The sequence below is a fragment of the Humulus lupulus genome, chromosome 8 (assembly GCF_963169125.1).
Source record: "Humulus lupulus chromosome 8, drHumLupu1.1, whole genome shotgun sequence".
Taxonomy (NCBI): domain Eukaryota; kingdom Viridiplantae; phylum Streptophyta; class Magnoliopsida; order Rosales; family Cannabaceae; genus Humulus; species Humulus lupulus.
In genome coordinates, this window is record NC_084800.1 from 37,882,717 (window position 1) to 37,954,567 (window position 71,851).

General features: G+C 37.8%; 5 protein-coding genes and 1 pseudogene across 7 annotated transcripts in view; 2 read left to right on the forward strand and 4 right to left on the reverse strand.

Annotated features, from left to right (window-relative positions):
- Positions 1–653: 653 nt before the first annotated feature.
- LOC133796853 (uncharacterized) lies at positions 654–2,847 on the forward strand. The gene is made up of 5 exons (XM_062234538.1): positions 654–853; positions 939–999; positions 1,187–1,522; positions 1,847–2,187; positions 2,280–2,847. The coding sequence occupies exons 1-5, from the start codon at positions 782–784 to the stop codon at positions 2,499–2,501; spliced, it is 1,032 nt and encodes a 343-aa protein (XP_062090522.1). The 5' UTR covers positions 654–781; the 3' UTR covers positions 2,502–2,847.
- A 2,312-nt stretch (positions 2,848–5,159) lies between these two features.
- Positions 5,160–6,345, reverse strand: LOC133796855 (dirigent protein 20). Its single transcript, XM_062234540.1, has one exon. It carries the CDS (start codon positions 5,967–5,969, stop codon positions 5,370–5,372), a length of 600 nt encoding a protein of 199 aa, XP_062090524.1. The 5' UTR covers positions 5,970–6,345; the 3' UTR covers positions 5,160–5,369.
- Positions 6,346–6,479: 134 nt separating this feature from the next.
- LOC133796854 (probable hexosyltransferase MUCI70) lies at positions 6,480–9,198 on the reverse strand. The gene is made up of 6 exons (XM_062234539.1): positions 8,599–9,198; positions 8,179–8,396; positions 7,848–8,024; positions 7,611–7,766; positions 7,254–7,530; positions 6,480–6,850 (listed from the first exon to the last, which is right to left on the reverse strand). Exons 1-6 carry the CDS (start codon positions 8,960–8,962, stop codon positions 6,618–6,620), a joined length of 1,425 nt encoding a protein of 474 aa, XP_062090523.1. The 5' UTR covers positions 8,963–9,198; the 3' UTR covers positions 6,480–6,617.
- Positions 9,199–12,481: 3,283 nt separating this feature from the next.
- Positions 12,482–16,880, reverse strand: LOC133796856 (probable E3 ubiquitin-protein ligase ARI1). Of its 3 annotated transcripts, none has more exons than XM_062234543.1 (7): positions 16,741–16,880; positions 16,494–16,626; positions 16,084–16,116; positions 15,715–15,994; positions 14,931–15,411; positions 13,688–14,236; positions 12,482–13,208 (listed from the first exon to the last, which is right to left on the reverse strand). In XM_062234543.1, exons 2-7 carry the CDS (start codon positions 16,617–16,619, stop codon positions 13,103–13,105), a joined length of 1,575 nt encoding a protein of 524 aa, XP_062090527.1. In that variant the 5' UTR covers positions 16,620–16,626; positions 16,741–16,880; the 3' UTR covers positions 12,482–13,102. The 3 variants fall into 3 exon arrangements, with proteins under 3 accessions (XP_062090527.1, XP_062090525.1, XP_062090526.1); XM_062234541.1 differs by lacking the exon at positions 16,741–16,880 and having other exon boundaries at positions 12,482–12,960; positions 13,060–13,208; positions 16,494–16,734; XM_062234542.1 differs by lacking the exon at positions 16,741–16,880 and having other exon boundaries at positions 12,482–12,971; positions 13,060–13,208; positions 16,494–16,734.
- Positions 16,881–24,157: 7,277 nt separating this feature from the next.
- On the reverse strand, positions 24,158–24,223 carry LOC133799128 (small nucleolar RNA R71; annotated as a pseudogene).
- A 46,318-nt stretch (positions 24,224–70,541) lies between these two features.
- The window catches only part of LOC133796858 (brefeldin A-inhibited guanine nucleotide-exchange protein 2), a 7,606-nt gene continuing 6,296 nt past the window's right edge, over positions 70,542–71,851 (forward strand). The window contains exon 1 of the mRNA XM_062234544.1: positions 70,542–71,851. This exon is cut by the window's right edge and continues 115 nt beyond it. Within this exon, the coding sequence (XP_062090528.1) occupies positions 70,795–71,851 (1,057 nt within the window). The 5' untranslated portion in view covers positions 70,542–70,794.

Sequence of the window (71,851 nt, forward strand, 5' to 3'; positions counted from 1 at the left end):
TCACTAAGTAACCAGTTATAATTTAGTTGAATTTTGATAATGGTACATTACTAAAAAATCAAAATTATTTTTATAGTTGTACTCAGTTACTACAACACCACTTAAAAAATAAAACTGATTTTTATAGTTGTAACCAGTTACCATACATCACTAACAAAATTGACAGTAACATACGATTACTACCACAAAAAAATCAAAATTATTTTAATAGTGATAACTAGTTACTGTAGAGAAAATGTTGATTCAAGAAGATAAAAAATAGAAGAAAAGAAGAATAAATGAGAATTAAAAACATGGGGATGAATGTCTCAAAAAAAAAAATTTCAAAGAATAATGTAAAAAATTGTTTTATAAAATATGAAGGATAAAAAATAATTAAAATATATTAAAATTAGAAAAATAATCTCAAACACATATTAAAACTAGCTACTAAAATTATAAAAATAAAATAAAACATGATATATAAATAAAATATTACAAATATATGAGAAAAAAACTCCCATTAAACAAGAAAATATATCTCATAAAAAACTTAAGGAAAAAATACCATATTTTTTAAAGTTTTTTTCTAAGGAAAAAAAAAAAAAAAGCGTTCTTGAATAATTGTCATTATGCCCATAATAAAAAGCCCAATACCCAATAAGCATTCATTTTTTGTTTATACAATTTTCATTTCACGAGGGTGGTTTTCCTTTGCCAGGGAAGGAGCAGGTGAAGGGTTTAACGTTTGAGCTACTGAGTTAACTCTGCTTCTGCTAAAACCCTATCACACCAAAAGAAAATGGTGCTGCAATCCATTTGTCTTGGGTTTTCTGCCCCAAAAATAGGTGTCCCCTGTCATGGTGTATCAATTGTAAGTGAATTTCTCAAACATTTCATTTTATTCGCACTCTTCATTGTAAAATAAATGACTAATTTATACATTGTTAATTTCTGAGGTTTCTGGAAAAGATGTTGGTTTTAGGAACCAAAGACTTCTATACGGAACTACACCTAGATGTAAGAATTCCCTTATCCCAATCTACTTGAGAATTTATTGCATTTACACTCGTTTTGCTTACTAAGAAATTTGGTGAGAAAAGAAGCCATATGGCATATGCTACTTATTAATTTACCCACTTTCTTTTTCTAATGGAAGACATATGATTGTTAGTCTTTTGCTTTATAAATATATATTTTATGGTAGGTTCGAAGAGGTTTGAGAAAAATACGTCGATGCCAAGCTTGACAAAAAGAGGTTTTGTATGCAATGCAAAGTTGGAAAAATCTGGAAGGGAAAATTCGAGGTTGCCCGTTAGATATGAAGGGGTAGAGCCATTTCGTGGCAAATCAGGTTCGGTTTCATTTCATGGGCTGACTCACCAGTTAGTAGAGGAAGGCAAATTGGTGTCTGCACCGTTCAATGAAGGCAAGGGCTCGTTTTTATGGGTTTTGGCTCCGCTTGCTTTAATATCGTCTTTAATTCTGCCACAATTCTTGGGTGGTGCCATTGAAGCTCTCTTGAAGGAGGACACTCTCGTAGGTATTTGTTTTGCTGAGTTTTTACTTTGATAACATTTTATTTGTTTGTCGAACATCTCTATTCACAAGTGCACCAACAAGTTTTGGAATGAAAGCAAGGATATCCATGGCATTTATGATCTCATTTAATGTCTAGCAGTTGAGATGACTTTGTAATTTTCCTTACTGTAACATGGATGAATCTTTTATCAGATGTTATGCTGCCTGGTTCTATATATCACCAATGTGATTCTGGTGTTTATAGTTCATACGTTTGGAATTGTGTTTTAAGTTTTTAAATTAGACAAGATGACAACACCCGGTAATCTTTTCCATGGCATTGCAGAAATAGTGACTTCGTTGGTATTTGAAGTTGTATTCTATATTGGCGTCGCAATATTTCTTCTTGTAACCCACCACGTCCAAAAACCATATTTACAGTTCAGTCCGAAGAGGTGGGGTCTCATCACAGGCCTTAGGGGATACTTAACAACTTCTTTCTTTACAATGGGTTTCAAGGTTATGGCACCCCTGGTTGCTGTCTATGTAACCTGGCCAGTAATTGGTCTCCCAGCTTTAGTTGCGGTGCTTCCTTTTCTAGTTGGCTGTGCTGCTCAGTATGGCTTCGAACTACGCCTTGACAAGCGCGGGTCATCTTGTTGGCCACTGGTTCCCATAATTTTTGAGGTTGGTAAATAGCTTTCAGTTGAAGAGAATATTTCTTTTTTGGTTTGAATCCGAGTGCAGGGTTTGATGATATAATTGAATGTATATTGCAGGTTTATAGACTATATCAGTTGACAAGAGCCACCTTTTTCATAGAGAAGTTGTTGTTTGCCTTGAAAGATGCTCCGGTGAATTCCCCAGAAGTGATGGAAAGAACTGGTGCTTTGTTTTCTATGGTTATAACCTTCCAAGTCCTTGGTTTGGTATGCCTCTGGTCATTGATGGCTTTTCTTTTGAGGCTTTTTCCATCTAGACCTGTGGCAGAGAAGTACTGATTACTGCGTAATACTGAAAAATAGGCGTAAGATTTCTGTTGTCATTAGTTTTGCATAATGCGTACAGGTGTCTTGTCTTCAATCCGAGATTTTGGTCCGTAAATGTACGAATATATACCGTTAATATGAAGGTGCATCAAAAGTAGACTCCGCATGCTAGACTGGCGTGGTTATCTTTTTTAACTCCATCCAATTTCCACAGGCATGCTTGAATACGCAACTCCAAGTACTTTGTAGTTTTACTCTTCATTCTGTATCTTGGTAGTAATGGCTGATATATATCAAAGCATAAAAAGGTTAGATTCTGTGTGGAAAGCTTGAATGATGCAACATCATTATTTTTGTTAGGTTCGGATTTGTAAATGGTACAGGAATATACTATTATTAGTTAGTGAAGCTAAATTTGCATAGGATTTTGTTTAATTTAGTAGAAGAACCAATATCATAATGAATTTGGAAAAAAAAATATGAACAAATCTGACATTCCTAATTGACGAAAGATAAGTTTTTTATAGCATTTTTTTTGCAGTATTTTATCATGTTTACAACAAATTAGATTTAATAATTCTAGTTTGTTATTGCCTTGTATGTGTCACTAATTCTTTTCAATATGTTTGTTATCTTAATTATACTTCTTCATCTGAAAGAAATTTATATCAATTATTATTTATTTTTTATCAAGAAATAGAAATTTATATTGAACAACCAACTAATACAAACACAGGCCGGAGCAGATAACTCCCCCTCAATTACAGTCTAGAGAAAAAATGTATCATCAGTTTCTCCCTCAAATTTATATTTTTACTCCTACGGCTAAGGTTATTAACTCTAGCCTTAACCGAATTCCTAATAAGAGCATCAACATGGGCCACAGAAAAGCAGCAATTTTCCAACCAGCACTTGTTTCTGTTTTGCCAGATGATATACACTGAAGCAGCCAATGAAACTGCAACTACCCGAGACAAGTCATCTTTATTGGGCTCTTCCAACCAGCAGCACCAATTCTGGAAATTCCCAGGCCAAATAAGATTACCCAGCCAATTAGCAACCGCCTGAAGCACTTTCCTAGAAAACAAACAGTCAAAAAATAGGTGAGCATGACTCTCCATATCAAATCGGGCAACATTGAGAGATAACAGGGATATTGCAGTGTTGCAATAAATCTCTGGTAAGCAGCTTCTGGTGATAAGCCTGCCAAAGAATAAACATGTGTTTAGGCACTGAGAGTTTATACCAAATATTCTTCATTCCTGTGCTAGGGGAACCAGAAATAGATAGCAGATAAAGTTTGTTCAGCTTAATTTTCCCCTTACAAACAGCAGCATTCTTAAGCGGTTCAGACAGAAACTTGCTCACCTTAACTAGCTTTTTCCAGTACCAGCTAGTATCTTGATGCAATACATAATCCCAAATTCGGACGCCTTTTTAAATAGATGCAATTAACCCATTTGACCCACAGGCCATCCTGTTTAGAAGATATCGCCCAAACATATCTGGCAAGGTTAATCTTATTCCAGAGAACACCCTTTTTAAATCCTAAACCACCATAAGACTTAGGTCTGCAAACATGGTCCCAAGAAGCTAGATGAAATTTACTTCGAAAGCCATTGCCACCCCATAAGAAAATTCTGCACAAACAGTCAATTTCTTTGATAACTTTATGAGGAAGGAGAAATATGCTCATCCAAAAATTCCTAATCCCCAATAAAACCGACTGAATAAGCTGCACACGCCCAGCATAAGACAAGTTACGGCTGGCCCAAGAACATTGCAATAGTGGCTTGGCAATCTGATTTTGCAAAATCACCAAACAGCATAAGTGCATGCAATCAAGTTATATATTTTAAATAAAAAACAGAATCCAATAGTGCAACTAGACAATCTTTATGGTACAATCAAAAGTTCTCAAAGCTATTCTTGCTCAACAAAGAGAAAAACTAACCTCTTCAAGTGTGCTTAATGTGTACATTAAAATCTTCTATTCTTCGAGCAAATTAGAAAAGCTAGCCTTTCACATTGCAGCTGCAAAGTGCTAACTTGATGAGCATCTCAAACTACAATGCCGAAGATGCATTATGCATCGAAGTCTCCCAGGTTTATAAGTAATTACATAATCGTGCTGATATAACTGGTGCAAGTTTGCCCTGTTGATAGAACTTGCCTAGGTCATCAAGCTGCGTGCAACTGCTTCTACTCAGAAGGCACCCAAACGAATAATAATAACTCAATACGATGAAAGATACTGTGAAAAAATTAAAAATGAAAGAAACGAATACCTATAGTCAAATGCTGCACATTTCTCTCTAAATGAATAATATCAACATATTTAGGATCTATTTGAGCAATTTTCTCCAGAATCGCAAACATTATGTTTACCTGTCAAACAACAGACATAAAACACCACATGAGACCTATGTTTAGATTCGTGTACGTAGTCTAATACGCAAACATTTGATTATGGTTTTGAGAACATTAAAAAAGCTACGGGGACAAGCTTTCAATGAGTATAATGCACTCATTATAATGTTCTCAGAGTATAATTCACTTATTATTCCCATACCCACGATTAGGTAAACAACAAATAGGCCATATGACTCACAAACTAGCTTAGACTATATTTTAGAGCCCAAGTACCAAACATTTAGTTTATAAATGATATAATAATACGTCGAAGAGCACTCATGTTAATAAATATATAATTGCAATTACATCACCTGATCTCAAACGTTTTAATAATGAGAAGAAGAAGAAAAAAAGAACAACTGGAGATCATAATCCTCAATGAAGCAAAATTATAGTACGTAATAAGATATTGAAGAATAAATATTCATGAAATGAGTGGCCTGAGCAAGCTAGCTATTTTCCGGTTCATCCTGGGCCTGGAATAGTAAAACTTCTAGACTGATTAGGAAGCCTAAGCTGAAGCCTCACATGATAGGTAGTGGCATCAAGATCATCTGAAGACGACGTTGTTTTATCTCGTCCGGAAGTACTCTGAGCAAAAACAGCAAGTCCGCGCGCAAAAGCAAAAGAGCCCGTTCCACCAAGAACGGTGAGCTCCTCAACGTCTTTGTGTGCCACATGTTTGGCCTCAACACTAAGACTACCCGAGTACTCGGCCGTGTCAAAGCTAAGATACAATATGTTGAAATTCGAGTGCGCAAACTGCTCCGACGGGATTATGATGCCCTGCGCTTTTCCTACCACCCGAGACGTGTTTTCTGGCCCTTCGGTCAGTGTTCGGTGAAAGATGAAAGCTCCTGGAGCATCGGATTGTGCCACTGGTGGCTGCATGCCGATGCCACCGACTTTTGGCTGCTGGATGTACAAGGACAAGGCTAGCCAAGGCGGCTTTGTGTGGTCTTTTGATAGAGGATTGTGGGGTATTGGTGAAAACAAGGCTAAGAGAACGACTACCAATACGGCCAAGAAGACTGATGTGCAGAAAATGATCCTAGCCCACATCATGAATTTGAAAGGGAAAGATCTTTGCCGAGAGATGTTACCTGAGCTTTGGTTTTTCGTTTCTTTATTAGATTTCAAGCTAGCTTTTGGTGTTTTGGGCCACCTAATCCACTTTTGGATCTATATTCGTTTCTTTTGGAGATTATGCCATGCATGCTGTTGGGGTTGATTTACTTACTGCTCATAGCAACCACTCCACTCATCGAATCAGTACGACTGTACGAGTCGTTCATGAATACCGTGAGCCAACCACTCCCTCGTATTATTCCATATCTAACATCACTTTGACTACATATTTTTTTTAAATCTTATTGCATATGACGTTAGATTTTGAATTTGATGTCCCAATGCAATATTTTTATCTTATTGCATGTGACATTGTATTTTTAGTCGTTTAATTCCAACAGTCATTTACAACCTTCTTTTCTTTTTTTTTTTTTGCTAAGAGGCCATGTTAACTGTAGGAAATTCTTTTGTGTCTTACAAAAGGTCAATCTGAACCCCTCCCCTCTCTTAAGCAACCATGAGCAATTCCCATAATGAAAGAAACCAATGATAATTAATAATTTAACAAAACAAATAATAACTAACTCCCTCAATGTCTCTACCTTAGTTTTTATACCAGCTGAAGCACTACTGCAAAACTAAGATTCAACTAATCAAAGGCTTAGCCTTGCGCAAATGGCCCATGCTATTAACAAGATCCTTACGTGTGCAAACAGGGAATATATTTATATTCTTAAGCACTTTTAGCCGCCATAATACGTATGGGAAGCTCAGCTGATCCCGAGAAGTGAAACGCACCACCTCATTGAACCAAAGACACATAAACAGATTGGTCATCGGCGTATGCTCCCTCACAATGACGGACGCTTCAGAAAGAGCTGCACAGATCAATAACATGATTATACAGCACTGAGAAGTTCATATTGTTGGGATGCTAAGCCTTCGTATTATACACATTGCATATAAGTAACGTTTCACAAGAGAAAAACATTTTGAAAAGGTACATAGGCAAAACAATCAATCAGAAGTAAGAACAGAAAATGAATCTTGGGTGAACAAAATGAACATAATTATTCACTTTATTTCTTAAAACAAAAAAAGTGAAATAAAACGTTTTGAGAAAACAGGAGGAACTAAGTATTTCTATACAAAAATGAAAGTCACGGTGTAGAAAAGACCAAATTTACAGAAAAGCAGAAGAATTTAACATTCTCCAAAAAACCATCCTCGTAATTATATAAATAGTGCTGGCAGAGCAAGGAAAAGAAAATTAAAACATACCTTTCTTCCCCTTAAATCTCTTGTCCTCTGGGAGTCCATCCTTGCGGTATTGAGTCAATTGCACCTCTACTTCATCTGGTTTGGCCTTGTTTTTCTTGACAACAGCCTTTGCTTCATCATATACACTGCTGCGAGCTCCGTGCTCCGAAATTGCAAGCACAGAATTTGAACGCCAAAGAAGGGCTTCCAAAACTCCCAAAGGATCCCTTCTAAATTGGGACTTGGAATCCACCCATATGGAATATTTTGCATGAGGAAAAAGACGATGTCCTAACATCTGATGGCAGTAAACACCAAACATCAAAGAGGTTCAAACACAATTTTAGTTGTTTACTTTTTTGGTTTAGAAATTTATACCTTGGGGATTTTACCATTTAACCTTTGATCCGAGAAAGGAAGATTTCTAACAACAATAATGCGCCATTTCCCAATAAATCCATCCTCACCAACTTTATGTCCAGCTGATTCCTGCGTGGCTAGAGTGATTTCATCCCAAAATGCAACATAACAAACCTGCAGTAATTAAATACTCAACATGCGTAAGAAAAATTTACTCTCTTATATCTGACAAATGGTAAACACAAGAGATGATACCTTTCTAATTGATGCCTCCGACATTCCAATGGGTTGGTAAAGATCATCTCCACCGCCAAATGCACAAGTAGACACAACAGCTTTACAACTTAACATGTAATCTCGATCTTCATTAGAAATCTTAAACCCACCATTTTGGCTATAGAAACCGCAGTGTACCGCAGCTGTGACATTAACCTGCTGGTTCAAAGAAAATGGCATGCTTTAAACACACACACAAAAAAAAAAGAATAGAGAAAATTTTCCAACAAACATTGTAACTCCTTTTTAATCTTTAATTTCCATAAATTAACCAAAACCTGGTCAGTATATGAGCAACGCAGCTTATAACCTTGAAACTATTATCTCTCTGATCTAGACTTTGATTCCCTGTAAACAAATTGAACCTTGTGGCGTTTGTACTCTGTCCAGAAAATACAATGTTCCTTCCCAGAAATGGTGTATCATTCTCCGATATGTATACCAATTCGCTAACAGGACTAGTAGACTCTTTGCTCGAAGGTATATCTAGATGATCAAGTTCTTCGGGAGGTAGAAGCTTCAAGCAACCTTATATAATTCGCAAATTAGGGTCTCATACAATTGACAAAGAACTCTAAATATATAGGGAAAAAAACTAATTTGTTTTCGATTTCTCTTTATCCAAAACCAATATAACATAATACCGTGTTAACTCATCATTTAAACAAACTAATACAGAAAATATATGATGGCAAAAGAAAATAAATTCTCATTAAAAAAACCCACTTACGTTCTCTGACGCCACCAACTACCCGGGTAGTGGGATCGAGCCGATTCAAATTCCCCTCCGATTTCTTCTCCTGACTGGGTTTTTTGATCGAACTGAGTTCGGAGCCGGAGCCATTCGGCGATTTACCAGCGTGTGGTGAAAGCACAAAACTCGAGGCCTCAAATAGAAGCAACCCAGCAGCTGGGAGAAAGATCAGGAACATCCAGTTTTTCAAGAGCTTCCTAATAAGCCAGCGAGAGAGCCCATTGCTATTGTTGCGAAGCCCCAGTTTCTTGCGCTTCTTACGGAGTCGGGCTCTTGCCCGGCCGAGTTCATCTGATTCGTCGTCGGAGACAGAGATCGCAATGCTGTTGTTGTTGAACATCGAAGACGATTGGCAAACGCAGGAAAAGGATTTGTGTACGGAAAATCAAGATTCAGGCTAGGGAATTGTTGGGGTTTTCGAGGTCAAAGAAATTTTAAAAAATTAAACTAAAATCACTGCGATCGAATCATGCCGACGTAATTTTACAGCTTAGTCTTTCGACATCCAATCCAAGTCGTTTGCAATTGTATTTCTGCTTGCTTCACTTTCATAAATACGTTGTCGTTTGGTGTCCTCCGTTACAACAGGTGTTCACAGGAGTGGTCATTGGTTGGTTTGTTATGGTTCCAACATATATTAATCAATGCAATGTAAAAATTAGGATGTACAATTAAGAAAAAAAGTTTAAGTGTCCAATATTTTAAGACAATTTGTTATATTAACAGACTCAAACCAATCTTAAATTTTTTTAAATGTTTGCTATTTAATAAATTAAAAATATAATATACTACTTTCAAATTTAGACATATTATTCTAAATAAAAATTTTAAAACATTATTTATTTATATGGGGTAAATACTTATTTGGTACCATATGAGTGTATTTTATTAAAATACAAACTTAGTATCTTATATTTTCAATAATGGTCATCTGGTACCTTATAATTTGAAATAATACATATTTATTACTCTCGTACCAAATTTGATTAATAAAATTTTATCAATATGACTAAACTATTTTCAATTATATGGATTTTAAATTCAAATTTAATTACTTAATTACATATAATTGACGTCAGTTTGATTATATTGATACTGTTCAAATTTGAGTCTAACATACCAAGTATGTACAATTTCAAATTACAAAGTACCTAATCAGCATTATTAAGAACATAAGGTACCAAGTCTGTATTTCAATAAAACATAAAGTATCAAATGAGAATAGACCTTTTAATATTACATATAATATATGTATGTATAAATGAAGAAAAAAACTCTTAATTAGTTTACTCAAGATATTCGAGTTATATTAGGCGGGTTAGTATAATTCTCAAACTACCAAATATAATAATTTGGTAGTTTGAATTTTTGTCGATTTATTCGAGTTGTATTTTTTATCAGTTTTTTCAATTTTTTGGCATTTTAGTCAGATTGGGCAGTTTACAAAAGCTTTTGCACAACCCTAAGCTTCATACTTTAAGTTTGAGATTATTCTACTATCATTTAAATTCATAATGAGATTATGCGTTCTGCCTACTTAAATGTTTAATAATAATTTTTTTTAATTAATAAAAATATTTATAATTCTATAAAAAAAAATTAAAGATATTTGCGGCAAAAATACTTAAGTTCTACAAAATGTTGCACTTAAGTACCCAAATTATTTTTTTATGGCAAAAGTACACAAATTAAATTTTTACTTGCACCGTTAATACTCGTTGTTACCATCTAACGACATAGTTAACGGTAGGTATTAACGGTGCAAGTAAAAGTTAAACTTACGTATTTTTGCCACACAAAAAATTAAACTTAGGCAGTTTAGTACAAATTCACAACTAAAGTACTTTAGCCGCAAATATCATTTTTCTTATATCCAAACAATAACTAAAAAAAATCTTATTTCATCGGTTCACAATATTTATAAAACTTAAATTATATTTACATCTCATAAATTTATATATACATTTTTAATTCAATGAATATATTTTTTTATAAATATATCTTATATATTTTCTATATTAGGGCTAAAATTATACAACCATTGTTATAAAAAAATAAAATTTGACATACTAGTTATTAGAAATTAAGAATTAAAATTCTTTTAAATGACAAAATGATAAAATATAAATTTAATACAATTTTAAATAAAAATTTATGAAAATACAATTAACTTATTTTTATATGATATAATTTTTCTTAGTAATTTTTTTTATTGTTGTATTGTTCCATTGTTGAATATATATACATAGGAATACTCAAATTTAAAGAAGAAAGTAATTTTTTAATTCAATTGGGATATATATTAAGCCTAAAATTGTATAAATGAATTTAAAGATTTCAAATATATATTTTAGTCAATTTAATTTAAAATAAAATAAAAAACAAGACACATTTATATCAATTAGAGCATTTCAAATAGAGTACTAAATTTGTATTTCAATTTTATATTTTTTTTCAAAAAAAACTTCTTCAATTATATTAAAATGAATATATTCTAAAAATTATGTTTTATTTAGCACAAAGTTTATCATATATTCTATTTAAAATATTTTTAATTACTATTATTAATGATGGTCTGGTCATTGATAAGGGGCTTGGCCTTTGATGGCAACAAAGATGTTTTATTTTTCTGACTCAATCAAGTTGGTGTATGTGGTTTATCAAGGCTCAACTCTAGGTTTTTCAAAGCCATATGCTTAGCTTGTTTTCTGTCCCACGTGATGGGGATCATCTTCTCTCTTGTTGTTTCGACCGCACCGCTCTAATGCGTGTAATTGAATTACTTGATGAAATGGTCGACTTTCTTGCTTGTAATTCCTCCTTAGCCTCTTCAAGCTTCATAAATCCTTTGGCTCGTCTGAAAAAATTCTTCCATAGAGTTGCAACTTTTCCACTGAAGATTTTCACATAATGGGGTCAGGTCGTATCCCAGCAAACACCGCCAATAATTGCTACTAGTTAGCAAGGTGCTCCCATCCTTTGGGTGAGTTCGAGAAGCATAGAATTCCTCTTTTAAAGTTTGTTGATAATTAGGTCCAATAATGGATTGAAAAAGGACAGTAGTTGAGATACCATTGTTTGGTAGCTCTGGTCAGAGTTGCTGAGAACCATCTACAACGAGCTTCTGGTAAAACCTCATACAGCCCCATTGTATGGAGAGCTATATTTACACCATATAAATATACAAATACATCTCAAACTAAATACACTCATTCCATTATAAGAAAAATGTATATTTCATATATTAGGTTCAAATTTTATCAAAAGTAAAATAAAATAAAATTAGCCATCTCATTTAGAAAAACTTAAATTCAAATTTTGAATTGTTCTAAATTATATAAAAACATAAAATTTTACTATAGTTTCAAATATGAATTTATGAAAATAAATAATAAACTTACTATTATAATATATGATTTTTCTAATGTTTTTTTTTTTTTTATTTGTTGTGTTGTTGTAGATTTTTAGAGATTGGAAAAACTCAATTTAAATGAAGAAAAAAAAAATAGAATTTTACTTCTATTCAAAATGGTATATACTAACTTAGCCTAAAATTTTATAAATGGAACTAACGATTTAAAATGTTTTAAATCATTGACTTATTAAAATACATTTATGGGTGTAATTATAATTCCCTTGAAATAAACATCCACAATTTTTTATACAATCTTATTCTCTCCCTTAATATTTCTCATTAATTAAATAAGTTTTAGCTCCCTATGTCCAATAGTCCTTAGGTGAAGTTTTATAGATGCATATACTTAGATAAATAAAGTGGTACATAGACCATAAAAAGAACTTCATGTACAAGAACACTTTTGAAAGTTTATCCAATCGCACTCTCAAAAAAACCATGTCATTAGTAATATTAAATATTTTATTTTAAGTTAAATTTAAAATATACCGTACGTACACGAAGGAATATTGACAGAGGAGCTTGTCAAATTAAATCAGAAAAAGATAATCATATGTATTGTTCAATTTCTAACATAGTAATTCCTTATCAACTTAAAAAGGTTCAAAGTAATATATGATTTGGACTTCGGTAGTGGTAAAAACTAAGTAGATTGACAAAAAAAAAAGGCAAAGAGAACGGTTTTTGGAAATGTGCAAGCAAGGTCAGCTAAGATCCTTTAACGACTTTAAGAAGACACTAACTAAACTATGCCAAAGGCACCCTGAAGTTATAATCACTAACTAAACTTACGAGTGAACTCAGTTCTTGCCAATCCTCTCCAAAGGTAACGTTGAAATCGATGAGAGTGTACCAAAAAAGGGCTCCTTTAAGGCGCTTCCAAAATGATGAGCATTATTACATTGTTTCTGAGAGATTTGTTGCTGTTATTTATCTCCAAATAAAAAGAAGAGTTACTATGAAGTATATATACACATATATCTAATAATAAGCTTAGAAAACTAATTAGAATGGGCACATACCATCTCTGTGAGATTCCCTTCTGGTATGAGAGGGCATCATTTATTAACAAACAAGTTCTAAAGCTTTGTCCACGCCTGCTGACTTGTATGGAGCAATACTAAAAGTTTCCAAGAGAGAGCCCAGCAAATCATTTTCAATGCATTCGTACCTACAAGTAATCCACATATACAAGTTACAGAACCATAAGCCGTAATTAAAATCACAGTCGACATAAAATAAACTCATATATGAAAAGAAAAAGGATATACGGTCTAGACAAGGCATCCTCCATTCTTCAGCAGAAGATGATTTAAAAATAATGTCGGGGACATTTTTCAAGCCTTAAATCAATTGTTTTTTGTTATCTTTTCACACATTATAATAAATTCATTTAATGAAAAACTAAATCAGAGGAGTATGTGTGTTCATTAATCCAATTATTTCAAATGATGCAATTAAAAGGGTTTAGTATCCACTATACATTAGCAGTTTATTTTATTATTTAAAATAAAGGTTTAAAATCCATAAGCATAACTTTCCCAACAACCGATGTCAACCTACGTTCAGAAGACATACTTGTTAAGACAAAATGAAAAAGAGAAAATCTAAAAGAGAAGGATGCACTTCAGGTATCTAAGGTGAACTTACAATTTTTTGCAGATATTATCAACGATTCTCGAAAAATCGAGGATTTTAATTCTCACTTCCACAAATTTATCTGCCGAGTAGGTATCAAAAGGCTCCTCTAGAAACGAAGAAAGAATTTCAACATTTTCCTCAAGCTTCTGCTGCTGATCCTCAAACAAGTTTAGCTTTATCAGTTTCTCCTTCGCTGACAGATTACTGTTGAAACTTTCTTCACCAAACATGTAAAACGCAAACGCGTATGAATAGGCAAGAATCTGCCTTGACCTGGAGAGCCTAGAGAGACCATTAGTTAGCCAACTAAAATTTCTCTCTTTCGCATCTTTTTCTTCCATAGCTGATATCTTTTCTTGCATGGTTATCTGTAGCTTAGTTTCAAGATCTAAAGAATCTGTGTGAGCTTTATAACGATTGTGGTAGTGAATGTAACGAAATAGATCCTTCTTCGCACGCTCAGTTTTCTCTTTAGTTTCTTCTTTATATCGTCCACAACTATGGCCAGCTATAGTTGTATACGTATGGGACCTGCCAGTTGCTTCACCACAAAGCCAACTGCGAAATAGGCATAAAACAGGTAAATAAATAATAATACATTTATATGAGTGCGCCAAAAACAAATGAAGTAATTACCAATACACTATACCATAAATCCACATGAAACTTGACTTATATAAAGATGATACTTCCCATTTAAATTGATCAAGCTATAAGAGAATAATATTCATATGACATCCATTAAAATTTATATGTATGCTTCAGCTATTCGATTTAATGTTCATTTCTCAGAGATGTACGAGAAATACAAGTTAGTTAAACATAACTTGTTTTATGTTCTCATAAAAACAAAGAAAGGAGGGAAGACAGTGCATTTAGGACTAAGTCCTTGTGGAACAAATTCTTCAACATAAATAATTGATAACAACTCCATAATGTATTTTATTAAACAAAAGTTCAATAAAACATCTCACATCAAAGCGCAAACCAAGCTTGCAAAAGAGAAAGAAATTTAAAAAAAAAAAAAAAGGAAAAGGAAAAACTATATGAAATGGAAAAGGCTATACACGTCCAGGAATACTGCAAATACAGACTACAAATCAAGGTCAATTCCATGTGATACTGTTTTAAGGGCAACACACTGAAACATATTAAAATTTGTATGTGGTTCTCATGTATTTTCAGTTTTAACTCCCCAGTAACTATATTAGAAGATTGAATGCGTACAAAATATGAAGATGATAATACTCACCAAAATGGTTGTCCACAAATGCAGCTTACCAAGTTGCATCCTCCATTCTTTTCTACCAACTTGTGACATTTTGGGCAGTGCTTTGTATTAACTGTAATCCAGTTAACTGTTTCTGAATCATCCCGGCACTTCTTAGCCCATAATTCCCACATGAAACACGGACAAGGTGAGTGTGCTTCACATAAGCAATTAAAACAAAATTGTAGACCGCATGCACATTCAACCTCACATATTACATTATCTTCAATACGAATGGCATTTCCACAATGGGGAACACTTGGACACCACTTAACCTTTCTATTGTCCTCAATATATGATTCAAGAAGAAAGCGGTCAAATTTCTCTGCCAAGTTAGAATCTCTTGCATTGACTAAAGTTCTAACTTTCTCTTCATCACAAATAGCATCACACTGGTGTTCCATACATGTAATACGCCTGCTCTGTCCCTCATTTATCTTTATAATAAAGTACTCTGTCCAACCTAAGCAGAGCAAATCACCCCCACCCCCAGTAAAAAAAATTCATCATACTTGAAAGTAAGTTATAAAAGTCAATATAGACACAGAGACATTCAACCCCTTATGCTATCAAATACAGCGGAAGATATTTTCCCCATGAATTTCAGCATATAATTATTTGGTAAAGTTGTTCCGATGCCAAAAAATAAAGGGATATTAAATCATGCAAAAATATTAAAGTTGCAGGTTGTTCTTGGTCTGTGAAGAAAATTAAAAAAAAAATCAAAATAAATAGGCCGAGAGAAAACAGATCAAGTAGTACTCACAATTGTTGCAAAAATAGTGTCCACAGTCCATGGTTGTCACCTTGTCTGCAGGAACTTCTTCAATGCAAATAATGCACCTAACCATTGATAAGAAGTTTGATGAGGCAGAGTTGTCATGCTCCACTGAGGTCACACCTGCTTTACTGTACAACTCATCTTTCCCTTTCTCCACAAGAATTGTGAGCAGATTGTCAACATCCCAGCGATAGTGAATGAGTAAGGTTCGTGCGTGGTGCTCTTTCAATGACAGGACTTCCATCACATTCCTCAAATCCTCCCTCTACACGGTTCAATACCAAAGTATATCACAAAATTCTAGCGCACCGCAACAAGTACATAACAAAAAGATATATAAAGTGTTCGAATTACCTGAGCAGCCAATAGAGATTCTTTTGTAATTACCTGCAAAAGAGAAATTAAAAGAACGAATATCGTAAGCCAAAATATAAAACAAATTTCCTTAATTACAAAGACAGAATCGAGTAGGTGTAGAGTGTTGTCATGCTCTTTTGTAAAACTTCTATAAAATAAGACTAGTTGCAAAGTATCCACATTAATTTACAAGAATATGTTTCTTAACACTTGAAAAGATTTTACAATCTTAATCACCATTAAACTCTAGGCAAGCACATTAGACATTAGTGTGACGGAAAAATGTACAACTTTTCGAATAACAGCCGTAAAGTTTCACAGGAAGGAGCCTAACTCAATGTGTGATCGAATAATAGAAAGAAAAAGAAAAGATTAATGGAAACCCTATGAATCAAAACTAGTCGTACCGTAATAACGGAGTGTTTTGGTATTATAGTATCGTATTCAAGGCGCTGGAGCTCAACAGATTCATCTTGATCATCTTCGGATTCGTAATAGTAAAAATCATCGTCACCGCAGACATAATCTCCCATACTGAGCCTACCAAAAGCTCGATCAATAAGAAAATTGCTATCAATTTTCTTGGAAAAAAGAAAAGGAGAGAGAAAGAAGAAATCTTTGAGAGGAAGCAAAACCCCTCCCCAAATAAAATACCTGTAGGGAAAAAAAAGAAGACTGAGAACGAAAGACGTGATGATGAGAAATTGTAAAGCCGTATGACACTGAAGAATTACTGATCACGTTAACTGAATTTTTTTTTTTATTCCTTTCGCTTGTTTAACGCTAGCGCCGTTAGACGCTGTTATTCTCTCCATCTAGTAAACGCTTTTATATCCCTCTCTGACTTGGGAAGAAGGTAAATGCGGAGAGGAGAATTATTCTTTTTTTAATCGGATGATTAAAATTAATTTATGCGGAATGGAATAATAAATTAGGAGTCATATTCATGCTATTTAAAATATTAATGGAGAATATGTGAGTTTAAATGGCATAATTTTAGTGATAAATTCTTCTTTCCTAATATATATATATATTTTAAATTATCATAATATTATTCTTTATTCCTTTTAAAATTGTCAATGCCAAATTGACATTATTTTTAAGAGATCAATTGAATTAAAGTTTAATATATCCCAATAAAATCGTGATGAATAATTAATTTTTAAACGAGCAAAAAAAATGTCAAAACATTTTTTTTTTAATTTACACTTTTTAATATAAATAATATACTATAATACTTTATAGTATAATATTAATAATACACTTTATAGTACTTTTAAAGATAAATAATCTATAATATGAATAATACCCTTTATAGTACTTTTAAAGATAATACTTATAACTTACTATTTTTAAATTTAAATCAATATCTATATATTTAACCTAGTTACTTACAATCTCATTAATTTAGTGAGTATATGACACTTATCTCATTTATTCCTTAAATCTCTCATGTGATGATAATAAACTCTTAAAACCTAATTTCACATTCTTCCACCTCTTTTCTTTCCCGATAGCTAAAAAACGAAATATATGTGTTTATAGTTGGGTGGGTTGTCTTGATCATTCGATTGTAGTAAATTGTTAATATAGGTTGTTTAGTGACACCTTTTATATTTTTAATTAATAATTTTTAACCTTTATGTGCATTCAATCAACTTTAATATATATTGGGAAGTTACTTCTTTAGTGTATAAATTGTTAGTTTATTATTGATCTAATCGATGTGTTATTATTATACATTATTCTAATAGGTTTATATACTCGTATGGGTTTTATATACTTGTTACGAAATACCTATTTTATGCATTGAAGCTGCCACGAGTGATGGAGAAAGAATAGAATAGGTGGAATGAATCTATGTGAAAAGGTGTTTTATGTTTATTACTTATCATTACATGAGAAATTTAAGGAATAAATGAGAAGTTTCAAATGAGGTAGCTTCTATATATCATCACTAAATTAATGGCATTTGAATTTCAAATTAAAAAAGAAAAACTAGAACTAAATTAATGGGATTGTACATGACTACTTAAATGTGTAGATATTGATTTGAATTCAAAAATAATAAGTTATAAGTATTATTTTTTTTAAAAAGTGTTTTAAATATATTATTAATTATAAATATAATGATATGTATATAATAAAATATCATCTTGTATTAAAAATGAAAATTTCCATATATTAATTGTTGGGAGTATTTTCCCAAGCTCAATAACTAAGTTTGAGATATTAGGCCGGACCTAAGCCAATCTCCTCTAAGTAAGGCATAATTCTTTTTTAAAGATGACATACGACGTTCGGGATCATATTTATATAAAGTCTAAATATTTATATAAAGTAGAATTCTAAAAAATTAATGTGGCACTTTAAAGTTACTCTAAAATACTTTAAAATATTTTTTTTATTTTTTTCATATTTTTTAATTCTTCTTTTTTAAATTTATGATTATTAGTTAATAATTAAAGTACAAAAAATTAAAATATCTAATTATAAAAATCTATATCTATATATTATATTATAAAAATCTATATAAAAGAGTCTCGAATAGTTGATGTGATACTCTAAAATTGCTCAAAAATAATATTTTTATTTTATCTTTTTTCACATTTTTTAATTCTTCTTTTTCAAATTTATGATTATTAGTTAATAATTAAAAGAAAAAAATCTAAAATATCTAATTATATTTAATTTAAAAAACTATGACAAATTTTATTGACTAAAAGAAAAAAATATCTAAAATATCTCATTATAAAAATCAATATCTATATATTATATTATAAAAAATACATAATTAATTTCCACAACCATTGTCTTAGTTTGGAAAAGAAGGTTAGATAATATCTAAAATTTATTGTACCTACAATCAATTATGTTAACAGTTGATAATTAATTTTTTCTATTAATGATAATTTTTATTAATTCAATTACAATGGTAGAATTTATTATATAAGAGTATTATTACTTTGCTTTACTTTGCTATATATGGAAGCATGTTCATGGGAGAGGCCATTGCCTTTATTCACTGCCGCTACCGCTATAACGGTACAATTGAGTTTTCTTTCACTAGAATTCATAACCTTATTAATTCAATTACAGTGTTCTTTACCCTCTTTAATCTTAATTCACTTTGAATTTCACTAAGCAATCTCACTTGGTCAAAAACACATATTAGTTTCAACAACCATTGTCTTGGTTTGGAAAAGAAGGTTAAATAATATCTAAAATTTATTGGAGGTTATAAGTGTCATCGAGAGTTAATGATGACATAATTTCTTATTACTATTTAATAATTAGACAAACATAGCATTAATTGACTTTAAAAAAATGTGATTAAAACTCTTTAAAAATATTTAATATTTTATTAAGGAAATTAGCCATAAAATTCAGTAAGTAATCTAAAAAGTTGCACATAAATCATTAAGTAATTTTTTTTACAGCAAAAATCAGTAAGTAGTTTAAAATATTGCACTTAAGTCACCAACTATTTTTTTTTTTTTGTGGCAAAAGTCTTTTAAGTAGTTTGAAATGTTGAACTTAAGTGACTAAGTAATTTTTTTATTGCAAAAGTCATATTTTACACTAATTTTGTTTAAATCTTAATTAATTAATAAAAATCTAAAAAATACATTTCCAACTTTGAAAAATTATTATAAACCTATTTTAAAAATAACAAAAATTAAAAATTTCTAACATGAAAAAGTTATTTAGTTTTACTTAAACTAAGTTTTAATTCAGTTTAAGTTATGTAAACTAAGTTTTAATTCAATTTAAGGTGTATAATTTTCTAAAACTTAGTTTAAGTAAAACTAAATAATTTTTTTTATGTTAGGAATTTTAAATTATTTTTTATTTTTAAAACTTCATATAATTCAAGGACTTAAGACAATTCCTCAACCATAGGACAACATATAATTCAAGGATTTAAGGCAATTCCTCAACCTTGGGAACCAAGTGTCATTCCCCAATATTGTCACTCTAGTGACAGACTCCCATGGAGTCCATTAGGGGCTCCATCCCCACTCAAAAATATTTTAATTACTTTTTTAATGATTTTTTTTAAAAATATATTAATTATGTTACTAAAAATAACATTATAAAATACAATTTTTTTATATACATATTAATATATGTGTTGACGCAGTTTTTCGTCAACTAAAATAAGATGAACAATTAAGTAAGAAAGATTGTTCAAGAAAAATAAAGATGAACATTATTTTTTATGTAGTTCAATAGTTAAATCTACCTAGCCACGTGTCACTTTTATTAATTAAAGCCAAAAGATAATTTAAGTTCAGATACTTCTCCCCATGATTTTAGGGGAAGTTATTCAAATATTATCATTTGAATTTAAAATATAAATAAGTCAGTTAACTAATAAATATCTAAACCAATTTCTAAAAAATAAGAATCGCTCATTTGAATACGGTTTTCTGACATTCTAAAACATGCTTTCGAGCTGGTTTGTATATTCTTTGAGTTGAGATACCCTTTGTCTGAGCTTAACGTAGCGATTAAGTCTTCAAGCCTGTAACGCCCTACTACCTTAGAGCCGTTACTAAGTGGATTTAAAATGTGCAATCAACTCGCTAAACGAGGTTTTTAGAACAAAAGTATGATTAAACAAAAAGACAAGGCTGTAATCTTTAAAAGTACTTCATTTCACTAAAAGTTCCAGTAGTTTAACATTTGGGATCCCAAAACGAGGTTTATAAAATATTTACAACTCAAAACAAGTTTATAAGTAATTAACCATCAAAACTAGGGTTTGTACAGCCATTTCTCAAAAATATCCCAAACCAAAGCAGTCGGACAGGCCAAACATGTATGCGCCGCTCCCACTCTCTCCGTACTCATGACTGGTTGATTTTCTCTTTGCCCTTACCTGCAACACAGAGCACCTGTGAGCCGAAGCCCAGCAAGAAAACTCATACAGCACAAAACATATGCATATCACACAATCATTATAGCAGATAACTCATATTTAATCAGACAGTCCATAAGATTTAAACACATACACGGCCCTGTCGTCCCAGACGCGTTACCAAAGCCTATGATCTCGGTCTACACCATAAGAATATCCCATGTATCCATTGGGGTCTCACCCTAACCACGAGCACTCCATGTGCTAAGTGGTATTCCCGGCCCCACTGTCGTTCTAGGCCCCTTTGCCGTTCACCCTGCTATTACCACGTTTAGCATTCTCAAATAACAATCAAATATATAATCATTCATTTAATGCTACATCCTAGCAATAATACAATCTAGGGTCGTGCCCTGCAACAAAACTATGGGTCCAAGCCCTGCTCTACGGGTGCTACAGTTTTCTTACCCGTATCCCGAGCTTTCCGATGCACCAAGGCCGCGAGCACGGTCCTCTAACCCGAGCCTCTCCAGAGACCTAGTCACAACACATATAAAACACCCTTTAATGCTAACCAATCCAAAACCACTTCCCGGGGCCAATCCCACACTCTCGGAATCCCCAAATTCCTAAAACAATACATCGGAAACATCCCCCGAACCCCCGGAGCAAAAGCTCAAAATTGCAAAATTCCATGTTCTGAAAATGGCCTAACGCCGCAGTGCTGCCCTAGAGGGCCGCGGCGCCCAGCAAGTCAGACAACCATCCCCTGTCCTGAAGCAGCCTCGCGCTGCGGCGCCCAAGAGCAGAGCCGCGGCGCTCCTTCGCGAACCCAGAAATCTAGGTTTTTCCTCTGCGTTTTCCCCGAGCCAGAACACTCCAAATCATCCCAAACAAGTACCTAAGCCCTAACACCAATTCAAAACCCCAAATAAACCCTTAACAACCTATAAACATCATAAACAAACTCAATCACACAATCACACCCAAAAATCCACTCTTGGGTTTCAAATTTCAGAAACCTAAACCATGGCTTCTAAGACTTAAACCATAGCTTGAAAAATATGAACCTTGCTTCTAAAATTGTTGAGTCTAGTTTTTATTATGTTTTGGTGATGTTTTTAGTGGTCTTTTATTTTGTTTTTCCTTGTTTTAGCGCGGGTTTATGCTTTGTTTGGTTATTTTTATGAATATCAGGAAGAATTGAGCATGTGGAAGAAAATGCCAAAGAAAGGGAAGAAATAACCGAGTTTTCCATCATATTTTGATCAAGAATGGTTCTCAACACAATTTGAAAGTGTTGGTGAAATTTTGGGATGAAAACTTGAAGAAATGAGATTTCCCTTAAGAGCCACGGCATGAGCAAAAGGGAGCCGCGGCTAGGTGGGAAACAGAAGCATTGTTTTTCAAGAAGTCTTCGGGCCGTGGCATGGCTAGATAGAGCCGCGGCATAGATGGGACCTCCTGCCCAGAATTCGTCGATGCGGGCCACGGCATGGATTCAGAGAGCCGCGGCATGAAAAGGACCTCCTGCCCATAAATTTTTATACGGGCCACGGCATAGTGCATGTAGAGCCGCGGCCCGCTTCTTTAATTTTTGAAATCCTAGGTTTTAAGATTGCGAAAAGGAGAGAAATAGGGACGTACGGACGAAGGGAGGAGTTCTGGTTTTGAAGGCTCAAGCTTAGAGTATTTTTACATGTTTTTCTTCCTGATGTTATCTTTAATTTCTGTTGTGATTAGCACTATTACTATGAACTAATTTTCTGTTTAGGATGTTCAATTGAATCTCTTGAATTTCTGTTATGACCTAATGCAATTTTAATTTCCTCTTCTTCAATCTTCTTCAATTCCATATAATCTGTTCTTATAGAGTGATTATTGATTGGCCATCTTTAGTCACATTCATATGTTTTTTAAGTCAAAATCTGAGAAGTGAGATTTAATTATGCTTTGGTTATATTGGACATAATTCTAATTTAGAACGAAAGTATCTGAATTAATTGTGTAACTGTTATTAAGTTGTGGAATTTAATGCTACCTTTGTGGTTCAATTTACCATAGAAATATAGGAAATTGTCACCTAGGTTGAGTTTATAATTCATAGTATGATTATAGGCTGCTGTTTCAACTTGTTAATTGAATTAGGTAAAAAAATAAGAAGAATTCATATTTTGCATTAGGGAATAATAGGAAGGATAGTTGATGAGATTGAATATCCTAATTGTTTCTCAGTGATTAAATTAAAAGTCTTATTATTAGTTATTATTCTATTTAATTGTTGATTATTATTTCTGCACTTTATTGGTTCTTTTGCTGTATTTTACAAAAATCAAGAATTTTAATTCATCAAATAGAACAAGAAATTAATTGACTGGTAATTGATAACTCAGTCCTTGAGGACGATACTTGGTTTTACCATTTTATTACGAGTTTGCGACTGTGTGCACTTGCATAGCAAAATTATCGCAACAAGTTTTTGGCGCCGTTGCCGGGGACTGAAAATTATCAATATCAGTCTAATTAATTTTTATTCTAATTTGATTTTAATTTCTCTCGTTTCCAATCTGTTTAGTTGCTTAATTTGTCTATCTCAGGTGAATTTTGGTATATGCGTGGCAGAAAAGGAAAGGACACACTTGTTCCTCTGAATCTTGAGATTGAGAAGTCTTGCAATCAAATCAGAAAGAAGAAGAGAGAGGCCCATAAATCTGTAAAGATGGCACATAATGAAGGGGATGGCAGGAATGTTCAAACTCCTGGAGTTGTACGAGGGGTTCAAGCTCAACCCAATGCTGAGAGGAGCCTGCGAGATTATGTGCTACCCACTCTGACGGGAGTACAAAATAGTATATGCCCACCAACTGTAGAGGCCAACAACTTTGAAATAAAGCCCGCCATTCTACAAATGGTGCAGTCCTCTGTGCAATTCAATGGGTTGCCCTCTGAAGATCCTCACACCCATTTGTCCAACTTCCTGGAGTTGTGTGGAACCTTCAAATATAATGGGGTGAGTGATGACGCAATTAAGCTTAGGCTCTTCCCATTTTCTCTAAGGGACAGAGCTAAAAGTTGGCTGAACTCTCTGCAGCCAAATTCCATTGTCACCTGGCAAGATCTAGCTCAGAAGTTTTTGTCCAAATTCTTCCCTCCATCCAAAGCTGCTAAATTGCGGGGAGAGATAAATAACATTTGCCAGAATGACGGAGATTCACTGTATGAAGCTTGGGAACGGTTTAAGGAACTCCTGAGAAGATGTCCTCATCATGGCATTGAACAGTGGATGCTAGTACAGAATTTCTACAATGGTTTATGTCCAACAACCAGAACTATTATAGATGCTGCAGCAGGTGGCACTTTTATGAGCAAGAGCGCAGCTGGTGCTTATGAGCTGCTGGAGGACATGGCTACAAAAAACCATCAGTGGTCTGAGGAAAGATCATCAGGAGTCAGAAAGGTAGCTGGGGTGCATGAGCTGGATGCAATTACCGCTTTAACAGCGCAAGTAGCTTCTTTGACCAAGCAGTTGCAACAGAGCAGTCTATCTGCTAATGCAGTTCAGATGGCAGTGAGGTGTAAAATGTGTGGTGGTGCTCATTCTTTCGATCAGTGCCCTATCTGTAATAATAACACCCCAATGGATCATGCTCAAGTTCAAGCGGTGGGAAACTTTCAAAGGCCGCTCAATAATCCATTCTCCAACAACTACAATCCTGGGTGGCGAAATCATCCCAATTTTTCGTGGAAGAATAATCAAGGTCAACAACCTCAGTTTCAGGGCCAATTTCAGAACAACATGCCTCAGCCACCTATGAATCAAGCTTCATCATCACAACAGCTTAGGCCTCAACAACCAATGCCTCAACCTGAGAGACCTAATGAACTGCAAGCTGCCCTGTTGACTCTTACTAATACTCAGACTCAATTTATGATTGAGACCAGATCCTCTATTCGAAATCTTGAGACACAGGTTGGGCAGTTGGCCAATATGCTCAATAACAGACCCCAGGGAAACTTGCCAAGTAATACTGAAGTCAACCCCAAGGAGCAAGTTCAAGCAATCACTCTGAGGAGTGGGAAGCAAACAGAGCAGCCTAGACCTCCACAGGCAGTGGTTCAGAAAAAAGAGATGGGTGCACAGTCTGATTCAGAAAGGGTTACTGAAGACCATCAGAAGTCAGAACAGAGTCCCCCAGTTGTCATTGAGCAGCAAGTTAGAGTTCCATACCCTCAGAGGCTTAGAAAGACTACCCTTGATAAACAGTTTTCTAAGTTTCTTGAGGTGTTTAAAAAGCTGCACATAAACATTCCTTTTGCGGAGGCCTTGGAGCAGATGCCCAGTTATGTTAAGTTCATGAAGGAGATTCTATCAAAGAAAAGGAGAATGGAGGACTATGAGACTGTAGCACTCACTGAAAAGTGCAGCGCTATTTTACAAAGGAAGTTACCCCAAAAGCTGAGAGATCCGGGGAGTTTCACCATACCTTGCACCATTGGCAAATTTGAATGTAAGCACGCCTTATGTGATCTGGGGGCAAGTATCAATCTGATGCCCTTATCTGTGTTTAAAAGACTTGGTTTGGGGGAGGCAAAACCAACAACTGTCACTTTACAGCTCGCAGATCGATCGTTAACACATCCACGAGGTATTATTGAGGATGTTCTTGTGAAGGTGGATAAGTTCATATTTCCCGCTGACTTTATTGTTCTGGACATGGAGGAGGACACAGATGTCCCCATTATTCTTGGGAGGCCATTTCTAGCCACAGGCCAAGCTCTTATTGATGTTCAAAAAGGAGAGCTTAAGCTTAGAGTTCAAGGAGATGAGGTGGTCTTTAATGTCTTCAAGTCTATGAAGTATCCGGTGGCTAGTGACAGTTGCTTTAGTGTGGATGTGATAGAAAAGGCAATCTCCAAGAGAAGGATGAGCAGTGATGCCTTAGAGGCAGTATTATTGGGTGATGAGGGCGATGATGATGAGGACGCTGAGATCAGAGAATGTGTCAACTGGATCAATTCTTTCTTACCATATTGGAAAAAGTTCCAAGAATTAGCGGATGCGACTGAAAAATCGCTAACCTCCATTCAGCAGCCACCACCGTTGGAATTAAAGGTTCTCCCAGATCATTTGCAATATGCTTATTTGGGAGAGAATGAAACTTTACCGGTCATTGTGTCAGCTGACCTGTCAAAGGTAGAATTGGAGAAACTGTTGAGGGTTCTAAGGGAGCATAAATTGGCCATTGGGTGGACCTTGGCAGATATTAGAGGAATAAGCCCAGAGACAGTGATGCATAAAATCTTATTGGAGGAGAATAGCAAGCCATCCATAGAGGCCCAGAGAAGACTCAATCCAGCCATGAAGGATGTAGTACTTGAGCAAATTCTTAAATGGTTGGATGTTGGGGTGATCTACCCAATATCTGATAGTGCATGGGTGAGCCCTGTGCAAGTGGTACCTAAGAAGGGTGGAATGACTGTAGTGAAAAATGAGAACAATGAACTCATTCCAACAAGAACTGTAACGGGGTGGCGGATTTGTATAGACTACCGCAAGCTCAATAAGGCAACAAGGAAGGATCATTTTCCTTTGCCTTTTCTTGATCAGATGCTTGACAGATTGGCAGGCCATAGCTACTACTGTTTCTTAGATGGGTATTCTGGGTATCATCAGATCGCTATTGCACCAGAGGATCAAGAGAAAACAACCTTCACATGTCCTTATGGTACATTTGCTTTCAGGAGAATGCCATTTGGACTATGCAATGCCCCTGCAACATTTCAACGGTGCATGATGGCCATATTTTCAGACATGGTAGACCGGTGTATTGAGATTTTCATGGATGATTTCTCTGTTTTTGGCTCATCATTCGACCTCTGTTTGGGTAATTTGAAGAACGTGCTGCGTCGTTGTGAGATGGCTAATCTGGTGTTGAATTGGGAGAAATGCCATTTTATGGTGAAAGAGGGGATTGTTCTTGGCCATAAAATATCAAGTGAGGGAATTGAGGTCGATAGAGCGAAAATTTCTACCATTGAAAGGCTGCCTCCACCAGTTTCAGTCAAAGGAGTTAGAAGTTTTCTTGGTCACGCTGGGTTCTATCGAAGATTCATCAAAGATTTCTCAAAGGTGTCTAAGCCTCTCTCGAATCTGCTTGTGAATGAAGTTGTCTTTGAGTTTAATGACGAATGTTTGAGGGCGTTCAATTTCTTGAAAGAAAAGCTTATTTCTGCTCCAATTGTGATAGCTCCGAGATGGGAATTGCCTTTTGAGTTGATGTGTGATGCCAGTGATTACGCAGTGGGGGCAGTTCTGGGACAGCGGATTGACAAGGTATTCAGGTCTATTTACTATGCTAGTCAGACTCTAAATGATGCTCAGCTGAATTATGCCACTACAGAAAAAGAGTTGCTAGCTATTGTGTTTGCTTGCAATAAATTCAGACCATATCTGATTGGTAACAAGGTGATTGTCTACACTGATCACTCTGCCATTAAATACTTGATGTCAAAGAAAAATGCCAAGCCCCGCCTGATTAGATGGATTATGTTGCTTCAAGAATTTGACATGGAGATTCGTGACAAGAAGGGCAGCGAGAATGTGGTAGCTGATCATCTCTCTAGACTTGAGGTGGAAGAGACTGAAAATAAGAAAGCAGTGCAAATCAATGATCATTTTCCTGATGAGCAGTTGTTTGGGGTAAGTGAGACTTTAGCTGTCCCGTGGTTTGCAGACATAGTGAACTTTTTGGTTGCAAAAATTGTGCCTTCTGAAATGTCAAAGCAGCAATTAAAGAAATTCTTTTCTGAGGTGAAACACTACTATTGGGAGGAAACTATTCTCTATAGGCACTGTGTTGATCAGATTATCAGAAGGTGCGTTCCTGAAGAAGAGATGCAGTCCATTCTTAATCACTGTCATACTCAACAATGCGGAGGGCATTTTGGAGCATCAAGAACGGTGGCTAAGGTATTACAAAGCGGTTTCTATTGGCCTTCATTATTCAAGGATGCCAATGAATTTGTCAAGGCTTGTGATAGATGTCAGAGAACTGGCAATATCTCGAGGAGAAACGAAATGCCTTTACAAGGGATTCTTGAGGTGGAACTGTTTGACGTATGGGGCATCGATTTCATGGGGCCTTTTCCACCATCTTACAACAATGAATACATTCTATTGGCAGTGGATTATGTATCCAAATGGGTGGAGGCTGCAGCAACTAGAGCCAATGATGGTAAAACTGTGCTTAATTTTCTGCATATTCATATTTTTACTAGATTTGGCACTCCCCGAGCTCTGATTAGCGATGAAGGGAAACACTTTGTGAATAAGCAATTGGATGCACTGCTGGCTCGTTATGGAGTTTATCACCGAAAAGCTTTGCCTTATCATCCTCAATCAAATGGGCAAGCTGAAGTTTCGAACAGAGAAATCAAGAGCATCCTTGAGAAGACCGTTGACAGTTCGAGGAAAAATTGGTCGAAAAAGTTAGATGATGCGATTTGGGCATACATAACTGCATATAAAACACCAATAGGCATGTCTCCTTATAGGTTGGTGTTTGGTAAAGCGTGTCATCTACCAGTCGAATTGGAGCATAGGGCATTTTGGGCTATGAAAAAGTTAAATTATGATTGGAGTGCCGCTCAGTGAAAGAAGACTGTTGCAACTGAATGAACTTGACGAGTTCAGAAATGAGGCTTATGAGAATGCCAAGATTTATAAAGAAAGAACAAAGGCTTGGCATGACAATAACTTAATCAGAAGGGAGTTCTAACCAGGGCAGCAGGTACTTCTGTTCAATTCAAGACTTCGACTGTTTCCTGGCAAATTGAAGTCAAGATGGTCAGGGCCATTCACTGTAGTTCAAGTTTTTCCTTATGGTTCTGTAGAAGTTCGGGGCAACTCAGGTGATTCCTTTAAAGTCAATGGTCAGAGATTGAAGCCCTACTTGGGTGGTAGTTTTGATCAAGCGACGTCTATCCTCCTTCTGAAGCCTCTCTGAAGAGGGGTTCAGCGTCCGGCTAAATGACGTTAACGACAGCGCTTGTAGGAGGCACCCTATATTTTACTTGTTATTTATTTTACTTTTATATTTGTAAACAATGGATATTTGGTTTATTTTTGGACTTTTAGAATCGTGAAAAATGAAAAAAAACTTTAAAAAAAATCAAAAAAATCAAAAAAATAAAAATTCCTTAAGGGCCGCGGCATAGCCATATGATGCCGCGGCATTGGGGGTTCCAGAGGCTTGCGAATTTGGCAGTAAAGGGGCGGGCCGCGGCATAGATGAGGAGGGCCGCGGCATTAAACCCAAGATTTCCCAGAATAATGAGGCAGGTCGCAGCATATGGATGAGAGAGCTGCGGCATTACATCCTGGCGATTCTATGCGGGCCGCGGCATAGTCAAGGTAATGCCGCGGCCCTAGTCCGAAAATTGGGATAAAAAGCCCTAAATCAGCCATTGTCTCATTCATTCACTCTCACAATATACATCACACTCCAAACATCTTCCTCTCTAATTTTTTTTGAGACTTCCATCAGTCAAGGAGACCACAAGAAGGATTTTTGTGCCATTCAAGTAAGTGTATCTTCTCTAGTCTAATGCTTTTGATTGGAGATTAGATTGCATTGTGGTGTTGTGGATTGTTCTTTGTTGTTCTTGTGAGAAGATTAAGGGTTTTGCCAACTATTGATTGTGGGAATTATTGTTTGAGGCTATTGATTGTGGGAATTAGTGTTTGGGGTTGTTGATTGTGGTAATTAGTAAGTTTGGGGGGAGTGACACCAAAAAGGAAATTATACTCAAGTTCTTGAGAGCATACTTGGGGGTTTAGTTGGTTCTTTTTTAAAGATATTATGGGTCCTAAGCGAAATCCCCTTAGAGGCACCTCCTCCAAGAAAGCATCCTCATCACGCACTCAACCACCACCAACACCACTTGCCCCAGTTGAGTATGACACTAATATATTTGTTAGTAAGGACGCTGCCGAGTTGTTTAAAAAGATTTATAAAAGATCGGTGGTAAGGGAAATCGGTGGTAAGGGAAAGGGGGTTTGACTTTAATGAGGTCCCTGTTGTACAACACCCTGGTTATGAACTTATCAAAGCTGAAATAGTGCGACGTAGATGGAATTTGTTTTGTGACTCGACCCATGTGGATTCAGCCAACTGCTCTATTATATATGAATTTTTCGCAACTTCTCATATCAAGATGCAGAGGAGAATAATTTTGTCAGGGGCAAATTGGTGCCTACAACAGCCTATGCATTCAACCAATTACTGGGTCTTCCCTCTTTTTCTGCACAAGAGGATGAATACTGGCAGTTGGCCCATTTTGAGGAGCCAGACTATGATGCGGTGGCTGCGGTCTTGAGTATGGAAGGGGCGCGTTTCAGTTATCATAATGGGAGGCCCAAAGAGTTGTTCAAGTGGCAGCTAAACCCAGTTGCGAAGGCGTGGTTTTATTTTGTGAGTGCACGTTTACTGCCGACGTCTCACCTGTCTTCTGTTGATCGAGAGCGTTGTTTGTTGGTGTATGCTATCATGACCCAAAAGAAGGTCGATGTGGGCCGCGTTATTCGATATAGCATACGCAACATCAGTAGATTCAACACTACCGCTGGTGTCGCCCATGGTACCTTCCTTTCGACTTTATGCAGCACTTATGAGGTACCAACCTTTTCCAGCGATCTAGTCCAGAGGCCAATGGGGGCCATCAATCAGACCTTGTTTACGGCCTTCCCTCCAGCTTCGCTTACGCAGCCTGCCTTTACTCAGCCAAATAAGCGCAGCCGGGCTGATGAAACAGGGGACCCTGATCAAGCTGAGGAGGAGGAAGTAGAAGAAGCGGGTCCCAGCAACCCACCTGAAAATTTGGCAATTGGAGGACCGCTTGACGAGCACACGCAACGTACGCATGCTCGATTGGATTACATTATTCAACAAAATCAGTATTTAATCCAATCGCAGCAGGCGCAATATCAGCACTATAATGACTTTATGGTGCAACAAAATGAATATGGGCGGGCTCACATTGAGGAGTTGAATACTTTGGTCACGAGGTGGACTATGAGTTCAGCTGATGAGAATTATTTCACTCCACCGCCACAGTACACTCCATATCAGTGGCCACCTCCACCACCTCCTCCGCCATACTGATGTGGCGTCAGGTAAGTTCTCTTCCCTTGTTTTTTTTTCTTTAGCACATTGGGGACAATGTGCATCTTAAGTTTGGGGGGGAGCTTATTTTGTTTTTTTTGTTTTTTTGTTTTCTGCGTTGTTTAGTTTAGTTTTCTGTAGTGTAAAGGTTAAACCATCATTCTTGTCTGTACTTGCTTTGTCTTTGCTCGTGAAAAGGAAATTGAATTCAACTGTGTGCTTGGTTCAATTGTTTTAGAGTTGAATTTAAAAAGTTTTGTGGGAAATTTTTAATATGTTTTGAAAAGACAACATTTTGGATTGTATTATATGTGTTTGACTAGGGTTGGTGGAATGACAATTTGAATCTAATAGAACTTGCATTATTTGGCTTTTGAGGCGAAATTCTTGATGACATGTGTTTAGAAAAGTGATTTAGGCAATTTTTTTGGATCGATTGTGCCTTTCAAGCCGACCTTGAGTTAATTATCCTTAGTTACCCTTTTTGAGCCTTAAACTTGGTTTTTGTTCTTGATCATACTACTTGTGCATAAATTTCTGAACTTCTTTATTTGTGTTTTCCTTTCCTTTTGTTATCATAAGCATATAATTTGTGGGAAAGAAAAAAAGAAAAATAGTAAGGAATTGGTATGATTGGATTATAGTATGATTGTACAAAAAGAAAAGAGAGAGAGAAGTCTTTGAAAAAAAATATATATATATATAATATCACTTTGTCACACTCCTTGATCATATATATATATAGAAAATAATAAGTTTGGGGGAGTGTGATTTGAAAAAAAAAAAGTGATAAGTCTAGAAAAAGAAAAGAAGAAAATAATGAAAAGTGTTGTCATCTCTCTCTCTCTAATTGTATAAAAGGGTGATTTTTGGTGTAGTAAAGAGAAATTTGGTGGGTTTCAAGGTTTTTTCTTTATGCTTATGGTAACGACTGAGCCTAAATGAGAATTTCATCTACCTTTACCTAAGCCTAACACTATAACCTGTGAAAGTCCTTTTGATTTCAAAACATGTATTGTTGACATTAGTGGAGAAGGTCAAGTAATGCAAGCATATTGCAGATGTTGGTTTGTGGAAATGTCTGGAATGAGTTGAGCATATATGATAGAATCCAAATGTTGTAGTCATTTTCATGATATATTATTGATTTCCCTAATTGAACTGTATAAGTTGGACTTTAAGGCAATTGAGCTGAAATTCTGGTTATAAATATTGCAATTGAGATTTCATGAGTTTTGACAAAGCAGTGTAGATGGTAATGATGGTTTAGCTTGTTCGTTTGTGTTTGTTTCTTTTTGATTAGTTTAATTTGGTCTTTACTCGAGGGCAAGTAAAGGTTAAGTTTGGGGGAGTTTGTTGAGTCTAGTTTTTATTATGTTTTGGTGATGTTTTTAGTGGTCTTTTATTTTGTTTTTCCTTGTTTTAGCGCGGGTTTATGCTTTGTTTGGTTGTTTTTATGAATATCAGGAAGAATTGAGCATGTGGAAGAAAATGCCAAAGAAAGGGAAGAAATAACCGAGTTTTCCATCATATTTTGATCAAGAATGGTTCTCAACACAATTTGAAAGTGTTGGTGAAATTTTGGGATGAAAACTTGAAGAAATGAGATTTCCCTTAAGAGCCACGGCATGAGCAAAAGGGAGCCGCGGCTAGGTGGGAAACAGAAGCATTGTTTTTCAGGAAGTCTTCGGGCTGCGGCATGGCTAGATAGAGCCGCGGCATAGATGGGACCTCCTGCCCAGAATTCGTCGATGCGGGCCGCGGCATGGATTCAGAGAGCCGCGGCATGAAAAGGACCTCCTGCCCAGAAATTTTTATACGGGCCGCGGCATAGTGCATGTAGAGTCGCGGCCCGCTTCTTTAATTTTTGAAATCCTAGGTTTTAAGATTGCGAAAAGGAGAGAAATAGGGACGTACGGACGAAGGGAGGAGTTCTGGTTTTGAAGGCTCAAGCTTAGAGTATTTTTACATGTTTTTCTTCCTGATGTTATCTTTAATTTCTGTTGTGATTAGCACTATTACTATGAACTAATTTTCTGTTTAGGATGTTCAATTGAATCTCTTGAATTTCTGTTATGACCTAATGCAATTTTAATTTCCTCTTCTTCAATCTTCTTCAATTCCATATTATCTGTTCTTATAGAGTGATTATTGATTGGCCATCTTTAGTCACATTCATATGTTTTTTAAGTCAAAATCTGAGAAGTGAGATTTAATTATGCTTTGGTTATATTGAACATAATTCTAATTTAGAACGAAAGTATCTGAATTAATTGTGTAACTGTTATTAAGTTGTGGAATTTAATGCTACCTTTGTGGTTCAATTTACCATAGAAATATAGGAAATTGTCACCTAGGTTGAGTTTATAATTCATAGTATGATTATAGGCTGCTGTTTCAACTTGTTAATTGAATTAGGTAAAAAAATAAGAAGAATTCATATTTTGCATTAGGGAATAATAGGAAGGATAGTTGATGAGATTGAATATCCTAATTGTTTCTCAGTGATTAAATTAAAAGTCTTATTATTAGTTATTGTTCTATTTAATTGTTGATTATTATTTCTGCACTTTATTGGTTCTTTTGTTGTATTTTACAAAAATCAAGAATTTTAATTCATCAAATAGAACAAGAAATTAATTGACTGGTAATTGATAACTCAGTCCTTGAGGACGATACTTGGTTTTACCATTTTATTACGAGTTTGCGACTGTGTGCACTTGCATAGCAAAATTATCGCAACAAAAATCTTAAACCACATCAGAAACAAAATGTAAACATGTTAGAACTCTTACCTCAATCAAGAATCTGGCTTGAACCCTTCTCAATTCCAGCCTCCAACCTCTTTCCTCTTGATTATCCTAGTTGAATTTCCAAGTAAAACCAGCCATTCCCCCTTTAGATTCCCACACTCAATCTCTGAAAATTTAGACTTAAATTCAACAAAAGCAGAGCACAAACTCTTACCTCTGAACAATTTTGGCCTAAGCTTGATCTTGGTTACTTCAAACCTCTTGATTCTCCTCCTAAGACTCAAATTCAACTTCCTTCTTCAGCTCCTCTTTTGCTCTATCTCTAGGTCTCAAATTTTAGCATGAACTAACTATCACCAAATATAATACGTAAATTCCTTTTTCCTTCTGCTGAAGGTTATCTATCTTGTCAAATGACTATTCCACCCTTCCTCAAATATCCCTTCCTAACTAAACCTCAAGGGCTCTTTTGTCATTTCATATCTATATTACAATTCTACCATTTTTCCTCCTGAACCTGTTACTCTCAGCGGTTACTAACGGTTACACAAGTTACTAAATTACTAGCTACCCTTAACTCACAAGAACTCAATTTACAAAATCCCCAAAATACCCCCTAGGCTCCTCCCGAGCCGGGTATTTAATCCCGTTGTGACTTTTAAACTAATTAGCTCCCTAGGACCGTCTCGGCACGTGCATCACACTGTTATCACCACACTCACGTGGTACAAATCACATAACACATTCATCACATTTATGCCCTCAGCGGGCTAAAATTACCAATTTACCCCTAGCATACAAACGGGGTCCTCATGCATATTTATACCACCTAAGCATGCATTCTAATCATATATTCATTTAAATTCATAGATTATCATATTAATTCACTTATTTCCCTCCAGGCACGCTAATCAAGGTCCTAAACCTTATTAGCAACTTGGGGTGTTACAAAGCCTATCTTCTGCTTTCCAAGTCGAGGTGATCTAATGTTGTATAATGGCGATATCGTTACTAATGATAATAATTGAACTTGAGCTTATGGTGATGTTTCCCGAGCTTATTATTCGAGCAAAATGATTTTTCTAAAAAATAACAATATGTATTTTAATTTCTAAGCCAAGTATAGTGACCTCTCCATTTTACATTAGCAGGGGTCAACAAAACATGTTTTCCCTCCTAAGATTGACCTCTCTCGTAAATCTATGAATAAACTCCACTTTATAGCCTAATCAATGGCTCATGCTTCCTTTTGAAGCATTTCATAATTCAACAGTTGGAAGCTAACTCTTTTTTCCTATAAAACTGATGCCTTTCAACTATTTTATTTCCAAGCTTATGCTTGATAATTTCTCACTTTCTCTTCATTTTTACTCTATTCATCTTTAGAATAAATTTCTACTCGAGGATATTTCGTAGCAAATGTTTTGGCTTTGTCTCACCTCAATACAACAATACTATGTGATTTTAAACTTTTTGCAATGTAAGACCATCTTCAATGCAAGATGTAAATTTTGTGCCAAATTTGGCACAAAAAAAGAGTCAATACTATATTTGGCTCAATATTTACAATTGTGCCCCAATGCACAAGATGCAAATTAACAACAAAAAAATGTTAGGATTAATGCCCTAAAAGCATGTAAAGATATTATATTGGTTTTAAATAAAAGTACAATTTTATTATATTTGAATGTTATAATTATTGTTTGAATTAATTATATAATAATATCAAGAAAATTCTCTATTCATTCACGAGAATATGATATTGTATTAGTACGAGAGAATTAAGATCATATATAATGAATAAAATAGCCAGTAACATATTAAAGTAAGAAATCTTTAATGAATGGTTATTAGTACGGTTTACTAAGCATACGGGATGCAAGTAATCTAGATTCAGATTACTGATGTGGATAAACATCTTAGTAAATGTGTTGAATATAATAGAGATTATATATTGTTATCCCCAAAATTTCGTTCAATGACGTGGCAATGAAAGTGACAAGTGGCAATGCATTTATGAAATTGCTGGAATTCTGGGTTCACAGGGTCGCGTCGCAACACTGTTCTTGGGCGTCGTTGCCCGCATGAACTCAGTCGAGGTAGGGGTGCCTCGAACTGCCTTATTACCGTGGTGCAAGTGCAGGGGATTTGGGCGTGTGTTCTCTACCTAGTCAGGCATCGTGGCCTTTATTGGGGGGCGACGCGACTCAAATTGGGAAAAAGTCATAAAATAGGTTTTGGGTTATGGGAACCCAAACCTAAGGGCTTGGGAATGGTTCTACTACCCGATTTAGTAAAATTCAAGATCCTGGAGGCTAGGACTTGGTCCAGAAGCCTTTATTGGTTTGTTTCTTGATGGTTATTTGTAACGCCCTACTAATCCAGGACTGTTACACTGTGTGTTTTAAAATAGTATTTAACTCGCTAAACGAGTCATTTGGACTTAAAATGTGTAATTAAGACTATCTCGAGGATTATGTATTAAATTTTTTTGTCAATCAGTAATCATTTCTTTAAAAAAGTTTGTTGACCCTCGATTTGGCCAACGACACAGAGTCAAATATACGACAGGAAATGAGACGACAATTAAGAGTTTAATCTAATGGTAAAGAAGAAAACACCAAAGATTTATAGTGGTTCAGCCCCAATGAATGGTAATGACCTACGTCCACTTAGTACTATTATTAATATTGAGTCACAATGCCGTGATCAAAGAACTAGGGTTCTTGAGTTTCACAAACCTTAGGAGAATTACAATAAGACGATGGATAATCGCACTCTAAGCCCTCTCTCTCAAAATATAGGAAAAGGATTCCAAGATCAAAAGTCCCTTCCTTTAGCTATTTCTTGCATATCTATAGGCTCAAGGGGGGTTACATGGGCCAATGGGCCTTAATTATCCTTAATATCCGCGTATCAAGGTAATAAAGAGGAAATATTCAATGTAATTATTATAGGATTACAATCTTAGAAGGAAATAAAACAAATCATACGACCAGCCTGGTCGTATCTAATAGTTAAGCTTGACGAAGCAATGTGAAGTTGGTCGATAATCAAACAGCACCTTTTCGTTTCAACTCTGCCACGTGTCAACCACGTGTGAGAAATCATTGCCACGTCATAAGCAGCCATTTTTGGGTAAACATTTGCCCTCCAAGTTTACTTTACTGCGACCAGCATAAAGTAAACTTAGGGAAACTGACCCTTCACTTACCCCACCAAATCTGTCAAAGCCGCCCATGCCTTCTCGAAAAAGTAACCAATCATGTCTAATCAAGTCTTTTCGGTTTCCCAAAAACTTGTCTGATGGCTATTACACTTCCTCATACTTTGAAAACAGTAATTCATGATTACCTCTTTTATGGTGTCGCAATCACTATAAATAATACCCCAGATTCACATTTTAACTTTTTACTTTTCACTCGTCATCTTCATCTCAAGAACTCCAAAGAACTTTAACCTTCAGAGCCTAAAAATCCCAGGAGCCTTCATCGCTGATCTAAGGAACCTTCGTTTAGATGCTTAAAGCTTTTGCTTTCATACTCCACCTGTAATGTCCTAAATTTCCTAATAAGGTTGAGGACTTTGATTAGGAGGGCCATAATTGATTTATTACGATATTAAATGGTTATATGCATGTTTATGTGAATTATATTATTATATGATGATAAATGCATGCATATGAGTTTATTTTAACTATAAGGGCATTTTGGTAATTTGGCCTGTTGAGGGCGTGAATGGTACCACATTATATGTGGATTTGTTCGAGCCTTTCAGCATGAGACGATCATGAAATGCAAGTGTTCGGTCTGGTCATAACGGGCTTAAGCACGGAGCTTAGATAGTGGTACCTCCACTTATTGGAGTAAGCAAAAGTGAAAGCTGGAAAGACTCGTGTTTGTTTGTAGGGCCAGTCGTCATTCCAGGACGCAGCCATAGTGACGTGGGGCATTACAAATGGTATCAGAGCCTTGACCCAGCCGGAAGTGTGGCCGACGGGGCGTCGGACCCCTAAGGGTGGGTGATTGTGACAGTCAAAATCCCGTGATCCGTAAGGGGAAAGATCAGGTAAAAAGCTATGCAATCCCACATCGCATGGGAAAGGTCAAGTGTGATGATTCTAAGCCTGTGTAGGTATGGGACTACATAGTTAAAGAGGGCTTAAATGGATTGATGGGTACTACCTATGCCAACAAGATGCATCTTCTTTTTGGTAACCCATCACTTGAGAACTCCAAAGTTAAGTGTGCTTGACCATGAGTAATCTAATGATGGGTGACCTACTGGGAAGTTTTCCCAGGAAGCGTGCGAGTAAGGACAAAGCACGCTGGAAAGACTCGTGTTTGTTTGTAGGGCCAGTCGTCATTCTAGGAAGCAGCCATAGTGACGTGGGGCGTTACAAAAATAAGGTTAAGTTTAAGTATTCCGGTAAGGAATAGTCAGTTCAGATTGTAACAAAAGTAATAAGGTTTTGAGGAACAAAGTGTATCTTGAGTTAAGGTATGTTGCAGAAATAGTGTGGTCAAGAGAATGACCTGGGAAAACTGGAATCAGTTGTGCGGAATTCTTATTCCGGGCTGCTTAGGTAAATTTCGAGGACGAAATTTCTGTAAGGAGGGGTTAGTTGTAATGCCCCAAATTTTCTAATAAGGTTGAGGACCTTGATTAGGAGGCCGATAAGGCCATAATTGATTTATTACGATATTAAATGGTTATATGCGTGTGTTATGTGAATTATATTATTATATGATGATAAATGCATGCATATGGGTTTATTTTAACTATAAGGGCATTTTGGTAATTTGGCCCGTTGAGGGCGTGATTGTGTATTTTCGTGCATGTGGGTGAGTTATGAATGGTACCACATTATATGTGGATTTGTTTGAGCCTTTCGGCATGAAACGATCATGAAATGCAAGTGTTCGGTCTGGTCATAACGGGCTTAAGCACGAAGCTTGGATAGTGGTACCTCCACTTATTGGAGTAAGCAAAAGTGAAAGCTGGAAAGACTCGTGTTTGTTTGTAGGGCCAATCGTCATTCCAGGAAGCAGCCATAGTGATGTGGGGCGTTACAAATGGTATCAGAGCCTTGACCTAGCCGGAAGTGTGGCCGACGGGGCGTCGGACCCCTAAGGGTGGGTGATTGTGACAGTCAAAATCCCGTGATCCGTAAGGGGAAAGATCGGGCAAAAAGCTGTGCAATCCCACATCGCCTAGGAAAGGTCAAGTGTGATGATTCTAAGCTTGTGTAGGTATAGGACTACATAGTTGAAGAGGGCTTAAATGGATTGATGGGTACTACCTATGCCAACAAGATGCATCTTCTTTTTGGTAACCCATCACTTGAGAACTCCAAAGTTAAGCGTGCTTGACCTGGAGTAATCTAATGATGGGTGATCTCCTGGGAAGTTTTCCTAGGAAGCGTGCAAGTGAGGACAAAGCACGCTGGAAAGACTCGTGTTTGTTTGTAGGGCCAGTCGTCATTCCAGGAAGAAGCCATAGTGACGTGGGGTGTTACACCACCTTTCATCCAAGTAAATTTTACGAATCTTTCAGTCGTTTGAGTTGCCATGCAAAATCATTTTTTTTATTTGTTTCGTATCTAAGTTCTTGACCGAAACTGTCTTGGGGTAAATGGGTATGTTGATTGATGCTTGATAAGGTAGTGAAATAACACTTCATAGGAGTTAGAAGTCAGTTTGGTAGTCAAGATTGTAGATTTAGGGCGTAAAATCGAAGTAAAAATTTGATTTTTAAGCTAGTTGAAAAACTGGGTTTTTCCCGCCCCTTAGGAGTAGAAAAAGTTTTCTCTAAAAAACTTTTTACTTCCGCTTTTTAATCCGTTTCTCAAACTGCTCTTAGAAAACTTAGTGTTTTTGCTAGAATGCTGCTGGTTGTATAAAAGCTTAACTTTTATACGCAAGCAACGTTATTCTCACTTTCAACACAAGTCTTTAGACTCCAAGTTCTCATCTCCCCTTTTCTGTTCGCAGATTTTGATGCAAGATCCGCGGGGAGGTGAGAGACCAATTGACGACAACCTGCTCGCTCAACTACTCATGGACGTAGAACAGCCGTCGTTACTTATTCCAGACATCCCTTTTTCTCGAATTCCACCTAACATACCTCATTCGAACCTTTCAGCCATGGGTAGAGTAAAATCCACTGCCCAGAAAAAGAAACATCAAAACCTTCTAAACACCAGTCTGCTCCTCACGCAGAAGTTCCCTCGACCAGCGGTAGAGACGAGAATACTCCCGAGCCAGGAATCCAAGCTCAAGCTCAACTCAGAAACTCCATTCGACCAAATGTCGAATGGTACGTCACCCCTGCTAGCCGAGTAACGGTTTGGATGATTTCCAATTACATTAAGAAATACCGACTTCCTGAGGTGACCCTAGTCCAACCCACCAGAGACCAAAGGGCGAATCTGCTGGGAGGTGCATATAGCGTCTGGTCGAGATATCACATCGAGGCAGGAGCAATTCTGCTTCTCCATCCTTTTTTCCAAGGAGTGGCCAATTATTTTGGGGTCGCTCCTTTTCAAATCACCCCAAAATGGATATAGAATGCTATATGCGCTCTATATCCTTTACATTCATAAGAAGTGTCTGGTCCCCACGCCACACGAGGTCAATTACTTGTTCGACCTAAAATCTAACCCCAACCAAGAAAACACACGGTTCTTCCATTTCTGCCACCAGGAAACGGCTCGCACTTTCCTGACTGACACCACTTTTATTTTGAACGTGGGGAAGTACCATCTGGAGTACTTTCTGACTGTTGATATGGTCGCGAACAACTTGGCCTTCACACAAGGAGGTAAAGTCTTTGCACCCCTGGTCGTATATTTTTCTTCTTTAATTATTCCTGCATTTCTCTTAGAAATTTAGTGCATTTCAGGCCCCTGGTTGCGACCAGATCCCACTCCAGACATGGAGGTCCGATCAGCCCTCCTGGCCAGCATGATCGACATAGAGAAAAGTGTCAAACAGCTGGTCATAGAGGCCAATATGAGACTGGTCCGCCTTCTGGCACCTCACCAGGATGTGAGGGAATCTACTGCGGGGAGTGCCACCGGCACTAAAATCCTCGAGCAACAACAAGATGTGTCACAACCTCCTTCGAGGAGGGTAATTAGGGTAACCATAAACGAACCAACTGGCGCCCCACGACCTGTTGCTGCACCGGCCCCTCCAGGGAAGGGCAAGAAGAAGGCCTCAGAGCCTACTCCTGAGTCGTTGGACGAGAACGGTACTGATTTTACGCTTTTAAATAGTCTGCCTATTCCCTGTCACCTCTTCGACGGGGATGGCAACTTTAAATACCCTCCTGCTTTAAATTCAGGCTTCTTGTAACGACCCCAAATTCGCTAATGAGGCTTAAGGGTCTTGATTAGTATGCTAGGAGGGCAATAATTGATTTAATGTGATTTAAATGTGTAATTATATGATTAATAATGTTTGTATGATAATTGATGATAATATGATATATATATGTAATAAATATGTTGTATATGTGAGAACCACATTATTATGTAGATAACTCTGTAGTCGGCGACTCGAGGCGATCCTAGGGCTAGATAGCGGGAAAAGTCACAACGAGGTATTATAATTGACTTTGGACAAGTCAGGGGTATTTTAGGTATCGGGTAGTGATTTAGACTATCGGGTGATGGAAATAAATAATTTGAGATATATTAGAGGTTAGGATGTTTAAGCGAGAACATTGGGGAATTTTACTATTTTGTCCTCGGGGACATTTCTGGTACCCCGAGCTTTGGGATTAGTTTAATCACCTAAGGATATACTTGGAAAGACTTAGAAAATACTAGACACATAAATTAAACCGACCTTTCTCTCCCTCTCTCTCTCTCTTAAGGAAGAAGAACAACCCTGAAATTTCAAGAGAAACCAGTAGAATTTCTGGGAATTGAAGGGGATAAGCTAGAGGATTAACTCAAAAACTAATCAAGGACTGAATTAGAGCCAAGGTAAGAATTGAATTTCATTATGTGGTTAGGAACTTTAAGAAAAATGGCTGAGTTTTTAATAGTTGTAATTTTGATATTCAAGGTGGAGTTTGAGGCTTGAAACTTTGAAGATAGGTCAGGGGATTCTTGGAGGAACAATTCCACAGCTAAGGTAAGTTTCAATTCAAGGTTTGATGGTTGAATTCTAGAATTTCCATGGCTGGTTTTGGGTTTTTAGGTTTGAAATCTCAGAAATTGGAATTGGGATTTTGGTGAGTGTTAGGCTGGATTTTTGGTGGAATTGTGTTGTTTAAATCATTCTAATGATGTTGTTGTTTATTGGTTTTGAGTTGGGAGCTTTGGGGTGGCCTAAAGTGAGGTTTAGAGGTTGAAAATGGTGGTTTTTTCTGGGTTCGAAGGGTCGGGCCGCGACATAGTTCTTGGTGAGCCGCGGCCCTTGGAAGCTGAGATGTGCTGAGGAAGGGGGGCGGGCCGCGGCATGGTCCATGTAGGGCTGCGACCCTTACCTGTTTTTGTGCCTTAGGAGGGCTCTGTCTGGGGCCATGCCGCGGCATGGATGGCCTATGCCGGGGCTCTTAAGGGATTTTGAGATTTTAGGCTTGGGAATTTAACCTAGGGTGCTCGGGATTGAATCTTTTCCCATATTTGGTGAAGTTCAATGTTCCGAGGACTAGAACTTGGTTTAGAAACTCATTTAAGATTGTTAATGGTATCCTTCATCATGGTTGTGACTAAGTGTTAAGCTAGGGCTCGGGGATCGGATCGCGCTCGAGGAGTATCACCCATAACTAATTCATCTAGAAGCCAAAGGTAAGAAAACTACACCCGGTTGAATATTTGAACGGGACTAAGGGCTCCCTGATATATATGATTGAAAGAATGGTATTATGCCATGTAAATTGTAAACCAACGACCTAAGTGTGCCACGGTTAACTTGTGCAATTAGCACGGCTCAGACTCTGGTATCCGAGGACAGCTTATTATGCTCTGAGCTCGGTTTAAGCGGGCCGGAGTCAGTGGGTTAAACAGAGGGTGCGACCTAAGGTGTCGGCCCTAGTATTTGTGTTAGTTGATTAATATATTTGGCTATGAATGTGATTAATGAGATTGTTGAGTATTCTAAGTATAGATGAGGTTATTTGTACCTTGAGGTATGCTTATATGCTATGGATTGAATATATGAACATGCTTATTAGAACATTTGTTTGATAATATTGTATATGATGTGTATGTTGTTTTCTTACTGGGCCTTGGCTCATGGGTGCTGCGTGGTGCAGGTAAAGGCAAGGGCAAGATTGATCTACCCTGATTGGAGAGCTCTGCAGGGTGAATGTACATGTCAGGCCGCTCAGCCACCACGGTTGAGGAGATTACAGGGACGAGAGGACCAGAACCTTGTATTTTGCCTTAGTATGGCTAATGTTTACTCTTAACTGTTGAATTTTGTAAACCAAATTTTAAACATTGTACTTTTGGGGATCCCTTCTGTAAATTGTTTATAATCTATAAAATGTTTCTTTTGCGGCCAAAATGTCTTTTAGCCCTAGAACACTTTAGCTAATGACACGTTTTGAATAAACGACTTGATTAGCAAGTCTCACACCTTTATAAACATACAGTGTAGCGGTCTTGGCTATCCAGGGTGTTACACTTCTTCAGGCCCGAGAGTGAGTGTAGCTGTAGCACTAGTAAAGTAAATAGTGTAGCGAACAGTAATTATAGCTCGGGTATTATACTTTTAATTTCTCTGCCCTTGTTTCATGGACTTAGCAAGTTCCTTTTATTATATTGCCTGACTGCTCGCTTGTTTGTTTTTTGCAGATATGCCTGCTAAACGCGCTTTTGACTTGTACACAAAATCAGTGAGCAAGAAGAAGTCCCACAAGCGCCAGTCTAGGGAGGGTTGCAGCAATCAACCCACAAAGAAATCTCGAACAGACGACCCTCCTACGCCTACTCCAACGAGGGAGACAACTCCTCCACCAGCTCCTACTAGGGAGGCAACTCCTCCAACTCCAACAAACCCAGATCCTCCGTCTCATGTCGGACAGACTCCTCCTCCAACTCCAGTCGACCCTACGCCTCCAACATCCACCGTCCAGCAGTCGGCTGGTCGCTGGGATGAAGCTTCGGGAGATGATCTCACGAGCGTGGTGCTCAACTTAGCCAAAGATAGGTTGTCAAGAATAACGAAGCACTGCCACAGCCGGGAGGCGATTCAGGAGACAGGCTCTATGGGGGTCAACCAAGTCCTCAACCGCGCACTGAACGAAGTGCTTGCTGTAAGTTGCTTTCTTTATTGTACTTTATGAATTTTCTTTTTAACTTGCTCCTATTTACAGCCTTATCTTTTTCTGATTGCAGGGGGTGCTTACCCTTACTTCTGGCTAGTGATCTTCGAGGACGCAGAATGTTCAATTTGAAAAGAGACTTAGCAATTAGCTTAGTGCTGCTGAGGTAGGGGTGTACACGGTTTGGTTTGGTGTGGTTTAGAAGAATATTTAAACCAAATCGCTCATGCGGTTTTTCAAAATGAAAAACCAAACCAAACCATTAAAATTAAAAAAACCAAACCAAACCAAACCATAAATAAACGGTTTGGTGTGGTTTGGTTTGGTTTTAACCATATAACCATATTATTAAAATTTAAATTTTTTTTATTATAAAATAATTAACTAAATAATTGTATTTAAATAATAATAATTTTAGCTTTACTTTTAAGACCATAAAAGTCTACAAGAAGCTTATTATCTTTGATGTTGTAAGTTTAAGTATTTTGAATCATTTTATAGAAGTGAGAAAAATAAATGTTTACTTTCTAAACAATGTGGGACTTTACATTTCCTTTTTTTAGTTTTAGAAACTTGTGCATGTATTAAATACTACTAAAAACATATCATAAACAATTAAATTATTTGGCTTGGATGGTTTGGAAGACTTTATATTAACTTAAGTGTAGGGGTTTAAACCTTTGAACCATAATTTCTAAAAATTATTTTTTTAGAAAAAATCATGGTCCGGTCCAGTTTAATTGGTTTTAAAAAATTAGAAACCGTGACCAAACCATTAAAGTTGAGCGATCCAGTTAAACCGAACCATCAAAAAATGGTTTCATTGGTTACGGTTTTTGGTGGTTTGGTGCGGTGCAGTTTGGTTCCAAACCGCGGTTTGCGGTTTATATGAACACTCCTATGCTGAGGCTCAATACACCGAGCAGCTCAAGGCGGCAGAGGCTTCCCGTGCCGAGCAACTGGAGGCGGTCAAGGCGAAGCAAATTGAGGCGCTTAAGGAGGCTGTAACGCCCTGGATAGCCAAGACCGTTACACTGTGTACTTATTAAAGTGCAAGACTCGCTAATCAAGTCATTATCTCAAAAACGTGTCACTAAGTGTGTAAGAGCTAGGGTTAAAAAAGATTTGGTCTCAAAAGACTCATTTCATATATGTAAACTGTGGTAAACATGGGATCCCATAAGAAAACAAAATTAGAATAAGTTTACAGACTCCCAAAAATACATGAGTATTCACTAGCCATACTAAGGCAAAACAGACAGTCTTCAGGTTTCACGTCCTTGCCTAGACCTCAACCGTGGCGGCCGAGCACCTGGCTATGTACATTCCACTCGCTGAGCTCTCCAGTCAAGGCTGGTCTAACTTTCCCTTGCCTTTACCTGCACCACGTAGCACCCGTGAGCCAAGGCCCAGCAAGAAAACATCTTATACAACTCAATCAATAATAGCAGACAGTTAATTCATTAAGCATGTATTCTCATCAGATAATCCACAATAGATGTTCAGCTCATATATTTAGATTCAGGATACAATCAATCACATATTACACTCATATCACATAATAGTCAGGGCCGACGACTTAGGCCGCACCCTCTGTTTAACCCACTGACTCTGGCCCGCTTAAACCGAGCTCAGTGCATAATAAGCTGTCCTCGGCTACAAGTGGCTGAGCCGTGCCCTATGCGCTAGTGAAACCCTTGGCACCCTTAGGCCGTTGGTTCACTAAATGGCTTACATGGCATAATACCATCTTTTCAAGCGTTTACAATAGGGAGCCCTTAGTCCCATCACATATATTCAACCAGGTGTAGTTTTCTTACCTTTAGTCTGTACGATTATTGAATTACGAGCAACGCCCCTCAAGCACGATCTGTTCCCGAGCCTAAGCCTTTATCACCTAGTCACAACCAAAGTATAGGGTTTCATTAATTCTCAAATATAGGTTTCCGGTTACAAAACTAACTCCCGGGAACCCAAATTCCACCAGGCATGGTGGTGAAACCAATCTCGAGCACACTAGACTACTTTCCCGTGCCTAAAACCCTAAAAAACTCATGTGTGCAACCAAGGGCTGCGGCCCTTGAGGCTTAGCCGCGGCCCTAGCCTCAAAATAGAACCAAGCCCACGCTGAACAACACACGCGCCGCGGCCCTTGCTTTGGGCACCGCGGTGCCCTCCCATGGCCGAGCCTTCTTGGCCCTTTTTCATCCTAGGGCCGCAGCACTCTAGAACAGAGCCGCGGCCCTCCCCTTCGTGCCCAGAAAACCCACCATTTCTAAGCTTGAAACCTCACCTTAAACCATCCCAAAGATCCCCAACTCATAACCAATTAATTCCAACTTCTTTAGCATGATCTAAGCAACATAATTCCACAGAAAACATAGCCTAGCACACACTAATCTTCTCTTTTCAATTTCTGAAACCCAAGAGCTGTAAACACTCAAACCAGCCATTTAAACCCAATTTAAAACCTCTAAACCATGAGTTGAAACTTACATTTCCTGTTGAATCACTTCACCAAGCCAAAGCCAAGCTAAGTCCCCAAGTTTCCTCCTTAATTCTGCCTTAAAACATCAAAACCATATTTGCTTCAACACTTAACCAAAACCCAGAATTCTAACCACAGAGAAGAAAATTAAAAGCTTACCTTAACCCTATTTTGGTTCTTGATTAATCCCTGAGCTAAGCCTCCAAATCCCCACCTCAATCCTCAGAAATTCCACCTTGATTCCCTTAAGTTTTCTCTGTTTTCCTTCCCTTTGTTTTCCCTTGAGAGTGAGAGAGAGCTGAGACAAAAGTTTTAGTCGGTTTGTATTTTCTAAAGGCTTCCTTATGTCTATCTTACTCGTTAAGTTAATCCCGAGGCTTGGGGTGCCGGAACCGTCCCCGAGGCCAAAATGGTAAAATCCCCCAATATTCCCGCCTAGACATCCTAACCTCAAATATATATCCATATATTTATTTTCATGACCCGATAGTCCAAATCGCTACCCGCTATCTAAAAATACCCCCGACTTATCCAAAGTCATATCTTAAGTCCCGTTGTGACTTTTCCCTCTATCTGACCCTAGGATCGTCTCGAGTCGTGCTCTGCGAACCTGTCCACATAATAATGTGGTTCTCACATATATCACATATTTATTTCATATTATCACATAATATCATCAACTATCATATACTAAACATATAATTACTCATTTAAATCACAATTATTCCATTAATGCCCTCCTGGCACACTAATCAAGGCCCTTAAGCCTTATTAGCAATTTTGGGTCGTTACAGAGGCCGAGGCGAAGCACACCTGTAATGCCTCGGATTCCCTAATATGGTTTAATGGCTGGATTAGTAGGCCGGGAGGGCCATAATTGTTTAATTATGCCATTAAATGAATTTATGCATGTTCATGAGAATTATATTATAATATGATGTTAAATGCATGCATGTGGGTCCACTTTTGTTTACAGGGGTGTTTTGGTAATTTGGCCCGTTGAGGGCATAATTGAATATTTGTTTGCATGTCAATGATATTTTGTGAGGCCACATTATAATGTGGATTGGTTCGAGTATTTCGGCATGAGACGATCTTTAAGTATAATTTATCGGTTTGGTCATAACAGGCTTAAGCTCGGGGCTCGGGGTGAGTCTCGGGGTGTTTTTAATGATTAGAGCGTTACCAGGAATAATAGGGTAATGGGTTATGAATTATTGGTGTTTGAGAATATTGAGATTAGCGGGAATTGGGAAGCGCTAGTTATGATTAACAGGATAAGTGGGAAGTACCAATTTTACCCTTGAAATGATTTTAGAAGCCTTAAGTGACCTAGAGGTATTTAGCTCATTTGGGTTTGGATTTATATGACTTTAGATGGCTGTAGAAAAAACAGAGCAAAACAGGGTTTTACTTCTCCTTCCCGTACATCATTCTCCACCATTTCTCCTTTGGAGTTTTTGAGCTCAAGGTAAGGTTTCAAGCTGGGAAATCAAGGGGCTGGGTTTGTAGACTTGGTTCAGCCATTGAACGAGGTTCAAACTCGGATTTGAGGTGAGTTCAGCCTTAAGTTTCTGGTTTTTACTCTGTTTTAGTTTAAGATTTCAGTTTGTGATTTCTTGATGATAGTTTGGATTTATGGAGGTTTTGATTGATGTTTAGCTTGGGTCTTGATGAGGGTGAGTTATAGGTGATGTTTAGAGGTTGAATTGAGCGTTTGGAGGGGGTTTGGAGCTGGTTTGAAGGCTTGGTTCCAAGGGAAAACTCAGGGGAGGTCGAGCTGGTGTGTGTTGGATTTTTGGCTGGACTGGGTATTGAGCCGCGGCATGGCTGTGGTGCGCCGCGGCCCATGGTGTCTGACAGAGAGGGCCGCCTCTGTTTAAGGGGTGCGCCGCGGCGCAACTGGGGAGGGTCGCGGCCCTTAGTGGCTTTTTGGCCAGAATTGTGTTTTTAGCTTGGGGATTCAAGCCTTAGGCCTCGGGGTCGAACCTATTACCCAGTTGAGTGGTGTTTGATGTCTCGGAGGCTAGATTTTGGTTTGGGAACCCCTTTGTTATCATTTTCATTGATGAATCTTATATTTTGGTTATGACCAGGTGACCGTCAAGGAATTTAAAAGATTGATCATTCTCAGGGGTCGTTCTAATAATAACTTTCACTCGAACTAGAGGTAAGAAAACAGTGTGTGAACACAGTTGCACCCTGTATATGTATATGACATGCATGGTTTGTTATTGAAGCATGTTGGTTGTTATATGTGGACATGGATTGCATATTAAATGCTAGTGAATGTTGATTGTCTGCTTATGACACTGACTAGTCAGGGACACTGACCCAAGAGTCAGAAATGGCAGAGCGTTATGAACGCTGGGCCAAATAAAGATTAGATCTAATCGATATCAGCGTTGAATGGCTCTATGGCATTAGTGCTGGACCAACCCTAAAGTCGATGAACTTATAAGCGCTTGACTAGTCTAAGACTAGTACTCAAAGTCAAGGCATACGGCCCCGGTGACTGTTGTCACATGGCTAGGGAACGATGTTCCAAGGTTATGACTCTATGGTCATGGGGAAAGTTATGTTGGTGACCATTCACCATACACCTATCCTGATCAAACTTATGAAAGGAAGACTTGTCAGTTAAGCCCTGATGACCCTATCGTCACATGGCTAAAGGGAGATGTACCCACTTTTGTGACTTTTGCTACTGTCACCTACCTGTTTTTGGACTGAAAGTCCTGGATGATTACTATGATCATTGTTGATATTATATCATGTTTTACTATGTTTTCTTGCTGGGCTTTGGCTCATGGGTGCTGTGTGGTGCAGGTAAAGGGAAAGAGAAGCTCACCCAACCTTGAGTGGAGAGCTTAGGCGGTGTTGTGTACATATTTGGCCGCTTGACTACCACGGTCAGGGAGTTCTCAGAGGGACTAGGGGTTTACCCTACTGTTGCCGCTTGGGTCGGCGGGGATTGTAAATTTGAAACAATAGCGACCATTTTGTATTGTAAACAACTTATAAACATTTTGAATGTCTCATGAACAGTTTATTTACTTAATGAAATGTATCCTTTCCTTTTTACTGGTTTTTCGCCTTAACCTGATAATAACACCTAGATCACGTTTTTAACCAAAGGACTCGGGTAGCGGGTCAAATTTCCGGTTCACTGTTCACCGTAACTATTCTGGGGTAACTAGGGCGTTACAACACCGAGGCCCTTAAGAAAGCTGAGGCGGAGCACCTCGAGGCGCTGCAAGTGACCGAGGCCACAATCGCTTCTCTCGAAGAGGAGCTGAAGAGGAAGGATGCGAGTATTGCCAAGATCACTGCATCCAAGGAACAGTACAAGGAGGTATCACTCATGAATTACCGGGAAGCCCACAAGCTTCAAGATGAGCTGGAGATAAGCCGTAATGAAGTTGCTGCACTTGAGAAACATAATTCTCGGAACCTTGAAGATTATGAAGGGGCGGCGTTCGAGTGTTTTTACTTGTTCTGGAAGAACAACCCCAATGCTAACTTCTCCTATCTTCCAGACCATATCAAAAAGGCGGAGCTGGCCAGGTGCGTTGCTCGTCTAGAAGAGGAAATAATTCCAAGGTCTCCAGTGATTTCTTTAGCGACCGGGATCGAGGGCGCTTGAGAAAAAGCTGGAGATGCAGTCGATCAGCAACAGCAGAATCCGCCACAAGACCCCCCGGCAACTTCATAATTTTATCTCTTTATTTTACCTTTGAATTACATGGCCTACGGGTCATGATGTAAAAACAATTTGAAGTTTTAACTTTTATTGCTGCATGGGCAGCTTTTTTCTTTTCATCGAACAATTACATCCGAGCAGAACTGCTTGTGGTGTAAAAGGTTTCCTTTTGATATTATAATACCTGCATTTTATTATAACATCTTGTTCGCATGACCGAACTTAGCATAGTATTTTAGATTGATTTAACAAAATATCTGCATTTTGAAAAATACTCTAAGTACCTTAGCATGATTTCACTTATTTTGCTCATGTGTTTACATATCTTTCGATATGCTTTGCTTGCTAGATGCCTTATATGCCCCCCAAGTGATTGATGAGCCTTAGGTCCTTAGTTACTTGCCTTGACCAAAACCTGTTCGAACATTACTGCTCGGAGCAAAGGAATTAACACGATGATACAGCAAAACAACACACGCAATGAGCAAATACTTGTAATAAATACAATAATTGGCAAGAATGACTGGCTGCGCACAGTCCCTTATATTTATCGTAATAATTGGACAAAACGTGTCTGTACAAGTGATCAATAAGATCTTACACTTATAAGCGATCAGTCACGTAAAGTGACCAGCACTTTTTCATAACTTGTAAAAAATAAAATTAATACAAGCCAGTTCTTTAAGAAAAATTGTTTATTGATAGTACTTGGGCATGTGTTCTCCATTCCAATAGTGAGGAATGAGGTCTCTGTTTAAGCGAGCAAGTTTATAAGTGCTTGGATGAAGGACTTCTTCAATCTGATAAGGGCCTTCCCAATTGGGTCCGAGTACTCCAGCGGCTTGGTCGCAATTGTTTAGGAAAACTGATAACTCTACAAATTAGAGTTATTTTACCATATTTTATATGCTAATTGTTGCTTAATTCTTGAGTTTTTAAATAATTTATTAAGTTTTTAAGTAATTTTGAATTTATTTGTCTTATCATGATTTTATATACTTTTGTGTGTTTTTATAATTATATTATTGTAAAATGTTGTAGTTTAATTATTTAAAATTAATATTGTTAAGTTAGGAGTAAAAAGATGTAATGTTGAGCTTAAATGTTAGGTGAATTAAGTTTTAATTAATATTTTCATGAAACTTTTATTGTATAATTTATTGTTGAAAATATTTGATTTTAATTTAATTTATGTTTGTTTTATAGGGAAGTGGTTGTAGTTTATTTGCTCTTGAGGAGAAAGAAAAATAAAGAAGAAAAGTGGCAAATGTCAAAGAAGTTGGCATTTTTGATAAGCCCAAATGAGCCTCTGCCACCTTCGGCCCAGTCCAAGCCCGCCAGGCCCACTGCCACCTCCATCAGCTCCTCTCCCTCAAGCTCTTCACTTCAGCCATCACACTCCCACGCCAGCTGTCACCAGACTTGCCCATCCTCCACACCGAAGCCTTCAATCACCCAGCCTCTTCAAGAAGCCAGCAACCACCGTGGGCCTGTCCTCCTGCCTAGCCCGTCCGTACGGCCCAAGAATCTCCTCATATGCTTGCCTCCAACACACAGCCATGCCCTAATCACTTCACCAGCCCACTAACCCCACGGCCCAGCAGCATACCCAGCCGCCTGGCACCCAAAGCAGCCCAGCTCCAACACAGCTATGCATGCCACTTTTTGAGCCTATATTTCCTAAGTGTACCATTTGTCCCCTATACTCAAAATTCCACCTTTTTACCCTTTTGTCTACACACTTTTACCTCAAAATCATCATCACTCCTACAATTTACCCCTATTTACCATATTATTATTAATTTAATCAATTTACTTAATTTAAATTGATTATTTTAATAATGTCATTTTGGCTGTAAATAAGGGTTTTCAAGACCATTTGAGGGTGCTTAATGTTTTGGTTACCATATTTTTCTCTCATTTTCTCTCTACCATTCTCTCTTCCATTTGGGTTTTTCAAGAGCATTTTGTAAGTATGTATGTCTTTTATTTTGTAATTTCTACTCTAGTTATGTGCTTCTAATCTTTTTCATAAGATTATTAAGATCATGATGAAGCAACTTGTAACTAGGTAATATTTATGTTGTATGTTGATTTCCCTTGTAATGCAACAAAGTCTATGGATTTTTCTTCTTCATATATTTCTTTCATCTTAAATATCTTGTATTGTAGATTGTTAGAACATATTTACACTTTGTTCTTCATTAGTGCATAAACATAATATTCTTTGTGTAAGGTGTGTCATTAAATTGTACACATCCATGCTTAGAACAAAAATATTATGTTTTGCCTTATAAATAATGTTCATTGATTTATTTGTTATTTCATTAGATTGATTTACACTAAATGCTTTGAAATTATAATTTTGAAAAGTGAAGTAAAATCCTATCTTTTTATAAGAAATTTGTGTTTAAAATTATAAATCTTTTTGGAAAATGATAGTTTAAATTATTTTAACTATCACTAAAACTTGAGAATCAATATACTAATAAATATTATTAAACTTACATTTTGTGGATTCTAGTATCTTAATAATCTTTTCTTTTAACACTTATTGTCAAATCATTATTGGTTTATTTTCATTCTCTTAAATAGCTTTATTTTTCAATCTTTTATTTTATGTTCATAATATTAAAACTCATCAATCTTTGGAACTAGGTTAGAATTTATTACTTTTGATTTAAAATAGTTTTCTTTTTGATTTTAGACAACTCCTTTGGGTTCGACCTCGTGCTTACACGAAAACTATTCTATAAATACGATTCGTGCACTTGCGAGTATAAATATTTAAACATACCCGTTTTGGGTCCATCAAAAACTCTTCGAAGTACTAGATCTCCGACGCTGAATTTTCTTTCACGCACTTTAGAATTGAAATACCGGGCGACTTTTTGCTGGTAAGCAGCTACTCGGAGTTGGGCTTGCTCACACTTCTCATCGATCAAGTCCAGGGATTCCATCAACAGTTGGCTGTAAGAGCCTTGATCATACGTTATTCTGTGATGCGAGGGTGGATCTAACTCGACAGGCAACATAGCCTCATACCCATAAGCCAAAAAAAATGGAGTGTGGCCTGTTACTGTTCTGTACGACCAAAGGACTTCAGGAAATTGCTTTGGCCATGCCTCCTTAGCTTCTTCCAGTCTTTTCTTCAGAGTATCCTTTGTTGGGATTTTATGCCCTAATTAAAACCCAAATTCTTTGTAATCTCATTTTATTATCAATAAAAGAATAGAAATCATTTTTTGACTTGGTCAATCACTTTGCTCACATGTTTTATTTTCATGATTATTTGTTTAATATAAACTTCTATTAAATCCCGAACATATAGCTAATCTTATTTATAGTGACGTAATCACAGTGGAATATAAATATGATTATATGTTCAAAATAAGTTAGTCCTAAGATTAGTCAGTGCACCGGATTTACACTGACTTGCCAATCTACGATATGATCTACTTACACATCACAATGTTATGTTCTTTCCAGAACATTAGCAAAGTAGAAAAGATCGGATGTATTTGTTACATCGGACAGGACCGATATTGACAGTTGATAAGATAAGTAAACATACCGTTATTATTTATTCTAGTCATATCATATAGTTGACCATAGGTCAATTCAATCTCAATTCTGAGTGGTTAGTATTCTAACTGATTGTATTATTTGAGTTCTTTGACTTGTTCGTTACCAGCTTACCCTACGGACTAGCCCATACTTACATCTTGGGACTCGGTAGTATAATTAAGTGGGAGTGTTAATCATAGATATGAACATCTATAACTTCTGATGAAGAAGTGAAACGATGGTTTCCTTTTAGTTTGGTTCAAGGTGATAAATGATAGAGATCTCATTTCAGTAATTAAATTAGTTTATTGAAATATCATTTACAAGGAACTAAGTGTTTTAAGGATAAAATACAATGAGGGGTAAAACGGTATTTTAGTCCTATCTCATTGTAGATCGTCTATAGAGGATTGAGTGAAAATTATGGTTGTAACAATGGATAATTAATAGTGTATCTATATTTTTTATAGAGCGTTCTATGAATTCAAGAGTGCAATTCCAAGTCTATAGTGGAGTCACGAGGAATTAATAAGTTAGTAAATTTATTTGTTAGATTTATGATAACTTATTGGAGCTTGGTTTCATAGGCCCATGGTCCCCATTGTACCTTGGATAAAATCATCTAGATAGTCTCAATTAATTGATTTAATCATCAATTAGAATTATCAAAGTTGATCAGGTCAATTTTGGATAGTTTCACAGAGTTGTATAATTTTGAGAAGAAAAGATAAATTATGGCAGATTTATTAATTAAGATAAATTGGTATCTAAATTAATAAATAAGTTTAAATCAAGGTTCAAATTATAAATAATTAATTTGATAAATGATTTAAATAATTATTTAATAAATTAAATCAATAGAAAATAGTAGAGGCCTTGATTTTAAGTCCAATGGGCTTATAATCAAATGAGAAATTTCACGGGCCTATAGCCCATGATAATTTCGACCTAGGGCTTTAAAATGGCTATTATTTTATTGATTTTTTTAATTAAATTAAATGGCCTAATTTAGTCTATAAAAGGAGTCCTTAGAGAGAAGATTTTAGAGACGACAGATAAGTCACAAGTCAGATTTTCTGATAGTTTTAGATTCTCTCTAAACACAAGTCATTTTCTAAGCCTCTTTGTTATTTTCTCTTCTTCTCTCTATATCTATCTCATGTGTTGAGAATTGCCCACACTAGTCTAGGTGGTTCTAAGGATACATTGGAAGATCGTGAAAAAAATAGAAGATCGGTTCAGTTTCTTGATAATACTCTGCGACAGAAAGGATACAAGAGTTAGAGAAACTGAAGGAAGGACTCTTAATTCCGCTGCGTATACTGTAAGTATTATATTATTTGTTTATCTTTGAATTCAATTTTAGAAACATGTTTTAGGCTATCTCGTATTAATTTGTTTAATATTAGATATACATGAAAATAAATAAAGATCCTGTATAAGCTTTTTCCAACATCCTTTAGCGTTTTATTTACTACTTCGAATTGTCCATTTGCTTGGGGATGAGAGACTGAAGAAAAGCTCTTGATAATCCCATGTCGTTCCCAAAAGTTCGTGAATAGATCGCTATCAAATTGCGTGCCGTTGTTTAAGACAATTTTCCTTGGCAATCCATAGCGACACATGATATTTTTTACCACAAAGTCCAGCACTTTCTTGGTCGTTATGGTTGCGAGTGGCTCGGCTTCGGCCCATTTAGTGAAGTAATCAACGTCAACCACAACATACTTGACGCCGCCCTTACTTGTGGGCAAAGATCCGATTAAATCTATACCCCAAACTGCAAACGGCCACGAACTTTGCATCTGTTTTAGCTCATTAGGGGCTGCTCGTGGGATTTTGGAGAACCTCTGGCACTTGTAGCACCTCCGTACGAATTCCATCGAGTATTCATTCATTGTTGGGCAGAAATACCCTTGTCTCAGGATCTTTTTCGACAAGCTTTGCCCCCTAGCATGGTCCCCGCAAAAGCCTTCGTGTACATCTTTCATCAATTCTTTGGCCTTTTCTTTCGAAATACATCTGAGGAGAGGCATTGAGTATCCCCTTCGGTACAAGACTCCATCAAACAGGATATACCTAGCAGCCCGCCGCTGAAGGGTCCTAGCTTTGTTTCTGTCCGTTGGTAACACGCCTTGCATCAGATACTCTATGTATGGCACCATCTAGTATCCGTTGTCTGGATCACCAAAGAGGTTTCTTTTGCCTGGATGCTCGGCACAGACATCCGTTCAACTGGTACTATGTTTGGAGTATCCGCATCTTTCGCACTTGCTAACTTGGCCAAAGCATTAGCGTTTGAATTCTGGTCACGAGGTACTTGCTGAAGGGTGTACTTGTCAAATTGTGCCAATAGATCCTTTGTTTTGTTTAAATAAGCAACCATCTTTAAACCTCGGGCCTGGTACTCTCCCATTACTTGATTTACCACCAGCTGAGAGTCATTATAGATGTCAAGTACCTTTATATTCATGTCCCTAGCTAATCGTAACCCAGCGAGCAACGCTTCATACTCAGCCTCGTTGTTGGAAGCAGTGAAGTCAAACCTGATTGCGCAGTGAAATTGATGTCCCTCGGATGTTATTAGGATCACCCCCGCTCCTGCGTGATGCTCATTGGAAGAGCCGTCTGCAAATAACTTCCATGAAGGGGGTTGGTTTTGAGACTCAGGCTCTTCGGTCTGCTCACTATCTGTAAGTTTAGTGAACTCTGCAATGAAGTCAGCCAGGGCTTGTCCTTTTATCACTGCTCGCAACAAGTAAGAGATATTGAACTGCCCAAGTTCGACTGCCCATTTCAACAATCTATCCGCGGCCTCTGGCTTTGGCAAAACTTGCCATAGAGGTTAGTTGGTCAAAACCGTGATTCAGTGAGCTTGAAAGTAAGGCCGCAACTTCCTAGAGGCCAAAATCAAGCAATAGGCTAACTTTTCGATTGGCGGATATCGCAGCTCCACTTCAATTAGCCTCTTGCTTACATAATAAACAACCTTCTGCACACCTTCTTCTTCTCTTACAAAGACAGCACTAGCAGCATATTCTGTAATTGCCAAATAGACAAACAAAGTTTCCTCATCGACTGGCTTCGATAGAATGGGGTGGTCGCGCCATGTGAGTCTTCAATGCTTGGAAAGCCTGCTCGCACTACTCCGTCCATTCAAATTTCTTGTTGCCTCTAAGTAGATTAAAAAATGGAACGCACTTGTCCGTTGATTTTGAAATAAATCTACTTAGAGTGGCAATTCTTCTAGTCAAACTTTGAACATCCTTAGTCTTTGCTGGCGATTTTATATCCATCAGGGCTTTGATCTTTTTGGGATTGGCTTCAATTCCTCTCGAGTTAACTATAAATCCCAAGAACTTCCTTGATCCTACTCCAAAAAAGCATTTGAGGGGGTTCAACTTCATCTGATATTTGTTCAAGACGTTGAAGCATTCTTACAAATCCTCTATATGCCCTTCTGCCTTCTTTGACTTAACCACCATGTCATCGACATAGACCTCCACGTTTGTGCCGATCAGCTTCCTAAACATCCTAAACATGTGGTTGACCAATCGCTGGTAAGTCGCACCAGCGTTTTTTAAACCGAATGACATTACTTTATAATAGTAAAGCCCTGTGTCAGCCCGAAAGCTAGTGTGATCCTCATTAGGAGGATGCATACTAATCTGATTATATCCAGAGTATGCATCCATGAACGAGAGAATCTCATGCCCTGCAGTGGCATCGACTAGTTGGTCGATTCTTGGGAGTGAGAAACAATCTTTAGGGCAAGCTTTATTAAGGTCTGTGAAATCCATGCATGTTCGCCATTTGCCATTTGGCTTGGGAACTAGTACGGGATTAGAGACCCACAATGGATAAAACACCACCCTGATGAACCCATTCTCCTTCAGCTTCTCGACTTCTTCTTTTAAGGCCTTTGATCTATCTTTGTCGAGCGGCCTTCTTTTCTGTTGCACCGGTGGAAAACTCTTGTCGATGTTCAGGACATGGCTAATGACTGCAGGGTCTATTCCAACCATGTCTTTGTGCAACCAGGCGAAGACCTCCTGGTTCTTCCTCAAGAACTCCACTAGTGCTTGTTTTGTTGTTGTCTCTAAGTTTTTACCGACTTTCACAACCCTGGTCGGATTTTCTTCATCGAGTTGGACATCTTCAAGGTCCTCGATGGGTCCTATTTCTTCCTCAAAATCCCCAAAGCGAGGATCCAAGTCTTTATCCTCACTTTGGGCAACGCCCTATTTGGTGACATTATCACCTGACTGGGCCTGAACATCAATTTCCATTTGCAATTCTTTTTCGGGAACCTCCCTTGATACATTTTTCTTTGCCTTAGTTATCGAGGCGTTGTAGCACTCCCTTGCTTCCCGCTGATTTCCCAGCATGCATCCTACCCTCGCGTCTGTTGGGAATTTCATGGCGAGGTGCCAAATCGAAGTGACGGCTCGTAGGTCGACTAGAATTGGCCTCCTAATTACAACATTATATGCCGAAGGACAATCAACTACTATGAAAGTAGTGAGTAATGTCCTATTAGCAGGTGGAGTACCTGCTGTAACTGGAAGCCTAATCGACCCAGTTGGGGCGAGCCCTTCGCCGAAAAAACCATAGATGGTCTGATTGCATGGCTCTAGGTCCTTGACGGACAACTTCATTCTCTCAAGTGAAGACTTGTATAGGATGTTGACCGAGCTTCCTGTGTCAACCAACACCCTCTTCACCATCATGTTGGCAATTTATACGTCCACGACCAGCGGATCAGAGAGTGGGAATCATACGTGCTGGGCATCGTCTTCAGAGAAGGTTATTAATTCTTCCTCTGTTCGAGCCTTCTTTGGTGCCCGGTCCTCTACACTCATCATCTTGATGTCCTGGTCGTGGCATAGGGTTCGAGCGTATTGTTCCCTTGCCTTCCTATTGTCTCATGCAAGGTGTGGGCCTCTGCAGATGGTGAGTAAAGTGCCTGCCACAGGAGCTGGCTGTAAAGGTGGCGAGCGCTGGCGTGCATGCGCCTGCTCGTTGCCACCTTGAGCCTCTCGCTGAGACCCTCATACGGCTCGTACATATCTCCTTAGATGTCCCTGCCTAATCAAGAACTCAATCTCGTCTTTCAACTGGTTGCATTCATTAGTATCGTGCTTGTAGTCGTTGTGAAAACGACAGAGCTTCGTCGTACCTCTCATAGAGATATCCTTCCTTATGGGCGCGGGTCGCTTATAAGGCACGTTAGAGCTGGTCGCCTGGTAGACTTCCGCTCGACTTTCGACAAGGGTTGTGTAGTTGGTGAATCTTGGCTCATATCGATTGCCTTTGTGGTGCTTATTGTTAGAGGCTGTGTAATGCCCCGAAATCTCCGATATGGTTTAATGGCGGGAATAGTAGGCGGGGAGGGCCATACTTGTTTAATTATGCCATTAATTGATAAAATGCATGTACATGTGAATTATATTATAATATGATGTTAAATGCATGCATGTGGGTTCACATTTTAAATTACAGGGGTGTGATGATAATTTGGCCCGTTGAGGGTATAACTGTATATTTGTATGCATGTTGGTGATATGTTGTTGAGACCACATTATAATGTGGGTTTGTTCGAGCCATTCGGCATGAGACGATCTTGGATTATTGATTAGCGGTCTAGTCATAACAGGTTTAAGTTCGAGGCTCGGGATGAGTCTCGGGGTGTTTTTAATGATTAGAGCATTACCGGGAGTTAAAGGGTAACAGGATATGAATTATTGGTGTTTGCGATTATCGAGAATAGCAAGAATTGGAGAGCGTTAATTATGATTAACTAGAAAGGTTGGAAAGGACAAATTTGCCCTTGGGAGCCTTTAGGAACCCTTAATTGACCTAGGGGTATAATGGTCTTTTTACCCCTAGGATAGATATAAACTGATTTAGGCTGTAGAATTGAAGGGAAAACAGAGCAAGTTAGTGAAGCTTACCCGTACCTTCTCCTTCCTCCATCTCCTTTGTGATTTTTGTGATCTTGTTAAGGATTTAAGCTTGAAAAGTAGGCCTTGGGAGTTTGGGAGAGTGTTCCACCATTGAAGAGCACCACAGCCTGAATTTGAGGTAAGTTTTTAGCCACTAGTTTCCATGTATGCTATGTTTTGGTTGTTAGTTTCAGCTCATGATTTTGATGTGGATAGTTGGAATCAATGTGAGTTTTTGTGTAAGATTGATTGGGTTTTGATGAGGGGGGGTGATGTAGATGAGGTTTAGGGGTTGAATTGGATGTTTTGGTAAGGTTTGGGATTGGTTTGGAAGGTTGGTTTCAAGGGGAATCGCAAGGAGGGAAAACCAGTGGAGCTGCTGGTCTGAAGCTGGCGCCCCAGTGCTATGCAGGGCAGAGAGTAGCCCTCTCTTTCTTTGGGGCAGCGCCCCAGTGCTGGTTGGCAGCGCCTAGGCACTAGGTCAGTTTCAGGGTGTGTTGTTTTTAGGGCTCGGGATGATTTTTAAGGCTCGGGGGTTGGTCCCTTTTCCCCTTTTGAGTAGATTGGGAGTCCCGAGAGTGAGGGATTGATCCCGGGAGTGTGGTTTAGATTGTGAAACATTCATTGATTTACCTTATTAATGATTTCTAATTGGTTATGACTAGGTAACCACTAAGGAATCTAAAGATTGATCGTTCTCAAGGGTCGTTCTTATATTATTTCTGGCTCGAACCAGAGGTAAGAAAACTGCACCCCATACGTGACATGCATGGTTGTTTATGAAGCATGTTGATTGAGTTAATGTGGACATGTATTGATTATTGAATGCTTAGCAAATCTTGCTCACTTGTGCATGGTACTGACTCATTAGTCAGAATTGGCATAGGTGTCAGTATCAACTGTGAAGCTGTGACTCATTAGTCAGGTTCGGCAGTGCTACTGGGCACTGGTCACATAGAGCTGACTCATTAGTCAGGACGGCCTTAGCGTGTTCAACACAAGCCAATAAAGATTAGATCTAATCGATATCTGCATTGGATGACTCAAAGAGCATTAATGCCAGACCAACCTCAAGTTCGATGAATACTATAAGCGCTTGTGTGACTTTCCCATCAGTCACTCATCTGTTAAGTTAGAGACTTACCCATCAGTCTTTCATCTGTTTAAGGCTAGTGGCTTACCTAGCAGCCATTCTTCTATTTAAATTAGTGACTTGCTTGTCAGTCACTCAGTATGGTTTTCTAGAACCTCAAGTGACATTCACTCATCATTTGGTAATGTTTATATACAGTACTGTGTTTTCTTGCTGGGCTTTGGCTCATGGGTGCTATGTGGTGTAGGTAAAGGGAAAGAAAAGCTCACCCAGCCCTGAGTGGAGAGCTTAAGTGGTGATGTGTACATATGCGGCCGCTTGACCATCACGGCCAAAGAGTTCTCAGAGGAACTAGGGGGTTTACCCTATTTTTGCCGCTTAGGTCGGCGGGTTTGTAAATTTGAATTGGTAGTAACCACTTTGTGTTATAAACAACTTGTAAATGTTTTGATGAGCTCATGAACAATTTTATATACTTAATAATGCATATCCTTTCCTTTTTACTGATTTTCCACCCTAGCCTGTTAATAACACTTAGAACATGTTTTTTTTAACCAAAGGACTCGAGTAGCGGGTCAAATTTCTGGTTCACCATAATTGTTCTAGGGTAGCCAGGGCGTTACAGGCTGACGACTCATTGTTTGCCCGCTTTCCACCATTCCTACCATTGCCATTCCTGTTGCCGTTGCCGTTGCCATTGGGTTTATCCGTCCCGTTGGCGGCCTTGGCGGGTTCCTCCTTTGGCCCCTTGTCCTTCGTGGGCGATTTCCCCTCATTGGCAATCGCGTCCTCGAGCTTGATATATCAATAAGCCAGATCCAAAAACTCCTGGGTACTTCTCACCCCATTTTTTCTTAGGCTACTCCAGAGGGGTGAATGGCGCCTAACCCCAGCAGTTAAGGTCATCATCTTGCCTTCATCACCCACTGTCTTGGCTCCAGCGGCTGCTCGCATAAAGCGCTTGACATATTCCTTTAAGGGATCTCCCTCCTTCTGGCATATCTTGACCAGCTGGTTGGCCTCTATGCGGTGTACGCGACCCACATAGAATTGTCCGTAAAATTCTTTCACAAACATCTCCCAGTATACTATACTAGTAGGAGGGAACTTAAAGAACCACTCCTGGACTTAAGCAAGCTTCTCGTTCCTGTAATCTTAGGTTTGATGAAATAATCAAGACCTATGGCTTTGAACAAAATATTGATGAGCCTTGTGTTTACTAACTGAAGGCAAATCAAATAGTGGTATTCCTGGTTCTTTATGTAGATGATATCTTACTCATTGGAAACAATGTTAAGAAATTATCAGATGTGAAGAATTGGCTGAGCACTCAATTCTAGATGAAGGATTTGGGTGAAGCAAGTTATGTTCTAGGTATCCAGATCATCAGGGATAGAAAGAACATACTCTTAGCTCTATCTCAAGCAGCTTACATAGATAAAGTGCTTGAACGTTTCTCAATGACAAATTCCTAGAAAGAGCATCTACCGTCCCGCCATGGAATTCATCTCTCAAAGAAGCAGTCTCCCTAGACTCCTGAAGAGGAAGATGCAATGAGAAAAGTTCTTTACGCATCTGCAGTTGGAAGTCTGATGTATGCCATGTTGTGTACTAGACCAGATATCTGCTATGCAGTGGGAGTAGTGAGCAGGTATGTAATGCCCCGAATTCTCCGTTATGGTTTAATGGCGGGAATAGTAGGCCGGGAGGGCCATACTTGTTTAATTATGCCATTAATTGATAAAATGCATGTATATGTGGATTATATTATAATATGATGCTAAATGTATGCATGTGAGTCCACATTTTTAATTACAGGGGTGTGATGGTAACTTGGCCCGTTGAGGGCATAATTGTATATTTGTATGCATGTGGGTGATATATGTTGAGACCACATTATAATGTGGGTTTGTTCGAGCCATTCAGCATGAGACGATCTTGGAATGTTGATTAGCAGTCTAGTCACAACAGGTTTAAGATCGGGGCTCGGGTTGAGTCTCAGGGTGATTTTAATGATTAGAGCGTTATCGGGTTTTAAAGGGTAACGGGATGTGAATTATTGGTGTTTGAGATTATCGAGAATAGTGGGAATTGGAGAGCGTTAATTTTGATTAACGAGATAGGTGGAAAATACCAGATATGCCCTTGGGAGCCTTTAGAAACTTTAAATTGACCTAGGGGTAAAATGGTCATTTCACCCCTAGGATAGATATAAGCCATTTTTGGCTGAGGTTGAGGTAGAAAAACAGAGCACGTTTGAGAGCTTTCCCGTATCATCTTCCCTTCAGTTTTCTTTGTGATTTTTGAATCAATCTTGAGGATTCAAGCTTGGGAAGCAAGCCTTGGAAGTTTGGGAGTGTGTTTCCCCATTGAAGGGCTTCATAAGCTGAGCTTTGGGTAAGTTTCTAACCATAGATTTCCTTGGTTTGCTCTGTTTTAGCTTTGTTTTCCAGCTGTGATTTCTAGGTTGAGACTTTAGTATTGTTGGGAGTTTTGGCTAGGGTTCCTATGGTTGGGATGTTTGGGGTATGTTAGGATGGTTTTTGGGTTCATTTGGCATCAAAAATGGGTTTTGGAAGCTTTGGAATCAGGTGGGAATCGAAGGAGGTGAAGAAGGGCGTTTCAGGGCATTTCAGTGTTGGAGGTAGCGCTATAGCGCCCACCTTAGGGCACATAGCGCTACAGCGCTGCTCAGGAGGCAGATGGGCATGTTGAGGGTTTTGAGTATAGCGCTGGGGCGCTAGGGGTTGAGCGCTGTAGCGCTAGTCTGTTCCTTCAAAGTCCCGTTTTGAGTGTTTTTAAGGGTTTTTGACTTGGGGTTTCAATCCTTAAGGCCCGGGATCGAATCTACTCACCGTGTGGGCATGTTTCAAGGTCCCGAGAGTGGTGCTTAGGTTAAAACCCTATCCATGTTGATTCTCATTAATTGAGGTTATAATTGGTTGTGATTAGGTGACTGCTAAGGAATCAAAGGTCGATCGTTCTCAGGAGTCGTTCTTATTATTGTTTCTCGCTCGAACCAGAGGTAAGAGAACTGCACCCCAAATGTGACATGCATGGTCATTCGTGAGGCATGTTGGTTGTATAAATGTGGACATGAATTGATTGTGGAATACTTAGCAAATCTTGCTCACTTGTGCATGGTACTGACTCATTAGTCAGATTTGGCAAAGGTGCTAGTATCAACTGTGAAGCTGTGACTCATTAGTCAGGTTCGACAGTGGTACTGGGCACTGGTCACATTCCGCTGACTCATTAGTCAGGACAGTCTTAGTGTGTTCAACGCAAGCCAGTAAAGATTAGATCTAATCGACTTTCTGCATTGAATAACTCAAAGAGCATTAATTTCGGACCGACCTCAAGTTCGATGAATATTATAAGGGCTTGTGCGGCTTACCCATCAATCACTCACTTGATAAAGTAGAGACTTACCCATCAGTCTCTCATTTGTTGAAGGCTAGTGGCTTACCCAGAAACCACTCTTCCATTTGAATTAGTGACCTGCTTAGCAGTCACTCAGTATGGTTTACCAGAACCTCAAGTGATATTCACTCATCTGTTTGAAAGCTATGAGCTCTGTGTGATTATAATGATAATCATTTGATGATGTTTATATACAATATTGTGTTTTCTTGCTGGGCTTTGGCTCATGGGTGCTATGTGGTGCAGGTAAAGGGAAAGAAAGGCTCACCCAGCCTTGAGTGGAGAGCTTAGGTGGTGATGTGTACATATGCGGCCGCTTGACCACCACGGCCAAGGAGTTCTCAGAGGAACTAGGGGGTCTACCCTATTTTTGCCACTTAGGTCGGCAGGGTTTGAAATTTTGGAATAGTAATGACCTTTTGAGTTGTAAATAACTTGTAAATTTTCTTGTGGGCCCATGAACAGTTTTATGTATCAATAAAACATATCCTTTCCTTTTTACTGGTTTTCACCTTAACCTGTTAATAACACTTAGAACACGTTTTTAACCAAAGGACTCAGGCAATGAGTCAACTTTCCGGTTCACCGTTCACCGTAACTGTTCTGAGGTAACCAGGGCGTTACAAGGTATCAGTCAAACCCAGGACCGGAACATTGGATAGCAGTTAAGCATATCCTGAAGTATTTGAGACGGACTAGGGATTATATGTTAGTCTACAAGGGTGGTGTTCTGAACCCTATAGGCTACACCGATTCAGATTTTTAGACTGATGTCGATGACAGAAAGTCTACTTCTGGAATGGTGTTTACTCTTGGGGGTGGAGCTGTGATTTTGAGAAACGTAAAGTAGTCTGCAATCTCAGATTCCACCATGGAGGCTAAGTACATAGCCACGTTAGAAGCAGCTAAGGAAATAGTTTGGCTAAAGAATTTCTATTTGAATCTTAGTGTTATTCCATAAATGGATAAACCGCTTGTATTGTTTTGTGACAATATATTTATGTATTTATAAGTTATAAATATAACTCATTATCCTATGATAACCTCTTACCATCGTAATTACAATAGTTAAAATTGCATAACTTATAAAAAGACTAATGTAAATAAATATATATAAAATAGGTTCAATTTATATATATATATATTTTTGGGAAATTTACACAAATACCTTAAAAATGTAAATTTATTCCAAAAATATCTTAAAACAACTTATTTGTATATATACTGTGCCACGTCAGCATATCATACTATATTTTGAAAAAGATTGGAAATCCCGCTTCTCGAAATTTTTTATTTATTTTTTTGTTGTAAAAAATTACATTTTAATTGCTTATGATACTGATAAGATACCAATTGGTTATTTTTTTTAACTTTTATAAAATGCTTAATTTTTTTATCATATTATTTTAGATACCTTTTGGTTACCTCTAAAATTTATTTGTAGACATCTTAATATACCAATTAATTAGTTTTAGGTTATATTATGATATCTTATTATTTAAGATACATTTTGGTAACCTTCAAGCATATTACATAAACTAACGAGTTGTCATATATGAGACATTTGTTTTGGGGGTTTGCTTAGGGGGGAATGAGAAAAATTACACTTTCCAATGTTTGGTTCAGTAATTAAGGAGGAAAACTTTAATATTTTGTGGGACCCATAGACATATTTGTGAGTAATCTGAATCCTTTTTTCCACTTGAGTTTCACTTTAATGTAATTGCCACTCCTATACCACATTCCAATGCTAACCCACACCCCAAAACAAACGTCCTCATAGTATAACAAGTTACCATATAATTTATTAATAAAAATCAATTTGGTATACTACACAATAGCTTTTAATTGTAACGACCCAAAATCACTAATATGGCTTAATGGCCTTGGTTAGTGTGCCGGGAGGGCATAATTGGTTTATGTGTGAATTTATTAAATTAACGTGTGATTATATGATAAACATGTTATATGGCTATGTGAATGTAGATGTAATTATATGTTATATCTGTGAGAACCACATTATTATGTGGGTAAGTTTGCAGCGTGCGACTCGACGCGATCCTAAGGAGCTAGTTAGTGGGAAGTCACAACGGGGCTTAATGTTTGACTTGGGGCAAGTCAAGGGGTAATTCAGGTATTAGGTGATTATTTGGGTTATGGAAATAATTATATGGAGATATATTTGAGGTTAGGAAGTCTAGGAGGGAATATTGGAGAATTTTACCATTTTGCCCTCGGGGACGTTTTGGGGTACCCCGAGCCTCGGGATTGACTTAATTAGCTAAGGTTAGACTAAGTAATCAGAAAGCAGTAGAACAAAAGACACAGACCGACCCATTTTTTCCCTCTCCTCCTTCTCTTCTCTCTCTTAAGGAAACTACTAAAAATAACTTAAAGAACTCAACTGGAAATTATGTATTTTGAGCTGAATTTGTGAGGGATTAGCCTAGTTCTAACTAAGGAGCCCTCAACCAGGATCAAGGTAAGAATTGAATCTCATTCTCGAGCATTAGAATTCTGAGTTTTGGCTGAGTATTAAATTTTTTTATGGTTTTTATGTTAAGGATTGCATTAAAGTTGAGAAGCTTGGGTTTTAGCTCAGGAATCTGTTAAGGAAGTGGTTCATCAAAGAAGGTAAGCTTCAATTCGTAGTTTAGAGCTTAAATTCTAAGTTTGCATGACTGGTTTTTGAGTTCTTTAGTTGCTGGGTTTCAGAATTCAAAATGGGATTTTTAATGAGTTTTTAAGCTGGGTTTCTGTTGGATTATGTTGCTAGAATCATGTTAAAAGTCTTGTGATTAATGAGTTTTGGAATTAGGGTGCTTTAGGGTGGTTTTGAATAAGGTTAGGATGTTATGAATGGTGGATTTTCTGGGCACGAAGGTTGGGCCGCAACTCTGTTCTAGAGTGCTGCGGCCCTGCGAAGCAAGGAAGAGCCAAGGAGGCTTTGCAGTGGGGAAGCGCTGCGACGCCTCAGGGCAGGGCCACGACGCGTGTCTATCTTTAGAGAGGCTTAGCCTCTGTTTCAGGGGAGGGCGGCAGCCCTTAAGGGCATCTTTGATCTTTTGGAGGTTTTAAGAGCTGGAACTTAACCTAGGGTGCTCGGTATCGATTCCACCACCGTGTTTGGTGGAATTTGATGTCCCGGAAGCTAGAACTCCATCCGGAAATATTAACACGATTATTAATGGTACTCCCTATCTTGGTTGTGACTAGGTATTAAGCTAGGGCTCGGGAAGCGGATCGTGCTCGAGAGGCGTCGCTCGTAATCAGTGAACTTGGAAATTAAAGGTAAGAAAACTGCACCTGGTTGTGGAATTATAATGGGACTAAGGGTTCCCTATTTTGTATGCTTTGTAAAGGATGGTATTATGCCATGTAAACAGTAAACCAACGGCCTAAGAGTGCCGAAGTTTACACTAGCGCATTGGGCGCGGCTCGGCCATTGATAGCTGAGGACAGCTTGTTATGCGCTGAGCTCGGTTTAAGCGGGCCGGAGTTAGTGGGGTGAACAGAGGGTGCGACCTTAAGTGTCTACCTTGACTATTATATGATTTGTTTGCTATTATTGTTTGGTGGATTGTCATGCTGAATAGTTGGATAATGATTAGCTGAATTTTTGGTTGAATCTCCATGCTTGTGAATATTGTGGTATGTTAAGTGTATGAACGTGCTTAAAGGGTCATTCAAATATTATTATTGCTTGTTATGTAATATGATATGTTTTCTTGCTGGGCCTTGGCTCACGGGTGCTACGTGGTGCAGGTAAAGGCAAGGGCAAGCTTGATTAACCTTGATTTGGAGAGTTCTGAGAGTAGAATGTACATGAACAACTGCTCAGCCGCCACGATTGAGAGGGAGACAGGAATAGAAGAACCAGAAACGTTTGTTTTGCCTTAGAGTGGCTAACGATTGTTTAAACTTTGGAAATTTTGTAAACTGACTTTTGAACGCTGTTCCTTTTTGGGATCCCATGTGTAAAATGTTTAATTTTATGAAATGTACCTTTTTGAGACCAAACCCTTTTAACCCTAGCACATTAATGGTTTCAGTGACTCGTTTTTAACTAAATGACTTGATTAGCAAGTCCTGTACCTTTATAAATACACAGTGTAGCGGTCTTGGCTATCCAGGGCGTTACATTAATAATTTTTTTTTTAGTACTTATGTTACTTTAAAGTCTATTTTAGAAACTAATTAGTTATCGTATTTGTACGCCCTGAAAATCAGCACGTACCTTTTAAGGCAGCTCGGGTACAGCCAGCAAGCAAAATGATATAATTAATGTTCCACGTGTCCATCTTTTGTTCGGGGAAGTTTAGCATGATTCCCTAGACAAATAGCGCGAGCTGATGAGTTCGTGGCAACATATTTCCTGAAACCACTTGTGGAATGCAACATCCATAAGCACGAGCTGATAGTACGCTAGCTCGTGGTACGCTAGAGGCCTGACGTACCCCATGATCTTTATAACGTTGACTATGCAATGTAAACGTGCGTGAACAGACATCACGTGTTTGTTCTATCCCGAATTCCCGGATATGCAATATAAACGTGCGTGATCAGATATCAGTGGCTTAAATTAGACCATGCGACCCATGATCCATTTTACCTAATGATTAGACCACATTGTAATATAAAATGTAAATATTAATCATTGATGTAACAGATATGATGTGAGGGATCAAATGATCACGGGATGACCCCAACACCTACCCAGGGATCATTCTCCTATAAATACCCAGACCCTGGGTAGTGTTGAGGGTTAGATTTTCTTTGTAAGGCAAGATGCTGTAAAATTATAGAGAGAAATATAACAATAACACAGACTCGTAGACTAGAGGGATTTTAACCTCCGAACCACGTAAAAATGAGTGATCACCTTTTTTGCATTTGTCTTCCTACATCTTTGATTACTATCATTTTCTTAGTACGGTTTATCATTAAGCACTAATCCATCCTAGTTATTCATATAATTCACTATTGGCGAAAAACCGCGTCAACAGTATAGTATACAAAGTTACTCCTATAATTCTAAGTTACCATGAATAACTTGTTATAAAATGATATTATTTTAGTATACTGCATAGTTACTTTTAAAAGTTATATATTCGTTGCTTTTAAAATTATTTAAGATACCAATTGGTTACCTTGTGATAGATGACTAAATTTTTGGGTATGCCACAAATTTAAAGCAACCAATGAACTTGTGCGTTACCGAAAAGAGTCTCTTTATGTTCTATTTAAAAGTTACCAAATAATAACCTAAATAATATTTTATAAAAGATACTTTAAATGTATATAAAATAACTTTAAAATTGTTTCGATTACCGTAGGGTAACTTTTAAATGTAAAATAAGAATATACTTTTTGGTATATTAAATTTTGTTTAAGTTTAAAATTTAGTTATTATTTTGGTTAACAGAATATAAAAGAAAAACTAAAATGTTGAATTTTATTGTGCTTATCTTATCCAACCACAACGAAAAAACACATGTTTCTCACATCAAAATAATCTCATTGAAAAATAGATTGCGATAACACTACTCAAACGGTAAAAATATATATGGTATTAGTGTAAATTAAATGAGCTACACCATTTTCATAAATAAGATGCAAAATATGTTGCTACATGTAAATTTTCTTAATTTTTATTTAAAGAAAATATTAGCCAATTTTTATTTTTAGGATATGTTTTAGATTTATGTATTAGTATGTTTTATTATCTACCAAGTGGTATATAAATTCATTAAAAAAAAGAACTGGTATATCTTAAAAAAAATCTATGTCGATATATATTAATCGATTGTGTTGACACACTTTCATATTTGTATCATTCCAAATTTTGAGCATGTCCAAAAAAAAAAAAAGAAATACCTCATTACAAAATGTTTTCCAGCTTTTTTTTTTTAAATAGAGACGAGAAATGTTCCCTGAAACTTATTCACTACTCTATCGCTTATCTAATATCTAAACAAAAAGTAAACCAAGGTCAGAAACTAATTTTAAATACATTAATAGATCTCCTAGCGCCAAACACCGAAAATACCCAAACTAACAATATGTTATTCTTCTCCATCATCCTTATAACTAACAATATTTATTTGATTTTGACAAGAAAGACAAAAGGATAATTATGGCTTTTAATAATGCTATAGACTATTATTAAAAAAATAATTAGAATAAGGGAAGAAATCCTCAACTCGATCTAAATCTTCAGTCCTCTCGCTCTGTGTCTCTCTCCTTCGATCCCACCACTCCCTGATGCGTTTCAAAACGGGGCAACCAGCCACTGAGTCAACTCGCCCGATTACTCCCGAGTTAGAAACTCTATCTCCTTGAAGGTAGGCACTCACCTATTGAAACTTTTAAATCCTCATTTCTAGATCCGACTTAGTGAGTCGCGACTCGTAAGGATTTGGGGAATGGCTTCTTCGGAAGTCGATTCCCGTCTTAGCCAGGTGGTGTCCCCAGCCCTAGAGCGCATCATTAAGAACGCATCGTGGCGCAAGCATGCCAAGCTTGCTCACGAGTGCAAATCCGTCGTCGAGAAGCTCAGTTCCAAGCAGCAGTCTAGCCCAGGTGCGGATTCCGAAGCAGATGCATCTGGCCCAGGCCCCTTACACGATGGAGGCTCGACGGAGTACTCACTCGCTGATTCCGAGTCCATCCTCAGTCCTCTGATCAACGCCGCCTCCTCCGGCGTTCTCAAGATCGCCGATCCAGCCGTTGATTGTGTTCAGAAGCTTATCGCCCATGGCTACTTGAGAGGCGAAGCCGACCCTAGTGGGGAAGCCGAGGGGAAGCTCTTGGCGAAGTTGATCGAATCAGTGTGCAAATGCCACGATTTGGGCGATGACCAGATGGAGCTTGCGGTCCTGAAGACGCTCTTATCGGCGGTCACATCGATATCTTTGCGAATTCACGGTGATTGTTTGCTTCAGATTGTGAGAACTTGCTATGATATCTATTTAGGGAGTAAGAATGTGGTCAACCAAACCACTGCAAAGGCATCATTGATCCAAATGTTGGTGATTGTGTTTCGGAGAATGGAAGCCGACTCGTCCACGGTCCCAATTCAGCCCATTGTTGTGGCTGAACTCATGGAACCAATTGAAAAATCGGATGTGGATGGTTCGATGACGATGTTTGTTCAAGGATTTATAACGAAGATTATGCAGGACATAGATGGGGTTTTGAACCCTGTCACACCTAGTACACTTGGTGGGCACGACGGTGCTTTCGAAACGACCACGGTGGAGACGACGAACCCAACGGATTTGTTGGATTCAACTGATAAGGATATGTTGGATGCCAAGTATTGGGAAATTAGTATGTATAAAACGGCATTGGAAGGTAGGAAGGGGGAATTGGCGGACGGGGAGGGTGAGAGAGACGATGATTTGGAAGTTCAGATTGGGAACAAGTTGCGGCGAGATGCATTTCTAGTGTTCCGAGCTTTATGTAAGCTTTCCATGAAGA

Coding starts and splice junctions, on each gene's coding strand:
- LOC133796855 (XM_062234540.1), bottom strand. CDS start 5,969: ATGATGTGGGCTAGGATCATTTTCTGCACATCAGTCTTCTTGGCCGTA.
- LOC133796853 (XM_062234538.1), top strand. CDS start 782: ATGGTGCTGCAATCCATTTGTCTTGGGTTTTCTGCCCCAAAAATAGGT. Junction 1,000..1,186: donor ATACGGAACTACACCTAGAT/GTAAGAATTCCC, acceptor ATTTTATGGTAG/GTTCGAAGAGGTTTGAGAAA. Junction 2,188..2,279: donor TGGTTCCCATAATTTTTGAG/GTTGGTAAATAG, acceptor TGTATATTGCAG/GTTTATAGACTATATCAGTT.
- LOC133796854 (XM_062234539.1), bottom strand. CDS start 8,962: ATGTTCAACAACAACAGCATTGCGATCTCTGTCTCCGACGACGAATCA. Junction 8,397..8,598: donor AGTTGGTGGCGTCAGAGAAC/GTAAGTGGGTTT, acceptor GAATTATATAAG/GTTGCTTGAAGCTTCTACCT. Junction 6,851..7,253: donor GAGATTTAAGGGGAAGAAAG/GTATGTTTTAAT, acceptor TGATCTGTGCAG/CTCTTTCTGAAGCGTCCGTC.
- LOC133796856 (XM_062234543.1), bottom strand. CDS start 16,619: ATGGGAGATTATGTCTGCGGTGACGATGATTTTTACTATTACGAATCC. Junction 16,117..16,493: donor CAAAACACTCCGTTATTACG/GTACGACTAGTT, acceptor TCTCTTTTGCAG/GTAATTACAAAAGAATCTCT. Junction 13,209..13,687: donor GATAATATCTGCAAAAAATT/GTAAGTTCACCT, acceptor GATTACTTGTAG/GTACGAATGCATTGAAAATG.